Here is a 72,089-nt window from a genome sequence, read left to right as displayed (position 1 = left end):
AGAAAGTATATAGAAGAGATTAAGGAATTGAAGCAATCAATTAGGGAACTTAAAGATGCAGTAGAAAGTATCAATAATAGATTGGACCATGCAGAAGAAAGAATCTTAGAGGTAGAGGACAAAGCTCTTGAGCTAATTCAGGCAGTTAAAGAGTCAGAAAAGAAAGAGACAGAAAGCAGAATGTTCACTAACTGAATTATGGGACTTCAAGAGGCATTCAAACAAAGGAGTTTATAGGTATCCCAGAAGGGAAAGAAAAACACCCTCGTGGAATGGAAGCCATACTAGAGGATGTCATAAATGAAAATTTCCCAAATATCACCAGATTCTGACACACTCCTTTCAGATGATCCCAGGTCATATCAACTCAAATAGAGTTTCTCTAAGTAAGACAAGTCATGAATCTGTCCAAAGTCAAGACAAGAGAAAAGATTCTCCAAGCCACAAGGAATAAGCATCAATTAGAGGGGCAAATCCATCAGGGTTACTACAGACTTCTCAAATGAAACTTTTCCAGCTGGAAGACAATGATAATCTACCTTTAATGTACTTCAACAGAACAATTTCAAGCCCAGAATTTTATATCCTGCTAAGCTAAGCTTTAAAACTGATGGAGAAATCAAATCTTTTAATGATATGCAACATTGATGAAATTTACCACAACAAGACCAGCCAGACAGGAAATACTTAAACCTGTTCTACACTGACCATCATAACAGACCACCCAGAAACTAAACAACAAAACCTAGCTTCCACAATGATGCAAAAGATAAACCTAAGCAATAGACTTTCACAAAATAAGATGAATAGAAAGCCACCACACTTATCAATTATTTCAATAAATGTTAATGGCCTGAATTCCCCACTGAAGAGGCATAGATTGGCTAATTGGATTTAAAAACACAAGTTATCCATTTAATGTTTGCAGGAAACACCCTGAGCCTCAAAGTCCAAATTAAAATTCAGGGTTAAGGGATGGAAGGTAATTTTTCAGGCAAACAGAATTCAGAAGAGGGACTACAATCTTCTTTTCAGATATAAGTAGACTGAAAGCAACTAAAGTCAAAAAAGTCAAAGATGAACACTTCATAGTGGTCAAGGAAAAAAATACAAAAAGATAGTTCCATTCTAAATATTTATGCACCCAATTTAAATGCTCCCTGATTCTTGAAGCAGACCTTACTTAGCAATATGATATCCCATAATACCATAATAGCAGGGGACTTTAACACTCCTCTAACATAGCTAGACATATCCTCTAAACAGAAACTAAACAAAGATACAAGGTACTTAAATGTCACCCTAGAACAACTCTGCTTGATAAAAATATATAGAACACTCCGTCCTAAAGCTAAAGAATATACGTTCTTCTCATGAGCCCATGGAATATTCTCGACAATTGATCATCCCCTTGGACACAGAACAAAACTCAACAGAATCAAAGAATTGAAATTTACCTTGTATTTTCTCAGCCCATAAGGCATTAAAGGTGGAACTCAAATCCAACAAAAGTGGTCAACTCCACACAAAGGCATGGAAATTAAACAACCTTATGCTGAATGACAGTTGGGTGCAGAAAGAGATAAAAGAGAAAATCATTAACTTCCTTGAGCATAATAACAATGAAGACTCAAGCTACCAAATCCTGTGGAATACAGCAAAAGCAGTCCTGAGAGAAAAATGTACCTCTTTAGAAGCCTACATCTGAAAAACAGAAAGAGAGCACATCAACAAACTTACTAACCATCTTATGGAATTGGAAAAAGAAGAAGAATCTAATCCTAAACCTAGAAGAAGAAAAGAAATAGCCAAAATTAAACCAGAAATTAATGAAATTGAAAACAAAAGAATCATTCAGAAAATAAACAAAACAAAAAGCTGGGTTTTTTTGAAAAAATAAATAAAATAGATAAACCTTTGGCCAGATTAACTAGACACAGAAAAGTAAAATCCTGATACCTCAATTAGAACTAATAAAGGAGAAAAACAGATGGCACAGAGATAGAAGAGATTATCTCTAAACACCACAAGAAACCCTATGCCAAGAAATTTGACAATGTGAAAGAAATGGATCAATATTTGGAATCGCAACCTTTCACTACACTTAACCAAGAAAAAAAAAGATCTCCTAAATAGACCTATTTCAAGCACTGAGAACAAAGAAAAAATTAAAAATCTCCCAACAAAAAAATGCCCTTGTCCAGATGGCTTCACACCAGAATTCTATCGAATCTTCAAAGAAGAGCTTATACCTATACTGCAGGAATTATTGCAAAGAATTGAGGATGAGGGAATCTTCCCCACACATTTTACAAAGCAAACATCACCCTGATACCAAAACCAGTAAGAGACCCAACTAAAAAGGAGAACTTTGGACTTATTTCACTAATGAATATAGATGCAAAAATTCTCAGTAAAATTCTAGCCAATAGACTATAGCTTCTCATTTAAAAAGTCACAAATCATGATCAAGTAGGTTTCATTCCAGGAATTCAAGGCTGGTTTAACATACACAAATCCATAAACATAATTCACTATATCAATAGAAGCAAAAACAAAGACCATATGATCCCCTCAATCAATACAGAAAAAGCATTTGATAAAATTCAACATCCTTTTTTAATTAAAACCCTGAAGAATATAGACATGGGTGGCACATTTCTTAAGCTGATTGAAGGCATCTATGACAAACCCACAGCTAATGTTCTACTGAATTGAGTAAAACTGAAAGATTTTTCACTTAGAACTAGAACCAGAACAATGTTGTCCTCTATCACCACGACTATTCCACACAGTGCTGGAAGTTCTATCCAATACAATCAGGCAAGAGAAGGAAATAAAGAGCATCCAAATGGGGGCAGAGGAGGTCAAACGCTCCCTCTTTGCTGACAATATGATCTTATTCTTAAAGAACCCCAAAGACTCAACCACAAGATTCCTGGAAATGATATATATATATATATATATACAGTAATGTCTCAGGATTTAAAATCAATTTCCACAAATCGGTAGCCTTTTTATATGCCAATAACAACCAGGATGAGAAGCTATTTAAGGACACAATCCCCTTCACAGCAGCTTCAAAGAAAATGAAATACCTAGGAATATACCTAACAAAAGACATAAACTACCTCTATAAAGAAAATTACAAAACTGTAAGAAAAAAATTAGCAGAAGATATTAACAAATGGAAGAACATACTATTCTCATGGGTGGTTAGAATCAACGTTGTTAAAATGTCACATTCCTGTGCTCAGCACATGTAGCACAGTGGTTACAGCACCAGCCACATACACCAAGGGTGGCAGGTTTGAACCCAGCCCCAGACAGCTAAACAACAATGACAACTGCAAAAAAAAAAAAAAAAAACAATAGCCAGGTGTTGTGGTGGGCGCCTGTAGTCTCAACTACTTGGGAGGCTGAAGCAAGAGAATCACTTATGCCCAAGAGTTTGAGGTTGCTGTGAGCCATGACACCATGGCAGTCTACCCAGGGCAACATAGTGCAACTGTCTCAAAAAAAAAATCCATATTTCCCAAAGCAATCTACAGATTCAATGCCATCCCCCATTAAAATACCAACATCATACTGTCAAGACTTGCAAAAAATAATTCTTAATTTTGTGTAGAACCAGGAAAAAACCTGCATAGCTAAGTCAATTATTAGTAATAAAAACAAAGCCAGGGGCATAACTCTACCAGACTTTAGGCCATAGTGCTCAAAACAGCATGGTACTGGCACAAGACATCTGGAACCTAATAGAAAACCATAAAATGAAACTAACATCTTATAGCCACCTAATCTTTGATAAACCAAACAAGAACATACCCTTGGGGAAAGGATCCCTATTCAATAAATGGTGCTGGCAGAACTGGATAACCACACATAAAAGACTGAAAGTGGATCTGCACCTTTCTCCACTCACAAGTATTGATGCAAGATGGATAAAATATAGAAATCTAAGGCATGAAGCAATAAAAATCCTCGAAGAAAGTGAGGGGAAAACACTTCAGAATATTGGCCTGGGGAAAGACTTTACAAAGAAGAATTTTGTGGCAATTGCAACAACAACAAAAATTAACAAATGGGACTTAATTTGACTGAATAGCTTCTGTACAGCTAAGGAGACATCAACCAAAGCAAATAGACAACCTACACAATGGGAAAGGATATTTGCATTTTATGAATCAGACAAAAGCTTGATAACTAGGATCTACAGAGAACTCATATTAATCGCCATTAAAAGAGCCAACAATCCCTTATATCACTGGGCAAGAGAAATGAATAGAACCTTCTCTAAAGAAAATAGATGAATGACTAACAGGCATATGAAAAATGCTCATTATCTCTAATTATCAGAGAAATTCAAATCAAAACCATTTGGGATATCACCTAACCCCAGTGACAATGTCCCACATCACAAAATCTCAAAACTGAAGATGCTGGTGTGGATGTGGAAAGAAGGGAACACCTTTACATTGCTGGTGGGACTGAAAACTAATATAACCTATTTGGAATGAAGTATGGAGACCCCTCATAGAACTCAAACTAGACTTTCCATTTTATCCTGCGATCCCATTACTGGGCATCTCCCAGAAGAAAATAATCCTTTTATCATAAGGACATTTGTACTAGATTGTTTATTGCAGCCCAACTTACAATCAAAAAAATGTAGAAACTGACTATGCCCACCAGCCCAGGAATGGATTAACAAGCTGTGGTATATGTATACCATGGAATACTATTCAGCCATTAAAAGAGATGGAGACTTTACATCTTTTGTATTAAACTAGATGGAAGTGGAACACATGACTCTTAGTATCACAAGAATGGAGAAGCAAGAATCCTATGTACTTAATTCGGACATGAGAACAATTGATGACCTAGTATACAGTGGGGTGTGGGAGAAGTGCAGGGAGAGGGAAGAAGGAAGGTAGGTGGGGGGTCATGTGGTGTGACACACCTCTTGGGGATGGAACACAATTATAAGAGGGACTTTACCTAACAAATGCAATCAGTGTAACTTGGTTCTTTGTACCCTCAATGAATCCCCAACTATAAAAAAAAAAAAAGAGACTGGGGGTGGTGGCTCACACCAGTAATCCTAACACTTGGGAGGCCAAGGTGGATGGATAACTTGAGCTCAAGGGTTTGAGACCAGCCTGAGCAAAAAGAAAAATCTCATCTCTACTAAAAATAGAAAAACTGAGGCAAGAGGATCACTTGAGCCCAAGAGTTGGAGGTTGCTGTGAACTATGACACCACAACAGTCTACCCAGGGTGATAGCTTGAGACTCTGTCTCAAATTAAAAAAATAAAAAATAAAAGAATAGAGAACCTAGAGATGAACCCTGCCACATATTATCATCTTTGATAAGCCTGATAAAAACGTGCACTGAGGAAAAGAATCCCTATTTAATAAATGATGCTGGGAGAACCGGCTAGCCACATGTAGAAGATTGAAACTGAATCCACATCTCTCACCACTGACAAAAATTGATTCTTGACAGATAAAAGATTTAAATTTAAGGCTCAGCACCCATAGCTCAGTGGTTAGTATGCCGGCTACATACACCAATGCTGGTGGGTTCAAACCCAGCCCGGACCAACTAAACAACAATGACAACTACAACAAAAACATAGCTGGGCGTCATGGCAGGTGCCAGTAGTCCCAGCTACTTGGGAGGCTGAGGAAAGACAATTGCTTAAGCCCAAGAGTTTGACGTTGCTGTGAGCTATGACGCCACAGCACTCTACCAAGGTCAACACAGTGAGACTCTGACTCAACAACAACAAGAACAAAAAAGATTTAAATTTAAGACATAAAACAAAAAATTCTAGAAGAGAGTGTGAGTAAAACACTTGAAAATATTGGCCTGAGAAAAGACTTTATGAAGAAGGTCCTCTGGCAACTGCAGCAACACCAAAAACAAACAACTGGAATTTTATCAAACTAAAAAACTTCTGCATTGCTAAGGGCATCACGACCAAAGCAAACAGATAATCTTAATAATGGGAGAAGATTTTTGCTTGTTATGAGTCTTTGTCAGGTCTGATAATTATGATCTATGGAGAACTCAAATTAAACAACAAGAAAAAAGAAAAGGGTGGCGCCTGTGGCTCAGTGGGTAGTGCGCCAGCCTCATATATGGAGGGTGGCGGGTTTGAGCCCAGCCCCGGTCAAACCACAACAAAAAAATAGCTGGGCATTGTGGCAGGCGCCTGTAGTCCCAGCTACTGGAGAGGCTGAGGCAAGAGAATCACCTAAGCTCAGGAGTTGGAGGTTGCTGTGAGCTGTGTGATGCCACGGCACTCTACCGAGGGTGATTGACTGAGACTCTGTCTCTACAAAAAAAAAGAAAAAAAAAAGAAAGAAAGAAAGAAAACTCACTCCTATGTGGTCAATAGGCTTGAACAAAACTTCTCAGAAGATGACACATGAATGACTTACATACAAATGAGAAAATGTTCATCATCATTAATCATCAGAGAAATGCAAATCAAAACCATTCTGGGATATAATCTAACCCAGGTGAGGATAGCCCACATCACAAAATCCCAAAACTGCAGATGCTGGCATGGAGAGAAGGGAACCCTTCAACACTGCTGGTGGGATTGCAAACCAATACAACCCTTATGGAAAGAAATATGGAGAATTTTCTAAGAACCAAATGTTGACAGGTTGCACCTGTGGCTCAGTGAGTAGGGTGCCAGCCCCATATACTGACAGTGGCAGGTTCAAACCTGGCCCTGGCCAAACTGCAACAAAAAATCACCAGGCATTGTGGCGAGCACCTGTAGTCCCAGATACTCAGGAGACTGAGGCAAGAGAATCGCCTAAACCCAAGAGGTGGAGGTTGCTGTGAGCTGTGATGCCATAGCACTCTACAGAGGGTGATAAAGTAGACTCTGTCTCTATAAATAATAATAATAAAAATAATAAAAATAAATAAAAGTTGACCTTCCATTTGATCCCACAATCCCATTACTAGGTATCTACCCAGAAGAACAAAAATAATTTTACCACAAAGACATTTGTACCAGAATTTATTGCAACTCAATTCATAATTTTGCCAAGTCCTGGAAGCAACCCAAATGCTCATCAACCCATGTATGGATTAACAAATTGTGGTATATGTATACCATGGAGTACTACTCAACCATAAGAAATGATGGAGACTTTACATCTTTTATGTTTACCTGGATGGAGTTGAAACACATTATTCTTAGTAAAGTATCATAAGAATGGGATAAAAACTATCCAATGTACTCAATACTGATATAAAACAACTCTGTAAACAATTACATGCTCATAGGAATGATAAAACACAAAAATAGTCAAGCAAGAGAGGAAGGCTGAGAGGGAGAGGGAAAGGGAGAGGGAAGACAATTGGAAGGAGGAGAGAGGACATCTGGCTGGATCTCACCTAATGTGCAGAATGGGAGGGTATTCAGCACACCCCTTGGGGGAAGGGCTTTTCAACAACTTGAACTTTACTTGGAAGTGAAAACATTGTAACCTAAAAATTTATACCCCCAGGTAATTAGAAATAAAAAAATTATTTATTAAACAAAAGGAGACCAAAAATGGAAGTACAGTTTTTAACAAGTTAATTTGTTCTTAAACACACAAATACTAAAATAAAAATGACAATTTACATTTTAAAAGACCCAAAATTTGCTTCTGGAACTGTATGCCCTTGCTTCTACTAGCCTGCCCAGTTCACATGCTTACTACCCTCCCTGCATGAGGAATACAACACAAGAGAGATTGAAAAAGGTAAAAGATGTAATCCTAGCACTTTGGGAAGCTGAGACAGGAAGATCACTTAAGGTCAGGAGTTTGAGGGCAGCCTGAGCAAGAGTGAGACCCCCTCTGTATTAAAAATAGAAAACATTAGCCTGGTGTGGTGTCATGCGCCTGTAGTTCCAGCTACTTAGAAGGATCGCTTCTAAAATTCAATCCCCAAATTCCCCAGGAATTTGAGGTTGCAGTGAGCTATGATGATGCCACTGCACTCAAGTAGGGGTGACAGAACAAGGCTCTGTCTTAAAAAAAAGAAAAAGGTGATATAAATGGGAGATAAAGAAAAAAACAGAGAATATTCAGAAAAACTACAAATAAACTCAGAGAACATAGGAGAAATTATAGGGAGGAAATGCAGAAAGCTGAGTAGCTAAGGTGGCAATTTGAAGGGCTGCATCTTGAGTTATTGTTAAGTGGAAGAAAAAGGATTATCTGAAATAAAATTGAAAGGCCTGATGTGGATGAGTGCAGCTCATTGTCCTTTTGCGATGTGAAGGTGTGTATATTTTATGTTCTATACTGCTCAGTTTACCTGGGTACAGTCTTTGACGTCCATTTATTGTTTCTCAGGTATAAAATTGTGTTAAGAAAATGCAGAATTTAGGGATTAATGATGGTGGCCGAGTAACAGCTTCCCTGCAACTGGGAACAGCGAGTCTGGGGAGACAAGTCTCCAGGCATCTCTGGCCGGTGGGATCTGCCTATAATCATCTCTTTGAGGATATAGGGAGCCAGCAAGGGACTTCTGGACCCCAAGAGGAGGACAAAAACAGTGGAAAACTGGCAAGTGGTTGCATGGTTCAATCGACCTAATCACGCTGGCAACCGTAAGTACAAGCAGCAGTGAGACTGTAAACCGGAAAAGCCTTACCTGTGAACTGGTTTGGTGTTCTTGGACTTGGCACTCAGTTGAACTGCCTTGGGGAGAGCTTGAGCAGGAGTGTGGAGAACTTTGGGCATTGTCTGGGGCCCAAGACTGACCCACTGAGCTGGGCACAGGAAGCCATTGTGAAAGAACTGCCCCGGCAAGCTCTGCCCTCAGGGTCTCAGAGCAAGGATTGGGCGGGTCAAAGTAACCTACTGACTGAGCAGCCTAAAGGCGGGGAATGAGCTGCCTTACAGCCTTAATCCTTAGGGGCAGAGTGAGACGGTTTTGGCTCACTAGAGCCTTGGGCTGTTGCCCTGGGTGGAGTACCGTGACGTCACAGCTTATAGCAACCTCAAACTCCTGGGCTTAGCACCACCCAGACCTCCATAAGAGCTGTGCAGTGACCCCCGACCGGTGACCCGCACCCATCGGGCCTCCACATTCCCTGACAAGGAACTGCGGGAGCCACGCAACCCTGCGTCTTCCCTCCTGTGTCCTTCCAGCTTCCACACTAACCCATTCATCTGGACAGGGACTCTGGTAGCTGCGTGACCTTTGAAGCCATCCCTGCCTCTGCGCAGAGCTCTTCTCCTAGCCAGAGACTGCTGGAGCCTTGTGCTCTCTGTGCCAAAGTCACTGGGCGCCTGGTACTCCCAGAACCATGTGCACCACCCCCAGCCCTGTTGCTGGATCTTGGTGTGTCAAAAACTGGAGCTGCTTCCACATCCAGAACTTCCTAGCTAGAGCATCCCCAGAGGAACTACACAGGGTCACTCCCTACAAAGATCCAGCAACAATAGAGTGATCCCGCTGGGGTCTAATCTTGGAGAGACACCTCCCCAACTCTGAGGACGGCCAGAGGCAATGGTGAAAAACAATCATAAGGTGAAATCAACAGAAAAATTCTGGCAATATCAATAATCAGAGTAGATCAACTCCCCCAAGTAGATCAATGGGGCAGAAACAGCACAAGATGCCATGCACAAACAAATAGCTGAGATGTCAGAAATTGAATTCAGGATGTGTATAGCAAATAAGATCGAATTAGAATTCCAAAAGTTATCTTAAGAATTCAACGGATTCAAAGACCAAATGACCAAAGATTTCGACACATTGAGACAAGAAGTTCCATCCCTCAAAGATCTGAGAAACACAATAGAATCCCTCAGTAACAGAATGGAGCAAGCAGAAGAAAGGATTTCTGACATTGAAGACAAAGTTTCGAACGCTCCCAAATCCTCAAAGGAGAAGAGAAATGGAAAGCAAAAACAGACAATTCTCTCAGAGAGCTCTCAGATAATTTGAAGAAAACCAATATTCGTCTTATAGGGATCACCAAAAGTGATGAAGTGGCTTCACAAGGCACAGAGTCTCTTCTCCATGAGATTATGAAGGAGAACTTTCCAGACATGCCAAGAGATTCCAAAATTCAGATAGCAGACAGTCTCAGAACTCCAGCACGACTCAACCCAATTAAGACATACCCCAGACACATCATAATCAATTTCACTAAAGTTAATATGAAGGAGAAAATTCTGAAAGCTGCCAGACGAAATAAAACCATTACCTACAAGGGGAAGAATATCAGAATAACTGCAGATCTCTCTGCTGAAACCTTTCAAGCTAGAAGAGGATGGTCATCAACTTTTAATCTCCTAAAACAAAATTCAAGCCAGGATCCTGTACCCAGCTAAACTGAGCTTCATTTATGATGGAGAAATTAAATACTTCAACGACATTCACATGTTGAAGAAATTTGCCACAACTAAACCAGGTCTCCAGGACATTCTTAGACCTATCCTCCATGAAGACCAGTGTAATTCTCCACCACAAAAGTAAACCCACCCAAAAAAATTTTGATCGAATTCCAAATTCCACAGTCGCAAAAGGATTAAAAATGTCCACCAGTCACTCCAAAGGCTTATCAATGCTCTCAATTCATGTGAATGGTTTAAATTGTCCTCTTAAGAGGCACAGGTTGGCAGACTGGATACAAAAACTCAAGCCAGATATCTGCTGCATCCCAGAAGTGCATCTTACATTAAAAGACAGATATAGACTCAAGGTGAAGGGATGGTCATCTATATTCCAGGGAAATGGAAAGCAGAAAAAAGCAAGCATTGCAATCCAGTTTGCAGACGCAATAGGCTTTAAACCAACCAAAATAATTAAGGATAAGGATGGACACTTCATATTTGTTAAAGGTAATACTCAATATGATGAGATCTCTATTATTAATATTTATGCACCCAACCACAATGCACCTCAATTTATAAGAGAAACTCTAACAGACATGAGCAACTCAATTTCCTCCACTTCCATAGTAGTTGGAGATTTTAACACCCCTTTAGCAGTCCTGGATAGATCCTCCAAAAAGAAGCTAGGCAGAGACATTTTAGATTTAAACTCAACCATTCAACATCTGGACTTAACAGACATCTACAGAACATTTCGTCCCCAAAAAACTGAATACACATTCTTCATATCAGCCCATGGAACATACTCCAAAATCAACCACATCCTAGGCCACAAATCTAACCTCAGCAAATATAAAAAAATAGAAATTATTCCTTGCATCTTCTCAGACCATCATGGAATAAAAGTTGAACGAAATAACAACAGGAACCTGCATACCCATACAAAAACATGGAAGCTAAACAAACTTATGCTGAAGGATACATGGGTTATAGACGAGATTAAGAATGAAATCACCATATTTTTGGAACAAAAGAAGAATCAAGACACGAATTACCAGAACCTCTGGGATACTGCAAAGGCAGTCCTAAGAGGGAAATTTATAGCAATGCAAGCCTTCCTCAAGAAAACGGAAATTGGAAAGATTTTCCAATAACTTAATGGAAAATCTCAAGCAACTGGAGAAAGAAGAAGACTACAACCCCAAACGCAGCAGAAGAAAAGAAATAACCAAAATCACACCAGAATTAAATGAAATTGAAAACAAAAGAACTATACAACAGATCAATAAATCCAAAAGCTGGTTTTTTGAAAAGATCAATAAAATAGATAAACCTTTGGCCAACCTAACCAGGAAAAAAAGAGTAAAATCTCTAATTTCATCAAACAGAAATGGTAATGATGAAATAACAACAGACCCCTCAGAAATTCAAAAAATACTTAACGAATACTACAAGAAACTCTACTCTCACAAATACGAAAATCTGAAAGAAATCGACCAATACATGGAAGCACACCACCTACCAAGACTTAGCCAGAACAAAGTGGAAATGTTGAACAGGCCTATATCAAGTTCTGAAATAGCATCAACTATACAAAATCTCCCTAAAAAGAAAAGCCCAGGACCAGATGGCTTTACATCAGAATTCTACCAAACATTTAAAGAAGAACTAGTACCTCTAGAAACTAAAAAAAAAAAAAAAAAAAAAGAAGAAGAACTAGTACCTATACTATTAAACCTCTTCCAAAATATAGAAAAAGAAGGAATATTACCCAGCACATTCTATGAAGCAAACATCACCTTGATCCCCAAACCAGGGAAAGACCCAACAAGAAAAGAAAATTATAGACCAATATCACTAATGAATATAGATGCTAAAATACTCAATAAGATCCTAACAAACAGAATCCAACAACACATCAAAAAAATTATACACCATGACCAAGTCGGATTTATCCCAGGGTCTCAAGGCTGGTTCAATATACGTAAATCTATAAGTGTAATTCAACACATAAACAAACTTAAAAATAAAGACCAAATGATTCTTTCAATTGATGCAGAAAAAGCTTTTGATAATATCCAGCATCCCTTCATGATCAGAGCACTTAAGAAAATTGGTATAGAAGGGACATTTCTTAAACTAATAGAGGCCATCTACAGCAAACACATAGCCAATATCGTATTGAATAGAGTTAAACTGAAATCATTTCCACTTAGATCAGGAACCAGGCAAGGTTGCCCATTGTCTCCATTGCTCTTTAACATTGTAATGGAAGTTTTAGCCATTGCTATTAGGGAAGAAAAGGCGATCAAGGGTATCCACATAGGGTCAGAAGAGATCAAACTTTCTCTCTTCGCAGATGATATGATCGTATATCTGGACAACACTAGAGATTCTACTACAAAACGTTTAGAAGTGATCAAGGAATATAGCAATGTCTCAGGCTACAAAATCAACACCAATAAATCTGTAGCCTTTATATATACCAACAATAACCAAGCCGAACAAACAGTCAAGGACTCTATTCCTTTCACAGTAGTGCCAAAGAAGATGAAATATTTGGGAGTATACCTAACAAAGGACGTGAAAGATCTCTACAAAGGGAACTATGAAACTCTAAGAAAAGAAATAGCCGAAGATGTTAACAGATGGAAAAACATACCATGCTCATGGCTGGGAAGAATCAACATTGTTAAAATGTCCACACTGCCCAAAGCAATATATAATTTTAATGCAATTCCTATTAAAGCTCCATTGTCATACTTTAAAGATCTTGAAAAAATAATACTTCGTTTTATATGGAATCAGAAAAAACCTCGAATAGCCAAAACATTACTGAGCAATAAAAACAAAGCAGGAGGAATCACGCTACCAGACCTGAGACTGTACTATAAATCCATAGTGATCAAAACAGCATGGTACTGGCACAAAACCAAGAGAAGTAGATGTCTGGAACAGAATAGAGAACCAAGAGATGGATCCAGCTACTTACCGTTATTTGATCTTTGACAAGCCAATTAAAAACATTCAGTGGGGAAAAGATTCCCTATTTAACAAATGGTGCTGGGTAAACTGGCTGGCAACCTGTAGAAGATTGAAACTGGACACACACCTTTCACCATTAACTAAGATAGACTCTCACTGGATAAAAGATTTAAACTTAAGACATGAAACTATAAAAATACTTGAAGAAAGTGCAGGGAAAACTCTTGAAGGAATCGGCCTGGGTGAATATTTTATGAGGAGGACTCCCCAGGCAATAGAAGCAGTATCAAAAATACACTACTGGGACCTGATCAAACTAAAAAGCTTCTGCACAGCCAAGAACATAGTGAGTAAAGCAAGCAGACAGCCCTCAGAATGGGAGAAAATATTTGCAGGTTATACCTCCAATAAAGGTCTAATAACCAGAATCCACAGAGAACTCAAACATATTAACAAGAAAAGAACACGTGACCCCATCTCAGGGTGGGCTAGGGATTTAAAGCGAAACTTCTCTAAAGAAGACCGATGCAAGATCTACAAACACATGAAAAAAAGCTCATCATCCTTAATCATCAGAGAAATGCAAATCAAAACTACTCTGAGATATCACCTAACCCCAGTAAGAGTAGCCCACATAACAAAATCCCAAAACCAGAAATGTTGGTGTGGATGTGGAGGAAAGGGCACACTTCTACACTGCTGGTGGGAATGCCCACTAATACATTCCTTCTGGAAGGACATTTGGAGAATACTTAGAGACCTAAAAATAGACCTGCCATTCGATCCTATAATTCCTTTACTAGGTTTATACCCAGAAGACCAAAAGTCACAATATAACAAAGACATCTGTACCAGAAGGTTTATTGCAGCCCAATTCATAATTGCTAAGTCATGGAAAAAGCCCAAGTGCCCATCGACCCACGAATGGACTAGCAAATTGTGGTACATGTATACCATGGAATATTATGCAGTCTTAAAGAAAGATGGAGACTTTACCTCTTTCATGTTTACATGGATGGAGCTGGAACATATTCTTCTTAGCAAAGTATCTCAGGAATGGAAGAAAAAGTATCCGATGTACTCAGCCCTACTATGAAGCTAAATTATAGCTTTCACATGAAGACTATAACCCAACTATAGCACAAGACTATGGGGAAAGGGCCAAGGAAGGGGAAGGGAGGGGGGAGGTTTTGGTGGAGGGAGGGTAATGGGTGGGGCCACATCTATGGTGCATCTTAGAATGGGTACAGGCGATTGCACTAATGTACCCAGCTACGATTTAACAATAAAAAAAGGAGAAAAAATTGTTCAACGTAAAAAAAATAAAGAATTTAGGAGATTGCGCAACAACGTGAAATTACTCAACACTATAGAATGTATCCTTAGAAATGATAAGCTTTTTTGTGTGTATTTTAGCACAGTTAAACTTTTTTTGTTGAATCATAGCTGTGTACATTAATGCAATTATGGGTACAATGTGCTGGTTTTATACACAATTCGAAATACTCTCATCAAACTGGTTAACACAGCCTTCACCTCATTATCTTAGTTATCGTGTAAAGACATTTATATTCTACACCTACCAGATTTAACATGTACCCTTATAAAATGCATCATGAGTGTCCCACCAGTTACCCTCCCTCCACTGCTCTTTCCCCCCCACTTCTTTTTCCCCTTCACCTTGGGCTGTAGTTGGGTTATAGCCTTCATATGGAAGTGTTTAAACATGTTTTTTAATTTGTTTTTTTAAAGTACAATAAACCCTCAAAAGGATACAGAGGGAAAAAAACTTAATGACAGTTACTATGACTTTTGTACCGAAAGAAAGAAGAGAGTTCTTCCAGCCAAAATTCTCATCCTTTTTCTTTAGCCACAAGAGAAATGCTGTGCATCAACATGCTTATCAGGTGACCTCTCTAGGCAACAATATCAAAAACCAGGAGAATCCTTCCTTCTTTCCTTACGTAAGTTTTAAGTGGTAAGATTGTGACTTCACCTTCTCATGTTGTGTCTTTCAGTCTTTTTAGAATTGAAAAGTAAAACAGAAAAGTGTTTGAAAATGATAAATACATAAAGTGGCACCATTTGTAAAAAAAGAAAATGCAAAATTCACATACCCTTAAGTTCTTGCATAAAAGTATTTTTCAACATTTTTTTTAATCTCACAGCACACTTGAACCTATAGTTAAATTTCTGCTGCACACTTACTACATTGATCAAGGGTGGCGCTTGTTGCTCAGTGAGTAGGGCGCTAACCTCATATACTGAGAGTGGCAGGTTCGAACCCAGCCCCGGCCAAACTGCAACTAAAAATAAAATAGCCGGGCATTGTGGCAGGTGCATGTAGTCCCAGTTACTTGGGAGGCTGAGACAAGAGAATTGCCTAAGCCCAAGAGCCAGAGGTTGCTGTGAGCTGTGATGCCATGGCACTCTACCCAGGGTGACAAAGTGAGAAAAATTTCATTGTAATTTGTTAATTACAATATAGTTGTAATTAAAAACAGAGTAAATAAAAGAATGTGCTTTGAACTTCTTTCAAAAATAATTTAATTTGTTATCTTTAAATTTTTTTTTTTAGATTTTTAAATCTTAAAAAAAAAAGATCTTTAAAATTTTTTAAGGCACATCTAAGATCTTCTTGTGGCACATCAGAGTGCCAGAGCATGCCAGTTGAAAATCACCATTTTTTTCCTCACATATTTATTAAATGGCAAAATAATTAAAAGAGTGAAGGTTGGGTGCCTATACACTTGTTTCTCCCATCCACAGCTCACAGGCAGGGGGGGCACATGGCATGGGAGGCTCCCCCGACCCCCACATACAGAAATGCATATGCCCTAGGCAGGGCCTCTCTGTTAAAATCCATTTCAAATTTCCATCTTGTTGTGAATAAAGGAACAGCGGGATGTACCAGGCTGAACTGAGAAGGAAGCAGAGGATGCAGAGAGCTGAGAAATTCCCATTAGTTGTCAGCACAGGGAGTACCATGGTCAGGCAGGTCAACAAGGAAAGGACATCTGTTGTGGCCTATGAAAGATGCTGCTAGAATCTATGGCTTTGCTTATTCTGAGCCTAAGACTTCATTGGAACACTGCCCTCACCAGGTGGCTTATACATGTTCATTGATCGCAAAGAGTCTCTCCTGTGGTATTCATGGTGTATGTTGGGGCTGTGGTTGTTGGAATGGTGGTTGATGGGTCTGTTGTTGTTGGGGAGGTGGTTGTTGGGGCCATGGTGCTTTGTGGCAATTCTGACAAAGACAACAGTCAGCAGGAAGACACAAACATCCACTCCTGGGAGCAGAGACATCTTCACTCTTGGTGTGGGGGTCTATGTCTGCTGCTCCAGGAGCAAGCATTTTTTTATGAAATAACTGTTCTATAACATCCCAATTTCATGGGAACAAAATGTTTTCAAAACAAGCAGTCTAGAAAAACTAGTTTCACTTTTCTTACTCTTTTTTAATGTATCCTGGAATTGCTTTTCTTATGACATTAGTATTGAATAGAAATATGTCTTAGAAATAAAAAAAAAAAAAAGAAATATGTCTTAGAGTAAAACCCATATGAAGTTTTGTATGTCACATTAACTGACAATTTTCTTGTAAATAAATTATTTGGTTCTTGTGGAAAATTTTGAAAGCCAGGCAAAGAGGTTCATGCCTGTAATCCTAGCACTCTGGGAGGCTTAGGTGGGTGGATTGCTTCAGGACAGGAGTTTGAGACCAGCAAGAGCAAGAGCAAGACTCTACTAAAAATAGAAAAACCTAGACAGGGGTTCGGCACAGTGGTTACGGTGCCAGCCACATACACCGAGGATGGCAGGTTCAAACCTGCCCTGGGCCAACTAAACAACTGCAACAAAAAACTAGCTGGGTGTTGTGGCAGGTGCCTGCAGTCCCAGCTATCTGGGAGGCTGAGGGAAGAGAATTGCTTAAGCCCAAGAATTGGAGGTTGCTGTGAGCTGTGATGCCTTGGCACTCTACCCAGGGCAACATAGTGAAACTCTGTCTCAAAAAAGAAAGAAAGGAAGTAAGGAAAGAAAGGAAAGGAAAGGAAAGGAAGGGAAGGAAGGGAAGAAAGAAAGGGAAAACCTACACAGGTACAGTGGCCAGGACCTGTAGTCCCAGCTATGCTGAAGGCTGAGGCAAGAGGATTGCTTGAGCCCAAGAGTCTGGGGTTGCTATAAGCTATGATGCCATGGTGCTCTTCCCAAGGCACAGAGTGAAACTCTGTCTCAAAAAATGAAAAAAATAGGACTAATATTCTTTCAATGGAATCTTGTATATTATCTAGAAGACTGTGTTTATCAGATTCAATAGGGTTCTCCACTTTTCATTATCATTGATGAATTTTTCAACACTTTAGTGCTAGAAATTAACTTGTGGGCCAGTTCCTGTGGCTCACAGGAGTAGAGTGCCAGCCCCATATACCAAAGGTGGTGGGTTCAAACCAGGCTCTGGCAACAAACTACAATAAATAAATAAATAAATAAATAATAAAAGAAAGAAAAGAAAAGAAATTAACTTGTGGGTTCGGTGCCTGTAGCTCAACCAGCTAAGGTGCCAGCCACATACACCAAAGCTGGCAGGTTCGAATCCAGCCCAGGCCTGCCAAACAATGAAAACTACAACCAAAAAATAGCCTGGCGTTGTGGCGGGTGCCTGTAGTCCCAGCTACTTGGGAGGCTGAAGCAAGAGAATTGCTTAAGCCCAGGAGTTGGAGGTTGCTGTGAGCTGTGTTGCCACAGCACTCTATCCAAAGCAATAGCTTGAGGCTCTGTCTTAAAAAAAAAAAAAAGAATGAAAGAAAAGAAATCAACTTGTGGAGGGTTGATGATGCAAACAATTCCTATTTATAGAGATAGAGATGAATTTGCATGGTTGAGATGCAAGTGATTCCACACCCCTCTCTAGTGGTCTGTGGAAGATTGCAAATATTACATTTTGTTTTATTGCCCTCTAGATACTGTCCAATTTAACATCTATTAAATCCACTCCAGTATTTCTCATTGCCTAAATAGAGTGTGTTCTTGGGATTCTCTTTTGCCTATTTTAATTTCTTAATCATTCCATCATTAATGAGTTAACATTTTCTTTAACTTTGCATGAGTCAGTTGGGCAAGGGGGCTCATGTCTGTAATCCTACCACTCTGGGACACCCAGGCAGGTGGATTGCCTGAGGTCAGGAGTTTGAGACCAGCCTGAGTCAGAAAGACACTCTCTCTGAAAATAGCTGGCATTGTGATGGGCATATGTAGTTGCAACTACTTGAGAGGATGAGACAAGAGTATCACTTAAGCCCAAGAGTTTGAGGTTGCTGTGAGCTGTGATGCCATAGCACTCTACGGGAGTGGGGGTGGGGGTGCAAAGTGAGACTCTGTCTCAAAATAATAATAATAATAATTTTGTATAATTCATAATTTTACCTCTTAATTATCTCTTAACATCTCAAAATTCCATTGTATTTTGCATCAAATGTTCTGTTAACATGTCTGATGCCAATCTGATTTTACTTTTTTTAATTTCAAAGGATTATAAAAGTGCAAATATTATTGGTTAAATAAATCTCTTTAATAATGCTAATAACCCATAGCTCAGTGAGTAGAGCGCTGGCCACACGCACTGAGGCTGGCAGGTTCAAAACCAGCCTGGGCCAGCTAAACAACAATGACAACCAGAACAACAACAACAACAAAAATAGCCAGGCATTGGGGCAGGCACCTGGAGTCCCAGCTACTTGGGAGGCTGAGGCAAGAGAATAGCTTAAGCCCAAGAGTTTGAGGTTGCTGTGAGCTGTGACGCTACGGCACTCTACCAAGGACAGCATAGTGAGACTGCCTCCAAAATAATAATAATAATTAATAATAATGCTAGAGTCATGGTTAACTGTGCATATCACTCAGTGTTTATTGTATCCATCCTTTCCTTTCCCTCCCCCACTCCTCTTGATTTCAGATGAGTTTACTTCCCTCAGTTCTGCTAACTCCAGATAAAACTGGACCTCCCAAACCACTCCTTCCACACTCTCCTAGCTGCAGCTGAACTAGAGTTTATATCATGTAACCAGAGACTGAACCCTTTGCTCAGATACTGTCTTAACTGCAGGAATCAAGAGACTTTTCAAAAGATTTTCTCTGGGGATCCAAATAAAGATAACTTATAAAATAAGTTTATACAGGAGACAAAATTTTTGAAGAATAAACTAATTAACTATATGAAAATAAGTGACATTTTTGAATGAGGCATGGAAATGAGATGGAAGTAAGGGATAAGTAATTGTGGAAGCTAAGGCTTCAGAAAAGAGGGGAAAAACGAGAAACCTTAAGAATAGTGGTAACAATGTATCGCTGTCCACAGGCTGGCTTCTAAAATTTCTTCAGGTAACGAGGTATGACAACTCCAAAAAAGCTGATGTCTTTTAAAGCGCTAGTAGAGAGGAACACTTACACTACCAAGGAGTACAAAGACAGAACATTTATGATTGACCCCGGAAACATTTTATTTTGTGTAGGTGTTCGGAGATTTTTCTTTTGCTATTTGTTCCTTGATCCGGAAGAAAAGATAGCAAACGTCGCTTGCAATTGGATTGTTTCATAAGGGCGGGGCGGTAGTGAGCCATTCAGCTTAGCAACCGGACATTACGACCAAGGAAGCAGCAGCCAAGCTACGCTTGGTTTAGTGGCTTTGGTGGGCGGAGTCAGCAGAGCCAGGCTGGCGCCGTCTTCGTCGCTGACCTAACCCTGCTCCAGGCGGCACCATCAATGCCACGCCCCCCGTGCTGCTCTGGAGCTATGTCGTAGCTACAGGGGGCGGAGACTTGGGCCGAGTCTCTCGGAGCCTAAAGGGAGGAGGAGCTGCCGTCAGAAGCCCGAGTCTTCCGGTTTTTCTGCGGCCGCGCCACCTCCCTCCGAAGCTTGGGATACGCCCTCGCGAGAGCCGCCGTCGCCCTGATTTAAGCATCGAACCTCTTAGAGTTGCTGCGCAGCAACTCCAGCCCGACGTTCTCTCTCTCTGGTTCTCGCCCTTTAGAGAACCTCGGCCCCACACTGCCCACTTTCCTGGATGAGCTGTCCCCTCTCACCCCTCTAAAATGTCCAATAACCTACAGAGAGTCTTCCTGAAACCCGCAGAGGAAAATTCAGGCAACGCCTCGCCTTGGTAAGTACCAGTTTCAAATACTCCCCATACCCGCCCGCCGCTCGGCCGGTCACTTAACAGCTGGTCGAATCGGCCTTCGTTTCTGGACGCTCTGAGTTTGAGAGGAGTTGGATCAGCAGGGCGCGCCACTCCTGAGGGACGCGCGGGGCACTTCAGCACTTAGAGCTTTTAGAGCACGTTCTTCTTGGAAACCTAAAAGCTTTTTAGAGGCTGAGGCAGTCAGCCCCTCCCCTGGCTCCGCGGGACTCCAGTTTCTCAACTTTCATAGGCGGATGGAGTAGATCTCCACAGGAGAGGAATATCAACATGGCTGACAGTCCTGTGTGTCAAAAACCTTCTGGAAGATTCTGACGCACACGCAGAAAAACACGCAGGAATCAGCACGGATTAGCAAGTCCAGCCTTGGTGACACTGGACCCTCAGAGAAAATAGTCACGTTTTAATAGAGCTAGTAAGAAAGTGAAGGTATGTAATTGAAGAAAAGTGGTTCTAAAAGGAGGGAAGTTAATATTTGAAATTTCAAACAATAGCTTTGTGTGAAGAAAGAGAAGAGTAAGAGAAGTTCTCTGTGTGAAATGAATTCTGTTGAACAACGTTTTGAAGCAGGTGTAATGAAGTGCCACCCCAATGCTGGTGTAAAGGAACTGTGTTTGACCTGGGGAGATTTTAGGTTTTATTTTAGAAGGACATTCTTGTAAATTTAGAGAATAAATGATAATTAGAAAGCTTTTTAAAATCAAGATGAGATGAAACAGGAACGTGGTAGCTGAGGCAGAATGTTTTAACTTGTACTCTCCGATTAGTGGATGTATTATAAGTGGTGAGAAAAAAATAAGTCTGCAGAAGGAAAATGAAGAGCTAAGATGAAAAACTCATGGAAGAGGATGCTCATTTGAAGAAAACCTGGCTATCTGGGATTAATCCTAGCTTTGCCAGTTAATATTTGTGAGACCATGTGCCTCAGTTTACAGTATGTGAATAATAGTACCTAGATATATTTAAGGATTAAAAGAATGAATGTATGTAAAATATTTAGTGCAGAAAAAGTAAAGCATTAAGTGTTAGCTATTACTACAAGACTACAACTTTAATTGTATACAACTTTTAGACCAGGAAATACAAGTTAAAAAATATGATAGTAATAAAAACGTAAGCAATTGTGATTCTTTAAAAGCATGCACATTACAAAAGGAAATGGTCCGTGATAGCAGTGTGCTAAAACAGTATTGAAGAACTGCCAAAAAGGAACTATTGGATTTCAAATCATAAAAAGTCACGTTTTTTCTATGTATGATTTTTTTTATTAATTTGTGGTGAAAGTTTGGGGAAAGAGGCAGCGATACCACCCTGTACATGTGCAAAAGTAGAATTTTTGATGATTGCTTGATTTCTGGTACCTTGTTTTAGTACTTAGATATTTGATGACATCCAACAGTGTAATTTTATAGGCAATTTGTTTTAGAATTGCCTTCTTTTTAATATCAAAAATACGATATACTATCTTGATTACATGGTTTCTTTTGTACGGGTCAGGTCAAAGTTAAAAGTGTGCATTGTACAATTTCGATGTGAATTAATCCAACCTCCCCACACTCACCTAATATGTGTGTTGTACAATTTAAGTGTGAATTAACCCAACCTCCTTCCCTCCCCTCCCACCTGCTTGATTCCTGTTGAATTTTACTTCACTTCCCTTTATGCACCTATGTGTTGATGGACTGGTTCCACCTTAGTATTGAGTACATGTAGTATTTGTTTTCCCATCCTTGAGATACTTAAGAATAATAATCTCCAGGCTCATCCAGGTTCTTACAAAAAAATACTAGATCACAACTTTTTTATAGCTCAGTAGTACTCCATGGTATACAAACACCACATCTACTCATGTATTGATAGGCATTTGGGTTGCTTCCACATCATTGCAATTGTGAATTGTGCTGCGGTAAACAAAAATTTTACATTTTCAATTGTTATTTAATTCTTTTATCCAGACTCTAATCCTTTTGGACATAGGGGATATTTTTAAAGATTATGTTTTAGTTATATTTCTATATCTCTTGCAGTTCATTAACTTACTGGTTTTCGTTATCTTTGCATTTATTTCTATAGTCACTGATGTTCTATATCACATTATTTGGGATATTTACTAAATATCTTCCTGAAGGTGATTAACACTTATTTTGCTTAATGGTTGTATATTTGATTTTATTCTGTTTTATAAGTAACAATCTGTATGACATCTAAATATAATTTTGTAAGTAATATTTTTAACATCAGCTGTTTTAGTTTATTGGAAGGTTAGTTTTCTTATTTTTCATTTTTTCTTTCTTTTCTTCTCTCTCTCTTTTTTTTTTTTTTTTTTTGATACAGTCTCACTCTGTTGCCCAGGCTAGTGTGTCATGGCATCAGCCTATTTCACAGCAACCTCAAACTCCTGGGTTCAAGTGTTCCTCCTGCCTTAACCTCCCAACTAGCTGAGACTATAGGCACCTGCCACCACACCCAACAAATTTTTCTCTTTTTAATAGAGACAAGGTCTCACTCTTACTCAGGCTGGTCTCAAACTTCTGAACTCAAGTGATCCTCCAGCCTTGGCCTACAAGAGTGCTAGGATTACAGGCATTAGTCACCATGTCAAGCCTATAGTTTTCTTATTTTTCTGATAATACTTTGGATGGTACTAAATCATTTCTTTTCTCCATAATTTAATTAACTATATGATTTTCTTATTTTCTGTAGACATTTGAAGTTTTTGTGAGTTAATTGCTTTTCTAAAATTATTCAGTGATGTAATACAGAATATATATTGTTTGAAGAATCTCTAATTCACAGAGCATAAGATGTAAAACCAGCTTAATTTTACAGTACAAAGGCAAAATCTTGAAGTTATTTTTCTTTTTCTTTCCTTTTTTTTTTTTTTTTTTTTTGTAGAGACAGAGTCTCACTTTATTGCCCTCAGTAGAGTGCCATAGCATCACACAGCTCACAGCAACCTCCAACTCCTGGGCTTAGGCAATTCTCTGGCCTCAGCCTCCCAAGTAGCTGGGATTACAGGTGCCCACCACAATGCCTGGCTATTTTTTTATGGCAGTTTGGCCAGGGCTGGGTTTGAACCCACCACCCTCGCCCTACCCACTAAGCCACAGGTGCTGCCCGAAGATATTTTTCATAGTACATATTTAGTTTGTTTCAACTTGGGTTTTATTAGCAAAGAGCAAAAAGCAGGAGTCAGAATGGTATAGTGGAGAGAAGGTATGCTTTAGAGTTAAATTTGTATCCTAATTCACCACTTACTGTCAGTGCAGTTTAAACATTTGTTAAAGAAAACTCATTGAGTGTGGCGCCTGTGACTCAGTGTGTGGAGCGCCGGCCCCATGTACCGAGGGTGGTGGGTTCAAGCCCGTCCCTCACCAAACTGCAACAAAAAAAATAGCTGGGCGTTGTGGTGGGTGCCTGTAGTCCTAGCCACTCGGGAGGCTGAGACAAGAGAATCGCCTCAGCCCAGGAGTTGGAGGTTGTTGTGAGCTGTGTGACGCCAGGGCACTCTACCGAGGGTGATAAAGTGAGACTCTATCTCTACAAAAAAAAGAAAGAAAAGGGGCGGTGCCTGTGGCTCAGAGGAGTAGGGCATTGGCCCCATATACCGGAGGTGGCGGGTTCAAACCCAGCCCCAGCCAAAAACTGCAAAAAAAAAAAAAAAAACCTTATTGAGTGCCTAGCATGTATGTACTAGACTGTTAAATGGAAAGACTGACTAAAAACACACATGGCCCTTTGCTATGAAAAACTTTGTTGCCTTGATTGGGGGTATGGGAAGGTAGAGATAATGTGATAAATTTTCTGATAGCATTGTGCACAAGATGCTATGAGGGCATAGAAAAGTGGAGTTGTGGAAAAGGTCTCAAGAACAGCTGAGCTGGGAAACGTTAAGTATTAGCTATCTAGTTAAAAGTGAATGCAGGATATGGTTAGGCAGAGGGAATTGGTAAATAAAGTACCAGTGTGGTTTATTTCTAACAACTGATATTTGTTTCATTCTGTGCTACAAGTATAATAAATAGATGGCTTTTAACGGTTTGGCTTGTCCTAGTAAAAAGGTTAGACTTTGTCTATTGGAGATTGTTCGGAGGATTTTACAGAAAAGATGAACACAGGTATGCATTTTGGCAGTGCAGATTTGAGGGTGAGGGATGCATATGTAAGGATTCCATTTCAGTTGTCTTTTCAGAGATTTTTCAGGGCCAAACTAGCTGATGTACACTAGGGGTTGGATTCAAAGAAATACAGAAGGGAAAATGGACAGACCTCATTAGTGAATTGTCGAGAAGAAAGGGGCCACGATTATAATGCCAGTTTTCTAGATGAATATTGGTAAATTATCTAAGGTGAGGAACACAGTCAGAAAGCAATCAGAGATATTTCATGTGAAACTAAGGCTGAGTCAGAGCTGAAAATAAAGACTTGGGAGGCATCAGTTTAGAGGTATTATAATAAACGCCTGTGATTATACATCCTGTAATAATAATAATTAAGATGTCATGTGATTGGCAGTTGGCTTCTATCTTCCTTTGACCCTTTCTTTTCAAATGGGGAGCTAAAATTAGTGTCTTCAGCAAAGGGCTTGGGCTTGATTAGACTGGTAATGATTCCTGTTACTTCAGTGTGCATTTAAATGTATACTGTGTAAGTTTTATCTTTTGTGGTTTATATGTGTATGTGTTTTAAGAGATAAACACAGATATATACACAGGCTAAGTGAAATCTAGTACTCTTTCCATTTGTGTATTTGAATTTTTTGGACTCTGTAATACAAAAAAATTGGGTAAGATTGCCCAAGGAGAGCATATAATCCAAATGTTATTAAATTTTTCTGAACCTCCATTTTCTCACCTATAAAATGGGAATGGTAATACTGCCCATGCTGGGCTGCTTATTAGGATTAGAGTTAATTACAACTATTATAATATATCTGTTGTGTACCTAATATTATATGGTATATATTCTGCTATATACTTTTATGTATATTATGTTAAGTATGTACTTAATGTTATATTATCATAAATAGTAAGATGGAAAAGTCTTCTAATGGTTGAAAAAATATATTTTGCAAACATAGCTACAAAATATTCATTAGTCTCCAACATTTTTATCATCTCATTTCTAATATGTGAATGCTTGTTAATGTTAGAATAATAAAAATGTCTGAAGTTATGTAACATTTTTGGTATGTTTAATATACCTTTTTAATTAAAATTCTCAAAGATACTATCTGATTCATTTCTTATTCTTGGGGGCAATTGTACATTTTAATGGAAGATGATAACTAACAGGCAGTTATTTCATTTATTTCCAATAGCAAGGCTTATTTTCCCCATTTAGCAAATGGAGAAACATATTCAGAGGTGAAGTAGGTTTTTTAGTCAGTCAACTAGTGATTATAAAAGCCAAGATTAGAAGCCCATAATCTTTTCTCTTTTAAAGTCTTAAAAGAAAATTTTTGTAATTCATTGTAATTTCTCATTTTAAATACTAGTTTGTTTTAAAAGTAATTAGCATGTTGATGATTATTTTTAGGTGACCAAACCAGAGCATGGAGTGCAGAATCTGGTTCTAGTTTTAGTTCTGACATTAATGAGCAGATTGGGATCTTTGTAGGGTTTTGGTTAATCTCTTCAATAGAAAATTCTTTTTAGATCAAAAAAAAAAAATGTATATTGATTAAAGAAGTATGAATTTCACCCTGATTTATTAATTCTCTCCTTAGCATTTTGTATTTCGGTTAATTTTAGTTTATAGAACTCATTCTATTTTATTGCCAAATCATGGATTTTTTTTATTATAGCTTGTAGGATTTAGTTCAGCTAACACTATTGTCTGCAATGTCCAGTTGCTCAAAAGGCTGTAGATAAGAATTAGACACCAACCCCCCCCCCTTTTTTTTTTTTGAGACAGAGTCTCAAGCTGTAGCCCTGGGTAGAGTACCATGACATCGTAGCTCACAGAAACCTCCAGCTCAGTCTCAAGTGATCCTCTTGCCTCAGTTTTTCTATTTTTAGTAGAAACAGGGTCTTGCTTTTGCTCAGGCTGTTCTTGAACTCATGAACTCAAGCAATCCATCTGCCTCAGCCTCCTAGAGTGCTAGGATTACAGGCACTAGCCACCATGCCTGGCCAAAGATATGTTTTGTTTTGTTTTGAGGCAGAGTCTCACTTTGTCACCAGTAGAGTGGTCTGGTGTCATAGCTCACAGCAATTTCTAACTCTTAGGACTCAAGTGATTCTCTTGCCTCACCCTCCTGCCACAACACCCAGCTATTTTTAGAGATGGGGACTCACTCTAGCTCAGGCTGGTCTTGAACTCGTGAGCTCAGGTGGTCCACCCACCTAGCCTCCCAAAGTGCTGGAATTACAGGCATGAGCAACAATGCTCGGCCTTAAACAACATACCCTTAAGGAATTTACGGTCTGTGGGTAGATTATGCGACTTTCTACTGATATATTGACAGGGAAGAGCTGCATTTTTCCCCTTTTGAGAGAGAAAGTAGAGGAAAAGAGAGGGGAAAAGTCCAATGATCAGACTTGAAAAAGTTTATGCAATATTTATATATATTTTTTGTAAAGCCGAAATAGGCCATATAATGCAGTGTGTGAAATACTAGAAGCCTATGTAATTTGTTTAAATGCAATGTCAGTTAAAATATGTTTGTTCCTACATAAATTATAGAGGCATGGGTTCCACTCTGTTGAAGCTTATAATTTGTTAGATAAATGTTACTGATAAATATATTACAAAAGTAAGCCAAAGGAGAGTAGTAGACAATAAAAGGCATTCAGATAGTTCACTTGAAATGGTGATTGGAAACAACTACATCATTTTCAATGTAATGTGTATATATATATATATAGTTTGTGTTTTTTTTTTTGAGACAGAATCTCAGTGTGTCACCCTTGGTAAAGTGCTATGGTGTCACCGCTCACAGCAACCTCCAACTCTTGGCCTTATGTGATTCTCTTGCCTCAGCCTCCCAAGTATCTGGGACTACAGGCACCTACCACAACGCCCGGGTACTTCAATGTAATAATTTTTGAGGGTATATTATGCTTGGTATTAGAAAGACATTGCAAAATAAATCACACAGTGGTCTCTTTTTTAAGGAATTTCAGTCTTATCGAGGAAAAACTCATTTTTTAAAATAAGCCAATAGATAAACGGCAATGGAGAAGACATTATATAATTCCCAGCATAGTGGCGCCAATGGGAGTGTTTTCAGGATTCCAAGTTGGAAGAAAATGAAAGCTTGAGTGACTGGTAGATATTTCATGGAGAAGATGGAATCTGAACCTCATTTTATTTTGTTAGAGAAGGAAAAAATATAATACCTTGAGTAAATAATATATAAGTGGCATTTCATAATAGCAAAGAGATCTCTCTGGTAAGAATAGAGGTTCCATGTACACAAATTGTAAGTAATGCTATTTATAGGAGTATTTTTCAACCTTTTTCATCTCATGGCACATTTGAACTTACAGTTAAACTTCCATGGCACACTTAAATTATGTTGATTATGTTGATCAAAATAAAGTACTTTGAACTTTTTTTTGAAAATAATGAATGAGCTCAGCTCCAGTAGCTCAAACAGGTAGGGCACCAGCCACATACACTGGAGATGGTGGGTTCGAGCCCAGCCTGGGCCTACCAAACAGCAGTGACAACTACAGCCAACAACAACAACAAAAAAAATAGCTGGGTGTTGTGGTGAGCGGCTGTAGTCCCAGCTACTTGGGGGGCTGAGGCAGAAGAATCGCTTAAGCCCAAAAGAGTTTGAGGTTGCTGTGAGCTGTGATGCCATAGCACTCTACGGAGGGTGACATAGTGAGACTCTGTCTCAAAAATAAAAAATTCTTACATGGGCATCAGTTGTGGCTCAGTGGGTAGGACACTGGCCCATATACCATACTGAGGGTGGCATATTGGAACTCAGCCCCAGCCAAACTGCAACAACAACAACAACAAAAAAAAAAAAATAGCCGGGCGTTGTGGCAGGCACCTGTAGTCCCAGCTACTTGGGAGGCGGAGGCAAGAGAATCGCCTAAGCCCAGGAGTTGGAAGTTGCTGTGAGCTGTGTGACACCACGGCACTCTACCAAGGGCTCTAAAGTGAGACTGTGTCTCTACAAAAAAAAAAAAAAGAAAGAAAAAAGAAATTGATGGGACTAAATTGTAGATGGCTTTCATGTCAGCCTGAATTGGCAATGATTAACATAGAAATTTTGAACAGGAGGTAACAGAATGAAAGCAATAATTTCAATCTGTTAGAGATACCTAACTAACTGGATGTAGTCAGAAAAACTAGTTTAAACATCAGAGCAAAATGATGTAGACATGAGATGATGAGTGCTAGTCACGGATGATGAGGCTCTGATCTGGATAGTGTAAGTTGGATTGGTGAAGAAATAGAAAATGGGTAAAATCTGTTAAAAGGAAAATTATGGACTTGGTGTCTCAGTAGTTGTGTATTGACTGCTTTTTGTAAGCATGTATGTAAGGTGCTGTGAATGAACAGAATGTAAATAAGAATGGTAAGGATAAATCACAGATGACTAGGTGATTTAAAGTCTGTATGATCTAGAAAATAGTGGTGCTGCTACATGATTGGATGGTAGGATAGAGTTCTAGTTCTCAATAAAGAGTAATTTTAGGGCGGCGCTTGTGGCTCAAGGAGTAGGGCACCGGCCCCATATGCTGCAGGTGGTGGGTTCAAACCCAGCCCTGGCCAAAAAAAAAAAAGAGTAATTTTAACTTGTTAAATTTAAAGTGATGGTATTAAAAATAAATGGTAAGTATTGTCACAAATATGGAACTAAGGTCAATATTAGGAGATAGGAATAAAAGAATATAACTATGGGAGTCAAACAAAGGAGATAGTTGAAGGAAATAGTTGAAACGATGAAAATTCGTGTAGTCTTTAAGGAAGAATCTCTTAAAGGCGAAAAACAGACTCAAGAATTGTACTTTGTGGGCCATGCATAACTGACAATGGAGAAAGTGGATAAAAAGAACATTAAGAAAGTCAACAGAAAGAAACAGAAATTGGGCAGCACCTGTGGCTCAGTGGGTAGGGCGCCAGCCCCATATACCAAGGGTGGCGGGTTTGAACCTCCCCTGGCCTATCTGCTACAAATAAATAAATAACTACAACAAAAAGAAACAGAAATTTTACACAATGGAACCCATGAAAAGGTTTAAGGGCGGCGCCTGTGGCTCAGTGAGTAGGGCACCAGCCCCATATACCAAGGGTGGTGGTTTCAAACCCAGCCCCAGCCAAACTACAACAACAACAAAAAAATAGCCGGGCGTTGTGGCGGGTACCTGTAGTCCCAGCTACTTGGAGGGAGACTGACACAAGAGAATCACCTAGCCCAAGAGGTTGCACTGAGCTGTGACTCCATGGTACTCTACCAAGGGCCACAAAATAAGACTCTGTCTCTAAAAAAAAAGAAAAGAAAAGAAAAAGGTTTAAGATGGAGGAATAATCAACTACCACCATCAATTGCTTCAACAGAAAACACCTAGAGAATGAGGATAGAGTAAAAACATTAAATGTGAGAACATATTTGGTAATCTTTGAGAGTGAAGTTTTGGTTAGTAATAGGAAAGAAAATTGGCTGCCTAAGAGAGCAGGGCTTCAAGATAACTTCGTGGCTTATCACTCTTTAATTGTGGCTCATTAATACCATACACTAGCTTCCCTCTAATCCTATGTGATTTCATCATCTATGTGGATAATCTTTTTGTCACCTGGTCTTAGAGTGCAAAGATCTTCTTTTCCAGTGATCTTACTCTCTATTCTTTTACATCTATCTACTTCTGTAGTCCTTATTACTAGATGAAATTGTGCATCTACAAAATTGATTCAGTCATCCTTTCTAAATGCCAACGTGTATATTTCTAGCTTCCTTGTTTAAGTGCTCCCACTGTGACTGTTCTTTAACTTTATTTAACCTTCTAGTCCAATAATCCCTTTATTTTATCCTTATACTTTAGCTTTTTATTCTCTCATTTCCTTCCTAACCAAGGTAGATTCTATATTTCATTTTAATAACTCTTATTAATACTTCAAATTCGTTTCCTATTTGATTTTTGTTGCTACTTTATGAAACAACCACAATCCTGAATAACTCAGCAATATGCTTTCTCTTGGCCTGTGCCTGATATGACAAGGAAAATCTCACAAGTGTATAGATAGATACCAATATAAATTCATAATCACTGTGCATCTCTCTAGGCCATCAACCCCTACCTGGCAGCTCTAATATTTTCTGTGGTCAGCTTATTCTTTCACAAGGACTATTTCAAGTCTTTGATTCTCCTCAAATCTCTATCTTTGCCCTTATTTTTAACAGAAGTTATCTTCCTTTTCATAAAGAAAACAAAACTATTAGATTAGAATTATTTCAACCTTCCATCTAATTCCAAAGGAAGATGTTTCTGTAGCTAGTAGCTTTTTGTTTAATGAGTTGTTGAATAAGTGCTTATCTAGTTCATATTTGCTTCGGGAGGATGGGTGTGCAGGGAGGTCATGAAGGTGAGTTTTTCTCTTCAAGCTCTAAAAGCAAGAATTCATACTTTCTTTAGGGTCATTCTTCTTTCTCAGAGGTGAATTTTTATTAAAAGGCAGGGTAACATTCTGGGATACCTACCAAGTGTCCAGAAGACTGTTTTAACTTTTTGTAAATGTATAATGATGTTACTTAAACTGTTGAAAAGTAAAACTGAGTTCCAGCACTTCTAGGATGTATAGAATTTTTGGCTTTTAAATTAATACTTGAGTGTTTTAAAAGCACATCTGTAGATAGGAAAACACACCTTTATACTTTTCAGAATCCTAATTATTATTTTTTTGTCCTCGAATGGTTTTCTTCATTTGATGTAAGTTGTCTAAGACCATACTGTAGGACATGGACTCTGCACTCATGTTGCTACATAAGAGACAGTAGACAAACATACTAATATATGATGATGCAACCTGTCAAGTGTACCATGATGGAATTTAACAGATGTGATGTTATAGATTAATTATGACGGAAGGACAAGGATAATTTAAGGTGGTCAGAAAATGTATCTCTTGGAACGTACCATATATGCTATGATGAGTTAGATGGGGCATGAGTACTTAGGTAGAATGATAATATGTGTGATAACACTGTCCCATGAGAGCTCAGTTGTAGATGTAAATAAGGTGTCTACATTCAAATAATCCCCGAATAATTGATTATACATATAGAGATTAGTATATATTGGCTTTTCTTAAAATCAGCTATTTTGAACTAAGAAATCACTTAAGCTTGGGGATCAAAATTGGTTAGTTAAAAAAAAAAAAATACTGATTGCCAGTCTGTCCTGCATTCATTGAAAACTATTCAGCTGAAATTATGCTTCTATTATATGCAAGACTTGATAGGCAACCGATAATAAAATGATGGGGGATGGGCGCAGTGGCTCACACCTGTAATCCTAGCACTTTGGGAGGCCCAAGTGGGTGGATTCCTTGAGCTCACAGGTTCAAGACCAGCCTGAGCCAGAGCGAGACCCCATCTGTAAAAATAGCCAGGCATTATGGCAGGTGCCTGTAGTCTCAGCTACTCAGGAGGCTGAAGCAAGAGAATCGCTTGTGCCCAAGAGTTTGAGGTTGCTGTGAGCTATGAAACTATGGCACTCTACCGAGGGTGACAAAGTGAGACTCTGTCTCAAAAAAAAAAGATAATAAAATGATGAAAATAGTTACTGTAAAAGGACTTTGTAGCACCAAACCTCAAATGTACCACATCAGTATTGCAAAAGAAAATGATTCTGCCACAAAAATGTGACAAAAGGTATCATCATAACAGATGCCTTAAGCAAAAGTGTGGCCAATGGTAGAACTTGTGAATCGTTAGTAGGAAGAAGACAACAGATCAAGGAGAGAAAAAAGTGAGGCAAGTAGAATAAGAGTAAGTGGAAGGGTAGTGAGAATCCTGCTTGGGAAAAGGAAAGGAGGAGGACAAGAGTAAATAATACAAAGAAAAAGAGAAGGAAGGATGTAAATATTTTAATAGAAGCCTCCTCTAGAAGCATAGTTTTATACAGGGTAAAACTGTAGAAAAGTCTTAAAGTTTTAGGAATAAATGTGAGTATCTCATACCTGTTGCCTGATCAGGTGAGAAGATCTATTTTTTTTTTTTTTTGAGACAGAGTTTCACTTTGTCGCCCTCGATAGAGTGCTGTGGTGTCACCGCTCATATCAACCACAAACTCCTGGGCTTAAGCGATTCTCTTGCCTCAGCCTCCCAAGTAGGGACTATAGGCGCCCACCACAACGCCCGGCTATTTTTGTTGTTGTTGCAGTTGTCATTATTGTTTAGCTGGCCCCGGGCTGGGTTCAAACCCGCCAGTGTGGGTGTATGTGACTAGCACCCTAACCACTGAGCCATGGGCATTGCCAGATGAGAAGATCTAAATGAAAGCTATGTCTTCATTTAGTAGTCTTCTACTTCAGATCTTTAATTTTGCAATATTTCACTTTGAAAATTCAATATGAAAAATTACACATTTTTATTGCATTTTAATATTTTAAAATATTTGTTTTTAAATAAAATGTATATACCATGTAGTATGTTGTATTTATTTACTCATAATGTTCTTTTAAGTGTTTCAGGCTGCATGTACCAAGTAGTGCAGACGATTGGCTTGGATGGAAAAAATCTTCTGCAGTTACTTCCAATTCCTAATTCTTCTGGAAATCTTACACCGCTAGTTCAATCTCCAGTCATGTCTGATGCTTTAAAGGGGAATACAGGAAAACCAGTTCAAGTTACCTTTCAGACTCAGATTTCCAGCCCTTCCACAAGTGCATCAGTTCAATTGCCCATTTTTCAGCCAGCCAGTTCTTCAAACTATTTTCTTACAAGAACAGTAGATACAGCAGAAAAAGGTAGAGCTACTTCTCTGGGCACTGAAAACTTTACTTCATCAGTTTCTAAAGTTCAAAGTCATGGTGTGAAAATTGATGGACTCACCATGCAAACATTTGCTGTTCCTCCCTCCTCAACACAAAATGATTCATCTTATATTGTAATTAATACCCAGAGTCTTCCGATGACTGTGAAGTCTCCTGTTTTGCCTTCTGGGCATCATATACAGATTCCAGCCCATGCTGAAGTGAAATCTTTACCAGCATCATCATTGCCTCCTTCAGTTCAGCAAAAGATATTGGCAGCTGCAACCACAAGTACCTCAGGAACAGTTGAGGCATCCCAAATGCCAACCGTTATTTATGTATCTCCTGTAAAAACAGTGAAAAATGTAGTAACCAAGAACTTTCAAAACATTTATCCAAAACCTGTTACAGAAATAGCAAAGCCGATGATACTAAATACCACACAAATTCCAATGAATGTTGCTACAGAGACACAATTGAAAGGTGGTCAGCATTCTCAAGCTGCTCCAGTGAAATGGATTTTTCAAGAAAATCTACAGCCTTATACTCCATCTCTTGTTCCTATTAAGTCTTCAAATAATGTGGCTTCAAGGATTTTAAAAACTTTCGTAGATAGGAAGAGGTTGGGAGATAATACCATAAGTATGCCACCATTGAGTACCATCGGTCCTAGTGCAACACAATCCAAAAGTATGTCAATTAAAGATAATGCTTTGGTTATGTTTAATGGGAAAGTCTATCTATTGGCTAAAAAGGAGACAGATGTTCTGCCATCACAAATTGACCAACAGAATTCTGTTTCTCCTGATCCTCCACTAAGAAAAGATACTTTACAGATAGTGAGTCCAAGTCCAGTCACAGAAATATCCAAAGAGGTTGTAAATATTGTTTTGGCTAAAAGTAAATCTTCCCAGATGGAGACAAAATCATTGTCCAGTACCCAGCTTGCTTTCATGGCCAATCAAAGGGCAGAGAAGAATAAAAACATTGAGAAATTATCTCCTCCCACAAATCCACATAATATGAATCGATCCAATAACTGCTTAAAACAGAGTAAGACTTTATTCACAAATCCACTCTTTCCAGATGGATTTAGTACAGGACAAAATGCCCCCAGAAAAGGAAATATCATCCAGAGCATAGAGAAAATAAGTTCCTCTGTTGATGCAACAACTATTACTTCACAACAGTGTGTTTTCAGAGACCAAGAACCAAAGGTAATTTTTCCATGTCAGGATGTTCTTTTTTATATATTTATATAGATACTTTTTCTTTCTTAATTCTCAAAGTTATCTATGATACCTCTTCTCCCACCCACCCTACTACACACATACTATACATACATGAATGCTTAAGTCAAAGCTTTCACCTGAGTAAATATCTGAAGAGGAGTACAGTTGGGATTGTCCAAGCAGTATCTTTTTCTTTAATTACTTGGCATGCCAAATCTTTAAAACAAAAACATCAGAGAGCAATAAGATTTAGAAGAGATGGAGAAGAATAATGTGAATTCAAAGTTTAATAAAATTGTGTGAGTATATATATATATGTGTGTGTATATATATACATACAGATGTGTACATATAGTATATGTACATGTATACTTAATAGCCTACTTTTTAGTATATGAAGAGATCAGTACTATGCATATAGGAGAGTAGGGTTTTAGCATTTTTTAGATTTTGTGTATGTGTGTGCATATGTGTGTGTGATGGTGAAATACTCTGCAGTTTTTTTAAGTAGCCCATGGAAGAGGTAAGACAGGACTAGTTAGTATGTTTTAGTAGTTTGTAGAAATTAGGATTTTATCAACATCTTTGAATGGTGGAATATATTTGGTACACAAGTTTCCTTTTTTTAGCTCTTCTTTCTGGCTTATCCAATCACGCAACATACAGTTACCCAGTTACCTTTCTGTTCTACTTAAAGTATATGTCTGTGTGCTTACCAAATATTTGTACCTACCTTCTCCTTACTTACTTTAGAGGTCTAAGAATGTAAGTATTTCTTCCCTCCAATACAGAATTCATTGAACTATAGAGATGTAAAGATGTGAGTTCTGATTATTAAATTCAAGATTTATTAAAGGCAGAAGACTTGTCCAGAAAACTACAATTTCTAAATAATGTGATATTGATTTTTTTTAAGTTGTCATTAGTTTGTGTTCTCATTTCAGTTGACTGAGAATTAAGCACTTTTTACCTATCTAGGGCAACAAATTAAGTAAAAAGTCATAGGGAAATATTTTAAGTTTGTACTTAGTTAAATTGAGTTGTTCGAGTGTGGGTGGCAAGGCAAGGGAAATGCAAACCAACCACTTAGGATTTTAAAGCTTCATATGTTCTTTTGTATAAGATAAGATAATCACTTAGTTGCTAATTTTTTGAGATAACTTAAGTAATTACCAATATTTTTTTTTTCCTAATTCCAGATCCAGAATGAAATGGCATCAACATTAGAAAAAGGTACTAAAGAAAAAAACAAGAAAATTTTGCAAGGAAGAAATAATAAGATATTGTCTCTGAAGAGTGATGCTGAATTTAAAAAGATATTTGGTCTCACTAAAGATTTGAGAGTGCGCCTTACTCGAATTCCTGACCATTTAGGCTCTGGAGAAGGTTTTCATGCCTTTAGCAGTTTGGTGAAGAGTGGTGCTTACAAAGATACAGAGTTTATGGTGAAGACCGAAGAAAGAAAACAGGTAATAGATTTGAAAGCATTCTTTGTAGATATTACAAAAATATATAGATATATGAATTTTTTTAATTTTGTGTTTATCCTTGTACATTAGTATGAATGGCAATTGTTGCCAGATTTAATATATACCAAAACAATGATAAAAAAAACCATATATACACAGGTAAAAGTGCATCCCAAGTTAATTAAAGATGTTAAATATTTTTGTTTAGTTACTATTTATTTTCCATTATAAGAAAATAGCTGTATCTTTTTAACTAGTTATCCTACTGTGAAGACACTATCTAAAGGAAATAATCCAAGTATAGTGGAAAATATAAACATGCAGATGTTCATTGCAGTAATATTCTTATTCCAAACATTTTAAGCAAGCTATATGGTTAATAATGATGAAAAGAAATGTCCCTATAACTTTGCCTACTGTATTGTTTAGTCATATATCATCACTTAATAATTCTGAACTTTAGATCTGAGACCAGTCAAGCATTCTCAAATATTCCACATGTGCCTACTATTCAATGGAAAAGAAAAAAATTATATCAATTGTATTTTTCAGGCACTCCACAAGTGCCATTATATTTTGGTAGTAGGTCAATGTGTCTTCTCATATTTCAGCAAGAAAATGTGAATTAGGTAATTTATCCTTGATATAATTAGGACATTGTTACTGATTTTGGTACTGTACAGTGGGTAACATTTCTTACTGTAGTAGTCCCATAAATCTTGTTGAATTACTTATAAATTAATTGGCTAAATATTTGAATTAATTATAATTAATTCGCTTAATATTTGTTTCTGCACACTTTGTTAAATTTGACAGCACTACATACATATAATATATATGGGAATAACATCCTGTTTTTCTTTTGGAATCTTATTTGATATTGCAACAGAGTTTTGATAAGAAAAGAAAAGCAAAATCCATGAAGAAGATGGATCACACAAAGAAGAGAAAAACAGAGGGTGCTCATGACACAGTCATAAATGGGGAAACTAATGTCACTAGTTACCAGCTCCATAGTAGTATTTTACCACCTTCAGATGTATCACAACATATTCTTCACACAAGCTGTAGCAAAAGCAAGGAAGAAAAGAAAACTGGGATAGAACACCATATCCATGAAAAGCAGGAGAAAGGCACATTGAATTCAAATGCAGCTTATGAACAAAGCCATTCCTTTAATAAAAATTATACTGAAGATATTTTTCCTACAACACCACCAGAGTTAGAGGAAACCATTCGAGATGAAAAAATAAGAAGACTTAAGCAGGTGCTGAAAGAAAAAGAAGCAGCTCTTGAAGAAATGCGTAAGAAGATGCACCAAAAATAATAAAATCTTGTATATGTAAAGATTTCAATGAAATGCCGTTGTTGTTTTTTTTAATTTCAGAATATTACTGGGTACACATGTTTTGGTTACATAATTTACTTTTGTGTATTTTAAGTCAACATTGTAAGTGTACCCTTCACCCAGAATGTGTGCATTGTTCATTTGGGTATGAATTAACCCAACCCCTCTTCCCCCCACACCTACTTGGTTACTGTTGAGTATTACTTTTTAAATATACTTTCGTATTAATAAGTTAATTATAAATGTATTCTGAAAGTGTATTTCGATATGAAACTTGCTTTTTTTGTCAGTTGATTATACGATTTTATTTAAGGAATACAGAAAAAAGTTGATTCACATAAGGCTTGTGAGTTATCTGTGTAAGGGTATCAAAACCTTTGTCTTTGATACCTTTTTTTGGAAGGAAAAATTTTCTGTTTTTCTATTATTTTAATTTGGGTTCTATAAGTTTGAATATTATTTTTGCAGGATTTTTATTATTATTTATATCTTTAGCTAAATTGCTCAGGTATTACTGTAATAGATAATTATTGTAAACTATTGAAATTCTACAATCCAAGAGAAATATCAGCTCTAAACTTAGCTTTACCACTAGATTTGTATATATACTTGTTTGGTCTTTTTACCCATAAAGTCATGATATACTCTACTTACCATTTTGTTATTTTTTGTTTCATCAAAGAAAATGTATTATGGTAGCATTATTTAAATATTCAAACATTTCTAAAGAGTGAGGGATACTTGTTTTGTAACTTTACAGAGTGATTTTATACAATCCAAAATTTGCTTTGAATTCAGGCTATTTGGTATAATGTTTGCTTGAGGTGATGTTTATTCTTACGCAAACGTTGCTTTTTCTATAGTGGGGAGGGGGAGAAATATGCACATATATTAGATTGTGTGAAAGATCTGAACGGTAGTCTCATGTAATACTTTTAAGATCATCAAGTATTTTTTTTATCTGGTTAATCTTTGATTTGGGAAAGTTTGGGAGTGGTATGGAGATAGAAATTAAGAGAGGGGAGATAAGGTTTTGAAAAATGATTAACAGATCCCTGGAAGTAAGAGAAGTTAAAAAAAAAAAAAAAAACCTGTACAATAGCAAAAAAAAAAATAGTAAATCAGAAAAGTACTAAAAGGAAATGAAACAAATACAAATGTCAAGTAGATTCTGTTAATGTTTTTTCTTTTTAGTAACAGTTTTACTAAAATATAATTCATTGTCATTGTGCAGTGGCTCATGTCGATATTCTTAGCACTTTGGGAAGCCAATGAGGGAGGATCCCTTGAGCTCAAAAGTTCCAGACTAGCCTAAACGAGACCCCGTTTCTACTAAAAATAGAAAAAATTAGCCGTGCATTGTAGCAGGTGCCTCTAGTTCCGGCTACTTGGGGGTCTGAGACAGCAGGATTGTTTGAACCCAGGAGTTTCAGGGTGCTGTAAGTAAGGCTAATGCCACAGCACTCTAGTCTAGGACCATGGAGTGAGACTCTTATCTCAGAGAAAAAAATATCCATATACCATAAAATTTAACCTTATAAAGTGTACAATTCACCGTTTTTTATTATATTCACAGAGTTGTACAAACATCACTTTAAAGGACATTTTCAACACTCCCAAAATAAACCTGATACCCATTAGAAGTCACTCCCCATCTTCTCTTTTTCCTCTTAAGGCAACCACTTAATACACTTTCTATGGAATAACCTATTCTGAAAATTTCATGTACTGGAATCACACAATTATTATTTTCTTTTGTGATTGGTTCTTTCACTGAAACCTGATACTTTCAATGTTTGTGTAGCATATATCAATACTTTATTTCTTAATAATATTCCATGATATGGATATACTACCATTTGTTTATTCATCTAGTTATGGACATTTGGGTTTTCACTTTGAGCTACAAGTTTTTATGTGGATATGTGTGTTTAATTCTCTTGGGAATACACCTAGAAGTGTAATTGCTGGGTCATATGATAACTCAGTGTTTGACATAAGATCAACCAACAAACTTTTATGCTTTGCTTCCCCTATTCCACTGAAAGATCTTGTCAAGGTCCCAGTAACTTTCATGTTGCTAGATACCAAAATGTGATTTCATGCATTACTTTCTTTGAAAAAGTGTTTAAAACATTTCATTAATGAAGCAGTGCATATGTATTGTAGAATTTTATAAAATAAAATAAGCTAAAATACTAAAAATTAACACTCCATGGTGGTGCCGGTAGCTCAGTGGGTAGGGCACCAGCCACATACACTCAGGCTGGCGGGTTCAAGCCCAGCCAGGCCCGCTAAAACAACAATGACGACTGCAACAAGAAAATAGCTAGGTGGTATGGCAGGCACCTGTAGTCCCAGCTACTTGGGAGGCTGAGGAAAGAGAATCGCTTAAGCCCATGAGTTTGAGGTTGTGGTGAGCAGTGTCACCGAGGGCAACAAAGTGAGACTTTGGTCTCAAAAAAATAAATAAATAAAATAATAAAAATTAACACTTCACACTCCTGTCATCTAGAATTTACTACTGTTAACATCTTAGTATATATCTTTCTGGATCTTCTCTGTGCCCCATATATACCCATAAATTTTTACCAAAATAAGGTCCTTATTTATATGGTTCTGATCCCTACTTTTGAATTCAACAATGTTCAGCTTTTCCTCTCAATAACTTTTCTTCATCTCTTCTAATACCCTAGCCAAATTTACCAGTTTCACTCCTGAATGTCATTTACCACTGGCTTTTCCAAAGCCATATTAACTTTTCAGATTATGCATTTTATCTAGCTGTTATGCCATGTAAACTACTTTAAATTTGTACCGTTTTAAAAATGGGCATTGATTTATTTGAAAGACCAATTTTCCTGACTCATTTCTCCTTGATGTACTTTCATTTCTAGAAGACCACAAACATTTCTACGTCATAGATTGCTCATTCTGTCTCCTTGCTCATTACTTCTCTCAATCTCTTCACATCTAAGTACCCTAGGTCTTAGTCCTCGGTTTGCTTTTCGCTTATACTCACACTCCTGTTGATCTCATTAAGTTTGCTGTGGCCTTAAATACTATTTTGGGTGCTGACAACTGACATACCTTTCTCTTTATTACCAGACATCTGTCTTGAATTTCAAACTTGAATAGCCAACAGCCTATTTAATAATTATATGACTAAACACCAAACTTTTGTCCAAAACTGAAATCCTGCTCTTAATCTCCACAATAGGTTGTTATACCCCCATATACCACTATTTTTGCAAGAGGTAAGGCTGAAATATGTTCTTCAAAAATGATGGCTGAGCTGGGCGCGGTGGCTCATGCCTGTGATCCCAGCACTGCGGGAGGCTGAGGCGGGAGAATTGCTTGAGCTCAGGCGTTCCAGACTTGTCTGAATGAGAGTGAGACCCCCCCGACCCATTAAAAAAATGAAAAACCCATACAGGCGCTACTGCGAGTGCCTATAATCCCTGCCAGCTTGAGGAGGCTGACTCAGCAGGATGCCCACAGCCCGAGTCTGAGGTTGCAGTGAGCTATGACGCCCCTACACTCTGCTCAGGGTATAGGGTGGGACTCCTGTCTCAACAATAACAAACAAAGGGAGGCTCAGGCAGGTGGATTGCCTGAGCCCACAGGTTTGAGACCAGCCTGAGTAAGTGCGAGACCCTGCCTCTAAAATAGCCAGAGTTGTGGCGGGCGCCTGTAGTCCCAGCTTCTCGGGAGGCTGAGGCAAGACAATTGCCTAAACTCAGGACTTGGATGTTGCTGTGAGCTGTGTAACAGCACAGCACTCTACTGAGGGTGAAAAAGTGAGACTCTGTCTCTACAAAAAAAAAAAAAAGAAGAAGAAGAAGAAAGAAAGAAAAGAAAAAAGGCTTGGCATCGGTAACAGTGGTTACCACGCCAGCCGCATGCACCGAGGGTGGCGGGTTCAAACCCAGACCAGGCCAGCTAAATAACAATGACAACTGCACCCTCCCCACCCCCATCCCCCAAAAAAGCTGGGCGTTGTGGTGGGCGCTTGTAGTCCTAGCTGCCTGAGAGGCTGAGGCAAAAGAATCGCTTGGGCCCAAGAGTTTGAGGTTGCTGTGAGCTGTGGTCACAGTACTCTACTCAAGGTGACTGCTTGAGACTCTGTCTAAAAAAAAAAAAAAAACAAAGAATGCCAGGTGTGATGGCTCACGCCTGTAATCCCAGCATTTGGGAAGCCGAGGTGGGTGGATTGCTTGAGCTCACAGGTTCAAGACCAGCCTGAGCCAGAGAGAGACCTCATCTCTAAAAATAGCCGGGGGTTGTGGAGGGCCCCTATAGTCCCAGCTACTCCGGAGGCTGAGGCAAGAGAATCACTTGAGCCCTGGAGTTTGAGGTTCCTGTGAGCACGACACCACGGCACTCTACCAAGGGTGACAAAGTGAGACTTTGTCTCAAAAAAAAGAAGGAAGAAAGAAAAAAAAAAAACCAACAAGGAAATAAAAAGAGAAAACAAACATAATGGCTGAGCTGAAATATGAAGGAAAAGCAGAAATTAAATAAGCAAAGGGATAAAAGATAGAGGTGCAAAAACTTTTTCCATCAGGGGAAACAATAAATTTAAAGGCAGAAGAAAGCATCCCAGACAGGAAGAACTAAAACAAGGCCCGAAAACATCAGACATCCAGAAGTTCTGGATAACCACTTAGGCAGAAAAGAAAGGAAAATGTAGAATTCTCTTGGAGTAACCTGATAAACTGGAAAAGGGGCCTGGCATGGGGGCTCAACCCTGTACTCCCAGCACTCTGAGAGGCTGAGGCGAGTGGATTACTTGAGTTCAGGAGTTCCAGAACAGCCTAAACAAAAGCAAAACTCCATCCCTACTGCTAAAAAAAATAGAAAAACTAGCCAGGCATTGTGGCAGGCACCTGTAGTCCCAGCTACTTGGGACAGTAAGGCAAGAGGACCACTGGAACCCAAGAGTTTCAGTTTGCTGTGAGCTATGATAACATCAGGTCATTCTACCCAGGGCTACAGAGTGAGACTCTGTCTCAAAAAAAAAAAAAAAAAAAAAAAAAAAATTGGAAAAGGGACAGTTTTAGTTGAGTTTTGAGGACCAGAAGAGAGGATTAAAAGAGCTGTGGTTATAGGCTCAGCACCTGTAGCTCAAGTGGCTAGGGTGCCAGCCACATACACCAGAGCTAGCGGGTTTGAATCCAGCCCGGGTCCACCAAACAACAATGACAACTACAAGCAAAAAATAGCTGAATGTTGTTGCGGGCATCTGTAGACCCAGTATCTTGGGACGCTGAGGCAAGAGAATCGCTTAAGCCCAAGAGTTTGAGGTTGCTGTGACCTGTGATACCATGGCACTCTACCCAGAGTGATAGCTTGAGACTGTCTCAAAAAGAAAAAAAGAAAAAGAAAAAAAGAGTTGTGGTTATAAATCTTTGGAATAGTGTCTAACAGTAAGCATTCTTTTTGTTTTTTTTCTTTTCTTTTTTTATTGTTAAATCATAGCTATGTACATTAGTGCAATCGCCTGTACCCATTCTAAGATGCACCATAGATGTGGCCCCACCCATTACCCTCCTTCCACTAAAACCTCCCCCTCCCTTCCCCCTCCTTGGCCCTTTCCCCATAGTCTTGTGCTATAGTTGGGTTATAGTCTTCATGTGAAAGCTATAATTTAGCTTCATAGTAGGGCTGAGTACATTGGATACTTTTTCTTCCATTCCTGAGATACTTTGCTAAGAAGAGTATGTTCCAGCTCCATTCATGTAAACATGAAAGAGGTAAAGTCTCCATCTTTCTTTAAGGCTGCATAATATTCCATGGTATACATGTACCACAATTTGCTAGTCCATTTGTGGGTCGATGGGCACTTGGGCTTCTTCCATGACTTAGCAATTATGAATTGGGCTGCAATAAACATTCTGGTACAGATGTCTTTATTGTATTGTGACTTTTGGTCTTCTGGGTATAAACCTAGTAAAGGAATTATAGGATCGAATGGCAGGTCTATTTTTAGGTCTCTAAGTGTTCTCCAAACATCCATCCAGAAGGAACGTATTAGTGGGCATTCCCACCAGCAGTGTAGAAGTGTGCCCTTTCCTCCACATCCACACCAACATTTCTGGTTTTGGGATTTTGTTATGTGAGCTACTCTTACTGGAGTCAGGTAATATCTCAGAGTACTTTTTGATTTGCATTTCTCTGATGATTAAGGATGATGAGCTTTTTTTCATGTGTTTGTAGATCTTGCATCGGTCTTCTTTAGAAAAGTTTCTCTTCAAGTCCCTTGCCCACCCTGAGATGGGGTCACGTGTTCTTTTCTTGTTAATACGTTTGAGTTCTCTGTGGATTCTGGTTATTAGACCTTTATCAGAGGTATAACCTGCAAATATTTTCTCCCATTCTGAGGGCTGTCTGCTTGCTTTACTTACTATGTTATTGGCTGTGCAGAAGCTTTTTAGTTTGATCAGGTCCCAGTAGTGTATTTTCGATACTGCTTCAATTGCCTGGGGAGTCCTCCTCATAAAATATTCACCCAGGCTGATTCCTTCAAGAGTTTTCCCTGCACTTTCTTCAAGTATTTTTATAGTTTCATGTCTTAAGTTTAAATCTTTTATCCAGTGAGAGTCTATCTTAGTTAATGGTGAAAGGTGTGGGTCCAGTTTCAATCTTCTACAGGTTGCCAGCCAGTTCACCCAGCACCATTTGTTAAATAGGGAATCTTTTCCCCACTGAATGTTTTTAATTGGCTTGTCAAAGATCAAATAATTGTAAGTGGCTGGATCCATCTCTTGGTTCTCTATTCTGTTCCAGACATCTACTTCTCTGTTTTTGTGCCAGTACCATGCTGTTTTGATCACTATGGATTTATAGTACAGTCTCAGGTCTGGTAGCGTGATTCCTCCTGCTTTGTTTTTATTGCTCAGTAATGTTTTGGCTATTTGAGGTTTTTTCTGATTCCATATAAAACGAAGTATTATTTTTTCAAGATCTTTAAAGTATGACAATGGAGCCTTAATAGGAATTGCATTAAAATTATATATTGGTTTGGGCAGTATGGACATTTTTTTTTTTTTTACATTCTTTTTTTTTTTATTGTTGTTGTTGTTTTTTCAGTTTTTGGCCGGGGCTGGGTTTGAACCCGTCACCTCCAGCATATAGGGCCGGCACCCTACCCTTTTGAGCCACAGGCACCGCCGGCAGTATGGACATTTTAACAATGTTGATTCTTCCCAACCATGAGCATGGTATGTTTTTCCATCTGTTAACATCTTCGGCTATTTCTTTTCTTAGAGTTTCATAGTTCTCTTTGTAGAGATCTTTCACGTCCTTTGTTAGGTATACTCCCAAATATTTCATCTTCTTTGGCACTACTGTGAAAGGAATAGAGTCCTTGACTGTTTGTTTGGCTTGGTTATTGTTGGTGTATATAAAGGCTACAGATTTATGGGTGTTGATTTTGTAGCCTGAGACATTGCTATATTCCTTGATCACTTCTAAAAGTTTTGTAGTAGAATCCCTAGTGTTTTCCAGGTATACGATCATATCATCTGTGAAGAGTGAAAGTTTGATCTCTTCTGACCCTATGTGGATACCCTTGATCGCCTTTTCTTCCCTAATAGCAATGGCTAAAACTTCCATTACAATGTTAAAGAGCAATGGAGACAATGGGCAACCTTGCCTGGTTCCTGATCTAAGTAGAAATGATTTCAGTTTAACTCCATTCAGTACGATATTGGCTGTGGGTTTGCTGTAGATGGCCTCTATTAGTTTAAGAAATGTCCCTTCTATACCAATTTTCTTAAGTGTTCTGATTATGAAAGAATGCTGGATATTATCAAAAGCTTTTTCTGCATCAATTGAAAGAATCATTTGGTCTTTATTTTTAAGTTTGTTTATGTGTTGAATTACATTTATAGATTTACGTATATTGAACCAGCCTTGAGACCCTGGGATAAATCCGACTTGGTCATGGTGTATAATTTTTTTGATGTGTTGTTGGATTCTGTTTGTTAGGATCTTATTGAGTATTTTAGCATCTATATTCATTAGTGATATTGGTCTATAATTTTCTTTTCTTGTTGGGTCTTTCCCTGGTTTGGGGATCAAGGTGATGTTTGCTTCATAGAATGTGCTGGGTAATATTCCTTCTTTTTCTATATTTTGGAAGAGGTTTAATAGTATAGGTACTAGTTCTTCTTTAAATGTTTGGTAGAATTCTGATGTAAAGCCATCTGGTCCTGGGCTTTTCTTTTTAGGGAGATTTTGTATAGTTGATGCTATTTCAGAACTTGATATAGGCCTGTTCGACATTTCCACTTCGTTCTGGCTAAGTCTTTGTAGGTGGTGTGCTTCCAGGTATTGGTCGATTTCTTTCAGATTTTCATATTTGTGAGAGTAGAGTTTCTTGTAGTATTCGTTAAGTATTTTTTGAATTTCTGAGGGGTCTGTTGTTATTTCATCATTACCATTTCTGTTTGATGAAATTAGAGATTTTACTCTTTTTTTCCTGGTTAGGTTGGCCAAAGGTTTATCTCTTTTATTGATCTTTTAAGAAACCAGCTTTTGGATTTATTGATCTTTTGTATAATTCTTTTGTTTTCAATTTCATTTAGCTCTGCTCTGATTTTGGTTATTTCTTTACTTCTGCTGGGTTTGGGGTTGGAGTGTTCTTCCTTCTCCAGTTGCTTGAGATGTCTCATTAAGTTATTAACTTCCTCTCTTTCCGTTTTCTTGAGGAAGGCTTGCATTGCTATAAATTTCCCTTTTAGGACTGCCTTTGCAGTATCCCAGAGGTTTTGGTAATTCATGTCTTGATTGTTGTTTATTTCCAAAAATTTGGTGATTTCCTTCTTAATCTCATCTATAACCCATCTATCCTTCAGCATAAGGTTGTTTAGCTTCCATGTTCTTGTATGGGTATGCAGGTTCCTGTTGTTATTGAGTTCATCTTTTATTCCATGATGGTCTGAGAAGATGCAAGGAATAATTTCTATTTTTTTAAATTTGCGGAGGTTAGATTTGTGGCCTAGGATGTGGTCGATTTTGGAGTATGTTCCATGGGCTGATGAGAAGAATGTGTATTCAGTTTTTTGGGGATGAAATGTTCTGTAAATGTCTGTTAAGTCCAGATGTTGAATGGTTGAGTTTAAATCTAAAATGTCTTTGCCTAGCTTCTTTATGGAGGATCTATCCAGGACTGCTAAAGGGGTGTTAAAATCTCCAACTACTATGGAAGTGGAGGAAATTGAGTTCCTCATGTCTGTTAGAGTTTCTCTTATAAATTAGGTGCGTTGTGGTTGGGTGCATAAATATTAATAATAGAGATCTCATCATATTGAGTATTACCTTTACCAAATATGAAGTGTCCATCCTTATCCTTAATTATTTTGGTTGGTTTAAAGCCTATTGCATCTGTGAACAGGATTGCAACACCTGCTTTTTTCTGCTTTCCATTTGCCTGGAATATAGATGACCATCCCTTCACCTTGAGTCTGTTTCTCTTTTAATGTAAGATGTGATTCTTGTAGGCAGCAGATATCTGGCTTGAGTTTTTGCATCCAGTAAGCCAACCTGTGCCTCTTCAGAGGACAGTTTAAACCGTTCACATTAATTGAGAGTATTGATAAGCCTTTGGAGAGCCCAGTGGACATTTTTAATCCTTTTGCAACTGTGGAAGTTGGAATTTGATCAAAATTTTCTGGGTGAGTTTATTTTTGTGGTGGAGGATTACACTGGTATTTATGGAGGATAGGTCTGAGAATATCCTGGAGAGCTGGTTTAGTTATCGCAGATTTCTTCAACATGTGAATGTCATTAAAGTATTTAATTTCTCCATCATAAATGAAGCTCAGTTTAGCTGGGTACAGGATTCTGGGTTGAAAGTTATTTTGTTTTAGGAGATTAAAAGTCGATGACCATCCTCTTCTAGCTTGAAAGGTTTCAGCAGAGAGATCTGCAGTTATTCTGATATTCTTCCCCTTGTAGGTAATAGTTTACTTTCGTCTGGTAGCTTTCAGAATTTTCTCCTTCACATTAACTTTAGTGCAATTGATTATGATGTGTCTGGGGGATGTCTTAATTGGGTTGAGTCGTGCTCTGAAACTGTCTGCTATCTGAATTTTGGAATCTCTTGGTATGTCTGGAAAGTTCTCCTTCATAATCTCATGGAGAAGAGACTCTGTGCCTTGTGAAGCCACTTCGTCTCTGTCGGGGATCCCTATAAGACGAATATTGGTTTTCTTCAAATTATCTGAGAGCTCTCTGAGAGAGTGGTCTGTTTTTGTTCTCCATTTCTCTTCTTAGAGGGTTTGGGAACGTTCGAAAGCTTTGTCTTCAATGTCAGAAATCCTTTCTTCTGCTTGCTCCATTCTGTTACTGAGGGATTCTACTGTGTTTCTCACATCTTTGAGGGATGCAGCTTCTTGTCTCAATATGTGGAAATCTTTGGTCATTTGGTTTTTGAATCTGTTGAATTCTTGAGATAACTTTTGGAATTCTAATTCGATCTTATTTGCTATCCACATCCTGAATTCAATTTCTGACATCTCAGCTATTTGTTTGTGCATGGGGTCTTGTGCTGCTTCTGCCCCATTGATCTACTTGGGGGAGTTGATCTACTCTGATTATTCATATTGCCAGAGTTTTTCTGTTGATTTCGCCTCATGATTGTTTTTCACCGTTGCCTCTGGCCGTCCTCAGAGTTGGGGAGGTGTCTCTCCAAGTTAGACCCCAGTAGGATCACTCTATTGTTGCTGGATCTTTGTAGGGAGTGACCCTGTGTAGTTCCTCTGGGGATGCTCTAGCTAGGGAGTTCTGGTTGTGGAAGCAGCTCTGGTTTTTGACACACCCAGATCCAGCAACAGGGCTGGGGGTGGTGCACACGGTTCTGGGAGTGCCAGGCGCCCAGTGACTTTAGTACAGAGAGCCCAAGGCTCCAGCAGTCTCTGGCCAGGAGAAGAGCTCTGCACAGAGGCAGGGTGGGCTCCAAAGGTCACGCAGCTACCAGAGTCCCTGTCCAGATGAACCGGCTAGTGTGGAAGCTGGGAGGACACAGGAGGCAGGACGCAGGGTTGGTCAGGGAATGTGGAGGCCTTGTGGTTGCGGGTCACTGGTCGGGGGTCGCTGCACAGCTCTTATGGAGGTCTGGGCAGTGCCAAGCCCAGGAGTTTGAGGTTGCTATGAGCTGTGACGTCACGGCACTCTACGCAGGACAACAGCCCAAGGCTCCAGTGTGCCAAAACTGTCTCACTCTGCCCCTAAGGATTAAGGCTTTAAGGCAGCTCAGTCCCCGCCTTTAGGCTGCTCAGTCAGTAGGTTACTTTGACCCGCCCAATCCTTGCTCTGAGACCCTGAGGGAGGAGCTTGCCGGGGCAGTTCTTTCACAATGGCTTCCTGCGCCCAGCTCAGTGGCTCAGTCTGGGGCCCCAGACAATGCCCAAAGTTTTCCACACTCCTACTCAAGCTCTCCCCAAGGCAGTTCAACTGAGTGCCAAGTCCAAGAACACCAAACCAGTTCACAGGTAAGGCTTTTCCGGTTTGCAGTCTCACTGCTGCTTGTACTTACGGTTGCCGGCGTGATTAGGTCGATCGAACCATGCAACCACTTGCCAGTTTTCCACTGTTTTTGTCCTTCTCTTGGGGTCCAGAAGTCCCTTGCTGGCTCCCTGTATCCTCAAAGGGATGATTATAGGCAGATCCCATCGGCCAGAGATGCCTGGAATCTTATCTCCCCAGACTCGCTGTTCCCAGTTGCAGGGAAGCTGTTACTTGGCCACTCTTTAATCTCTCTCTCCTCTTTTTGTTAACTACAATCATCTGATGGACATATTGCATCTATCTTCAATTCATTTAATTTTCTTCCTTATTTTGCCCTATTTTCTCCTTTTTCTCTTTTTGCTTCTTTATTTTTTATTTGTTTAATTTTTTTTTTTTTTGTCTTTTTGCTTCTTAGTAAGACTCCACTGATCATGAAAGTCATGAAACACATTACTTTGGCTACTATATTCCATGATGCTGAAATGTGGCTTAAATCTTTGGCAATAAAATTCTTTGTAATTTGTGCAATGCTGCTAGTTTCAAACTCCATCCTTCTCATTCTGAAATTCAGTCAAATTCGGGTTTTGTCTTTACCATAAGAGCACTCTACAGCTACTCTTGTCAAAGTCCCCAGTGATCATTATATTTGCTAAATGCAATGGTTAGTTCTTGGTCTTTTTCTTATTTGACCCGTCAGTAGCATATGATACTTTTGATCATTCTGTCTTCAATGAAATTTGTTCTTCACTGTGTTTCAAGGGCACAGTATTCTTTTTATTTTACTAATACCTTATTTACTGCTGCTTCTGTGTTTCTCACTAATCCCTTCTCCATAATCTCTTCATGTTGGAGTTACTTAGGGTTCATTCCATTTTTATCAATTTTACATTTACATTTCTGTGATCATCATATCTGTTTCTTACAGATCTATACCATCTATAGTTAGAAACTACCCCTCTAGACTCCCAAACTGTATATCTATCTAGTTGACTTCTTGACATTTCTTCTTGGAAGTACTGGGCATCTTAAAGTTAACACAGGCCAAATCATCTTCTGATCATAACCCACACCTAAAACTTGTCTCAACCAAGATCTTCTCTATCTTAGTTAATGACAAATTTGGGCTTCTACATGATCAGATGGAAATACCTGAAGTTTATCTTGATTTCTCTCTTTGTCTTATGCCCTACAAGTAGTCCATTAGGAAATTCTCTTGGTTTAAATTCAAATTATACCTGAAATCTGACCACAGCTCACCACTTCCACTGTGATTATCTTACCTTATTTCTCACCTGGATTATTGAAATAACCAAGTATCTTTTTCCCTGTTTCTACCAGTGTCCTCCTACCCTCCGTTAAAAGCTTTAACCACTAATACTATACTTCACTATTATCCTCCAAATCTCATGCAAATATGCCTCTTGTGACCAAATGTAACTGGAAAACATAGTTAAGTTTAGATAGGTTGAATAAAGCCACAAAAGGAGTATATAAATTTAAAATTTTATTTTTTCTTTATGAGTAGACACCTTATCATTATAAAGTTGAGTGGTTCTGGCATGGAAACAGAGTAAGAGTCCACTAGAAAGGAGAAGAGGCCAGTCCTGGGACAAAGAAAGATTTTAAGCGAGGGGACAAGGAGAATGAAGACTGACTAGGGGTCAGCTTTGCTCCCACCCTGTTGCAAAAGACTTTTATTAGCCTTATCAGTATAGATGATGGAGCTGGGAGTACTTACTGCCTGGGGCTCTTCTCTAGTGTGGGTCAGAATTATGCATGTCTCTTCAGGGTCAGGATTATGGGAATATCCCTAGGGTCAGAATAATATAGGGTATTTCCAGGAACTCAATCCTTGAGGAATCTGCAGAAGGGATTGCTGGTTTCTGACCTGATTTTCTGAAATGCTGCACCCCTGTCAGGGTTATGAGAATTCCTTTCCCACAGAAGTAACCCTCTTTATTTCTATAAATGCTATTTGCCTGTAATCCTAGCTACTTGGGAGGCTGAGGCAAGAGAATTGCTTGAGCCCAAGAGTTTGAGGTCGTTGTGAGTGTGACACCATGGCACTCTACCCAGGGCGACAGCTTGAGACTCTGTCTCAAAAAAAAAAAAAAATGCTATTTGCTTTCAGGTCATTCTAATATACTTCTTTTTTCTTTTTTTTTTTTTTTATTAAATCACAGCTCTGTACATTAATGCAATCATGGGGCACCATACACTTGTTTTATATACAATTTGAAATATTTTCATCAAACTGGTTAACATAGCCTTCCTGGCATTTTCTTAGTTATTGTGTTAAGTCATTTATATTCTACATTTAGTAAGTTTCACATGTACCCTTGTAAGATGCACCATAGGTGTGGTCCCGCCAATTACTATCCCTCCACCCATCCTCCTCCCCCACCCCTCCCTTTCCCCATATTCTTAGGTTACAATTGGGTTATAGCTTTCATATGAAAACTATAAATTAGTTTCATAGTAGGGCTAAGTACATTGGATACTTTTTTTTCCATTCTTGAGATACTTTGCTAAGAAGAATATGTCCCAGCTCCTTCCATGTAAACATGAAAGAGGTAAAGTCTCCACCTTTCTTTAAGGCTGCATAATATTCCATGGTGTACATATACCACAATTTATTAATCCATTCGTGGGTCGATGGGCACTTGGGCTTCTTCTTAGCAATTATGAATTGGGCTGCAATAAACATTCTAGTACAAATATCTTTGTTATAATGTGATTTTTGGTCTTCTGGATATCTAATATGCTTTCATTGGCTTTCACTTTGCTGCCTACAAGACATATTTTTCTATCCTTTCACTTTCAATTTCAGTATCTTTGTAATTTTGATCTATCTCTTATAGACAGCATGTAGTGGATTTATTTATTTATTTGTTTGAGACACTCCCACTATTTCACCCTCGGTAGAGTGCTATGATGTCACAGCTCACAGCAACCTCAAACTCTTGGGCTTAAGCAGTTCTCTTGCCTCAGCCTCCAAAGTAGCTGGGACTATAGGCGCCTGCCACAGTGCCTGGCTATTTTTTGTTGTTGTTGTTGGTTGTAGTTGTCATTGTTGTTTGGCAGGCCTGGGCTGGATTCGAACCCGCCAGCTCCAGTGTATGTGGCTGACACTCTAGCTGCTGACAAGTGCCACGCCTAAAAATCACTTCTTTTTTGTCTCTATTAATCTTGAATTATATATGGTGTTTCTCTGAGTTTAGTGATTACTCTATTTCATATAACATGTATATTTAATGTTAGTTAATATAAAATGTTTATTATACCCTACAAGTCTAAAATTAATAAATATCTTTACCTTCTTTCTAAACAATGAAATTATCTTTATGTACTTAAACTCCATTTACCACCTTTTCTATATCTAAGATACTTACAGGACATTATTTTTGTTTATAAAATTGAAATATATTTATTTTAAGCCACCTATTTTTCTGGGAAAATTATATTTAGATTATTTATATATTTATCATTTTACTGGTTCTTCATTTTTTCCTGGTTTTAGACTTTCTGTCTGGCATCACTTACTTTCTGCCTAAAGTACATATTTTAGAATTTTAGAATTTTCTTTAGTGAGTATTTGTTCTTGATAAACATATTAAGTTTTTGTTTTTCTAAGAAGGTCTTCATTTTACCTATATTCTTTTTTTTTTTTTTAGACAGAATCTCATTATGTCGCCCTTGGTAGAGTGCTGTCACATCACAGCTCACAGCAAACTCAAACTCTTGGGCTTAAATGATTCTCTTGCCTCAGCCTCCCAAGTAGCTGGGACTACAGGCACCTTCCACAATACCCAGCTATTTTTTTTTTTTTTTGGTTATTGTTATCATTGTTGTTTGGCAGGCCCGGGCTGAGTTCGAACCTACCAGCCTTGGTGTATGTGCCTGGCATCATAACCACTGTGCTACAGGCACCAAACCTATTCCTTTTTTTTCATTTCAGGTTAACTTGAGGGTACAAAGAATTAGGTTATAATGTTTGCATTTGTTAGATACTGTCCCTCTTGCAGCTGTGTCCTGCCCCAAGAGGTGTACCATACACCTTAGCATTGTGCCCATTAGGAGCACAGCAATTCCCCCTCTCTTTTCTCCTCTCCCCACTCCCTTGTTCCTCCACCCCCCCCCCCATCTTGAATTGATTTGAGTTTTTTCTTACTTGGGTGTCTATTAGATCATCTATTGGCTTCATATTAGAATTGACTACATTGGATTCATGCTTCTTCATTCTTATGATACTTTACTAAAAAGAATGTGTTTCAGCTCCATTCAAGTTAATACAAAAGTAATAAAGTCTCCATCTTTTTAAATGGCTGAATAGTAGTCCATGGTATACATGTACCATTTACCACAGCTTGTGAATCCATTCCTGGGTTGGTGGGCATTTAGGTTGTTTATTTTAGCAGTTCTCTCTCTTTAGATATACGTCTATATCTGCTGCAATAAACCATCTAGTGCAAATATCCTTATGATAAAATGATTTTTTTCTTCTGTGTAGATGCCTACTAGTGGGATTGTGTGACTAAATGAGAGATCTAATTTGAATTCTTTAAGTATTCTCCATACTTTCTTCCAAATAGGTTGTATTAGTTTGCAGTTCCACAACAGTGTAAAAGTGTTCCCTTCTCTCCATAGTGATGTGGGCTATTCTCACTGGGGTTCAGTGATATCTCAGGGTAGTTTTGATTTGCATTTTTCTGATGATCTGGGTGTGATCTGGGTGATGAGCATTTTTCAAATGTTTGCTAGTTATTTGTCTTTCTTCCTCAGAGAAGCTTCTGTTCATGTCTCTTGCCCAGTGGTAGATAGGATTGTTTGCTCTTTTTTTTTTCTTGATTAATTTGAGTTCTCTGTAGATTCTAGTTATCAACCCTTTGTCACATTCATAAAATGCAAATATCTTTTGCCTTTTGCTTTACTTGTTGTGTCTTTAGCTGGGCAGAAGCTTTTCACCTTAATTAAGTTCCATTTGTTTATTTTTGTTATTGTTGCAATTGCCACAGAAGTCTTCTTCATAAAATCTTTCCCCAGTCTGACATCAAGAATTTTTCCTAGCGTGGCACCTATAGCACAGTGGTTACAGTGCCAGCCACATACACCAAGGCTGGAGGGTTCAAACCTGGCCCAGACAAGCTAGACAACAATGACAACTTCAACAAAAAAATAGCTAGGCGTTGCGGCAGGTGCCTGTAGTCCCAGCTACTTGGGAGTCTGAAGCAAGAGAATTGATTCAGCCTAGGAGTTTGAGGCTGCTGTGAGCTGTGATGCCATAGCACTCTACTGAGGACAACATAATGAGACTTTGTCTAAAAAAAAAAAGTTTTTCCTGTGTTTTCTTCTACTATTTTTAATGTTTCATGTCTTAGATTTAAATCTTCTGTCCATTGTTAGTCAATTTCTATAAGTGGTGGAAGGTGTAGGTTCAGTTTCAGTTTTTGACATGTAGTTATCCAGTTCTCCTAGCATCATTTGTTGAATATGGATTCTTTTCCCCATTGTATACTTTTGTATACTTCAGTTTCTCAAAGATCAGATGGAAACTAGAGACTGGTTTCATCTCTTGGTTTTCTACTCTGTTCCATATGTCTATGTCTCTGTTTTTGTGCCAATAACATACTGTTTTTATCACTATGGACTTGTAACATAGCCTGAAGTCTGGTAGGGTGATGCCTCCAGCTTTGTCTTTTGGCTTTTCTTTTGTTTTTTGTTTGTTGTTGTTGTTGTTGGGTTGTCATTGTTGTTTAGCTGTCCCAGGCTGGGTTCGAAACAGCCAGCCTTGGTGCATGTGGCGGGTGCCGTAACCACTGTGTACAGGCACTGAGCCTCCAGCTTTGTTTTTATTACTAAGAATAGACTTGCCTATACAGGGTTTTTTTCTGGTTCTACACTAAATGTAGAATTATTTTTTCCTGTTCTTCAAAGTATGATGTTGCCATTTTAATGAGGATTGCACTGAATCTATAGATTACTTTGTGTAGAATAGATGTTTTAATAATGTTGATTCTTCCCAGCCAAGAGCATGGTGTGTTCTTCTAATAGTTAATATTTTCTGCTATTTCTTTACTTAAGGTTTTGTAATTCTTTTTGTAGAGGTCCGTATCTATTTTTAGGTATATTCCTAAGTATCTCACTTTCTTTGAAGCTACTATAAAGAGAACTGGGTCCTTGATTTGCCTCTCAACTTGGCTGTTATTGGTGTATGCAAAGGCTACTGATTTTTGGATATTGATTTTATACCTTGTGATGTTACTATATTTCTTGATTGCTTCCAGGAGTTTTGTGGAGTTTCTGGGGTTTTCTAAGTATAAGATCATATCATCAGCAAAGAGCAAGAGTTTGACCTCCAGGGCTGCACCTGTGGCTCAGTGAGTAGGGTGCCGGCCCCATATACTAAGGGTAGCAGGTTCAAACCCAGTCCTGGCCAAACTGTAACAAAAAGTAGCTGGGCGTTATGGTGGGCACCTGTAGTCCCAACTACTCGGGATCCTGAGGCAAGAGAATTGCCTAAGCTCAAAAGCTGGAGGTTGCTGTGAGCTGTGACGCCATATCACTCTACCAAGGATGACACTCTAAAAAAAAAAAAAAAAAGAGTTTGACCTCTTCTACCCACACTTGGATGCCTTTTATATCACTTTCTTGCCTGATTGCATTGGCCACAACTTTCAGAGCTATTTTTTTGTTTGTTTGTTTTTTGTTTGTTTTAGTGCTGTTGATATTTATTTTCACTTGCCTTCACAAGACAAGTGAAGACTTAAAGTTGCTAACAGGAACAGATTTTGGTGCACTTTCCTTACTGGAGAGGATACCCACTCAGATCATGAGACCTAAGATAAAACAGACTGGATTGTCAAGAACCAAACAAGGACTATATTTTACCTAATAGAAAAAATACTAAAGGCAAAATGAGATGTTTTTAAAATATTCCTTACACTAAGCTCATATAAGCAAACAGAAAACTAAAACTAATCCTAAAACTTTAGGACATTGGATATAGACGTAACATGACTATTTAAATTTCTGCATCAACAAAACCTGTTATATCCTTCACTGTTCTTGTACTACAATGACATGCTTGTTCCTTCTACACTACACAAAGTCAACAGTTAACAACCGACAGTGCAATATAACTAGATCTGAATAAGACTTCAAAGTGACTCTGTTCCACCCAAATTAAGAAAATTCAAGGTAGGATTAACAACATGTTTTGTTTTAGAACCAGTTCTTATTTTTTATCATGTCATATATATTCAAGTTCTCACTTGACATTTCCCTCCTGTAAGTTATAATGCATGTTTTTGCCATCATTTTCTTTTTTTTTTTTTAATTACAGTGACATAAACATTTAATCCCATCAGCCTAGGACAATATTTACAATATGCCATCATTTTCTAACATGTTAAAATTGATTTATAGAAGTTGCAAAAACAATAAAATTGTACTTCCATTTCTAAACCTACAAATCAGAATCCTGCTTTGATACAAAACATACTCCTCTGCAATGTACCCCACCAGCACAAAGACTCCCTTTCTTTCTGTCTATTCCTTTGCCCTGAAGGTACTTCTGGATTGCTTAACACTTGCTCTTTGACTGCCTAGACAGTCAGCACACCTTAGGCCATTCAGACTTATCACTCTTCTCCCCCTTCTTTTCTATGGCTAATACCACTTTCCTGATTCTTTTCTACTGCTGAATCTCCAGACTTGGTGCTGTCATCAAGGCCACAGAGTCGATTTTGGCTTCGAGTTCCTGGTTACTAAAGCTGCATTGGTGGGAAATCCTTGTTTCTTGTTTTTATTTATTTTTTATTATTTATTATTTTTGAGACAGAGTCTCACTTTGTCACTCTTGGTAGAGTGCCATAGAATCACAGCTCACAGCAACCTCAAACTCTTGGACTTAAAGCAATTCGTTGCCTCAGCCTCCCAAGTAGCTGGGACTGCAGGTGCCTGCCACAACCCCTGGCTATTTTTAGAGATGAGATCTCACTCTGGCTCAGGCTGGTCTCAAACTTGTGAGCTCAGGCAATCCACCCGTCTTGTCCTCCCAAAGTGCTGGGATTACAGGCGTGAGCCACCACACCCAGCCTATGATCCTTGTTTCTTGTGCAATCTTATTTTTTTTTTTTTTGAGACAGAGTCTCACTTTATCACCCTTGGTAGAGTGCCATGGCATCACAGCTCACAGCAACCTCAAACTCCTGGGCTTAGGTGATTCTCTTGCCTCAGCTTCCAAGTAGCTGGGACTACAGGCCCTCACCACAATATCCAGCTATTTTTTTGTTGCAGTTTGCCAGGGGCCAGGTTCAAACCTGCCACTCTCGGTATATGGGGCTGGCACCCTACACACTGAGCCACAGGTGCCTCCCCTTGTGCAATCTATTTTAACCACTTCTTTTTTTTTTTTTTTTTTTTGAGACAGAGCCTCAAGCTATCGCCCTGGGTAGAGTGCTGTGGCATCACAGCTCACAGCAACCTCCAACTCCTGGGCTAGGACTACAGGTGCCCATCACAATGCCTGGCTATTTTTTGGTTGTATTGTCATTGTTGTTTGGCAGGCCTGGGCTGGATTCAAACCTGCCAGCTCTGGTGTATGTGGCTGGTGCCGTAGCCGCTTGAGCTACAGGCACCGAGCCTCCTTTAACCACCTCTTCTTTCTTTTCCAAATTGTCCGACCTGACTATTGATTCTGTACTTTTGTTCTTCTTTCTTTTATCCCAAAGTGCTTCTTTCTTGGGCAGCGCCTGTGGCTCAACGAGTAGGGTGCTGGTCCCATATGCCAGAGGTGGCGGGTTCAAACCCAGCCCTGGCCAATAACCAAAAAAAAAAAAAAAAAAAAGATACCAAAGTGCTTCTTTCTCTTTTAAAATTTCTTCTTTGCTTTTAGAAATCTTCTCTTTCTCAAAATGCTCCTTCTGCCTATGATGCTCTTCTTCTTGCTGTTTCACTCTGTCTTTCTAGAAGTATGTACTCCTGATCTCTTTCATAATCTTGTTCCCTCTCCCGGTAGTCTCTACCACTCTCTGCAATTCTCTCTGGCTTTTCATCTTTAAGTTCACTATCAGATTGCTTGGGCAATGTACAACTTTGTCCACTGGCTCTTTCATCATTCAGATTCTCTTTGTCCAATTTATTTTTTTTTCTTTCTTTTATCCAACTCTTTTTTATCTCCTTGTTCTGGCTTCTTGAGCAGCTTAATCTTTGATTCATCCTTTATGTTTTCCCTTTATGGAACTCTGTCAATCTTCTTTAGCTTTTCTATATCTTTCCATTTTCATTTCTCTTCTTCTTACCATTTTATCCTTTCTTCTTTTCTTTGTCTTTTTCTTTCTATTTTGCACCTCCATTTTCTTCTCTTATTCTCTGCTTATTTTTCAGGAAGCTCAAAAGTGGGGTAGTCGAGTTGCCACTCGACCTGTCCACCTCTCTGCATTATGTCGGTGGCCTCCTGAAGGCACAGCGACTCCTACGTGGAGCTGAGCCAGTACCGGGACCAGCACTTCCAGGGTGACAATGAAGAACAAGAAAAATTACTGAAGAAAAGCTGTACGTTGTATGTTAGAAATTTTTCCTTTTACACAACTGAAGAACAAATCTATGAACTCTTCAGCAAAAGCGATGCCATAAAGAAAATCATCACGGGTCTGGATAAAATGAAAAAAACAGCATGTGGATTCTGTTTTGTGTAATACTATTCACGAACAGATGCAGAAAGTGCCATGAGGTACATAAATGGAACTCGTCTGGATGATCGGATCATTCGCACAGATTGGGATGCCAGCTTTAAGGAGGGCAGGCAGTATGGACGTGGGCCACCTGGGGGCCAGGTAGAGATGAGTATCTGCAAGACTATGATGTGGAAAAATGGCACAAAACCAGTGAGTGGCAAGAGCTCTGAAAAACTCCTTTGGTTTGTTGAATTTGTTGAAGAACATTACCCAGGGTCTTCAAACCAGCTTAGCTTTACCAAGCTTTGATCAGTATCTACTGAGCTGGAAGCAAGGACAGAATTCAAAAGAATGCCTTTAATTCTAGTATTAGAATCCTGACCATGTGTCAGGTTACCAGAATGATTTTCTGTGATCAGGTCAAAAACTGTGTTCCTTGGCAACAGATTTGGTCTATAATGTTGATTAAAACACTATACTTCTTTTAGGAAGACTGGAGAAATTTAGAAATTTGTTTTACCATGTTTGCATCTTAAATAGTTTCATGATCTATATTGGGGCCTGGAATTATTGGTTTAAGTTTGCATGAGATAAAGTTTAATAAATGGAATTTTGCTATGTTGTATACCTTTGCTCTAAATTAGGAATAGGTATTTCACACTGAATTGGTTTTCTATAAATTCTCATCTCTAAAGGAAAACTTAGTAGTCACAGAACCTTCCTAAACAGTTGGTGCAAAAGCCAGCCTTAGACAGTCCCAGAGACACCAAGCTTCTATGCTTTACGTATCAGGAAAGTAGATGCAGGGCTTGAAGAGTATTTACTAAATGCATTTTTTCAAAAAATGTAAATATTATGCCTAAAGCTAAAAATAAATAAGTTTGTAATGCGGAGAACCTCAAATATTCTTAAGGGGGGGGGGAGACATTATCAATAGGAAATGGGATGAAATACCAGAGACACAGATTACAACATTGCCTTGATGTGATCATGGTTGCTCTCAGAGCCACCTGATTTATTCTTTTCACTTTCAGTGATCTTGGGAATGGAGTGGGTTTTAAAAAAGAGCTTGAAGACTGAGAGAATACTTAACAAAACAATCAGAAGCTCCCTGCAGGAGATGTCTATTCTAGCCAATTCTCACAGGGAAGTCTGTTGTCTTTCCAAATTGTGCTTACTGAGGTTCAACCCTTGATAGTGAGCTGATAATCTCTATAGAGAGGATTTATTTTGCATTCATAAGGCAAGAGGTGATTTCTCTCTAATGTTGTGAGCTTATTGCTCATTTAAAAGTGTTAAGTCCAGTATAATTTTCCCTGATGTGGAAAAAAATTTGAGTTTCTTTTTTTTTTTTCATTTAGCAACAAAGTGTTTTTTTGTTTTTTTTTTTTTTTTTTGTAGAGACAGTCTCATTGTACCACCTCGGTAGAGTGCTGTAGCGTCACACAGCTCACAGCAACCTCCAGCTCTTGGGCTTACATGATTCTCTTGCCTCAGCCTCCCGAGCAGCTGGGACTACAGGTGCCCACCACAACGCCCGGCTATTTTTTTGTTGCAGTTTGGCCAGGGCTGGGTTATGAACCCGCCACCCTCGGTATATGGGGCCGGCGCCCTACTCACTGAGCCACAGGCGACGCCCGCAACAAAGTGTTTTCTAACTTCCAGTAGTTTGTGAAAGTTGGGGCTGAAGCACCTCAATGTGAACATGTTTTGTGTTTGTAGGTTTTCTCACTGAATTCAAACTGGTCATCTGAATTGTTTAAAGTGCTTAGAAAGAAATTATTCGTAAACATTTAATTTAATGACATATTGTTCATTTTTAAAACTTCTTTTTACACTGTAGTTTGAATGAATGTATTTTATATTCTTTTGTAGTAAATATAGCTCAGATTTCTACAGGCCTAAAAACCACAAACAATGATTCTTCTTTGAATTGTGTCTTCTGTAACAGGTTTTAATAAAGTTGGACCAACTTAAAAAAAAAAAAGTGGGGTACTCTTTTTAGCTATTAGTTCTCTATTTTTTGCTTCTATTTCCTCTAGCATCTCTGGAGTAGATGTCATCTTCTCATTATTTATGTATTGATTTATTGAGACAGAGTCTCACTATGTCACCCTCAGTAGAGTGCTATGGCATCACAGCTCACAGCAACCTCAAACTCTTGGGCTTAAGTGATTCTCTTGTCTCAGCCTCCTAAGTAGCTGGGACTACAGTTGCCTGCCACAATGCCCGGCTATTTTTTGTTGCAGTTTTCATTGTTGTTTAACAGGCCTAGGCCGAGTTTGAACCTGCCAGCCTCAGTGTATGTGGCCGACGCCATAACCACTGTGCTATGGGCGCCAAGCCATCCTTTCTGTTTTTAAAGTTGATTTATACTCTGGCATACATATGAGGATAGAGATTCGTATCATTAGGAAAAAAACTCAAAATAATCATGTCCAGGCATAGGTTGGAGATTTTCCTGAAGCTGCTACTTGGTCAAAGTGGGAGGTAATCTTCAAAATACCACCTTGCTCTGAGGTGGTATTTCTTTCTTCTCCTTGGTTCCATCCTGCTTATCTTCTCCTTTGGTGCAGTCCCACTGCCACTGCCTATGGTCCCCAGGGACATTATCAGGGTTACTCACTTCTCCTTAGACCTGTGCTCCTTCTCTTCCTTCATCCCCATGGCTCCTCACAGAGGTTGCTTGGACTCCCCAGGGCTATATTTAATAGCAGAGGTAATAGTATCTGTGTCTTGTTCCAGTTCTAAGAGGGAAAGCTTTCAGTTTCACTCCATTCAGTATATTAGTTGTGGGTTTCTCAGAGACAGCTTCAATCAGCTTAAGAAGTGTACCAGGCACACCTATTTTCTTAAGTGTTCTTATTAGAAAAGGATCCTGAATTTTCTCAATGTCAGGAACTCCTTACCATCCTGAGGAAAAAGACCCCATCTTCACCAAATAGAGAAGAAAAAAACAGCAATATATTGGGGTGAGGACCTACAAATAGTGTTTTCCTAGGTCAAAGTTAGAAGGATCCCTTAGACCAGGGCATCAAGGTGTCCTTAGCCAGGCCAATGCTGTGGCACTCCAGCCCAGGCTTCAGACTGAGTCTTTGTCTCATAAATGGAATATATATGGACCAAGAATGAAAACAGATCAGAAAAAAAGATAAAATGGGGCAGTGCTGTGGCTCAGTGAGTAGGGTGCCGGCTCCATATACCGAGGGTGGTGAGTTCAAACCCAGCCCCGGCCAAACTGCAACAAAAAATAGCCAGGCGTTGTGGTGGGCACCTGTAGTCCCAGCTACTTGGGAGCCTGAGGCAAGAGAATCTCCTAAGCCCAAGAGCTGGAGGTTGCTGTGAGCTGTGATGCCATGGCACTCTACCAAGGGCAACAAAGTGAGACTCTGTCTCTAAAAAAGAAAAAACATTTTTTAAAGATTGAATAATAATAAAAGAATATAAAGAAAATTGAAAATAAAATTCTATAAGATGTAGAAAATGGGAATAGATCTTAGTTGTTACTTGAGAAATTTTTGTGTGCAAGGTAAGAAAAGTAGGAAACGTTTTACAAAACAAGAGAGAAAAGGAATGAAATGGAAAGAAAAAAATAATAAATGGATAAAAAGAAGTAAGAAAGAAAAAAAAGAGAAACCATAGCAAAATCGAGCCTTTATTATTAAAGAAAGTAAAAATAGAAATATTAAAATACAACAAATCAAAACAAAAGATACAAACAAAAAACCTTAAGAAAAAAGGAGAAAAAAATAATAAAAGGAACAGACTGTAGCAAATGGGCCCCTTACTACTGACAAAAGAAAATGAAAAATTATAAATACAAAATAAAAGAAAAATCTAGAGGAAAAAATTGAAAAAAAAAGGAAAAAAATATATATTGCACATACTGCCTGGACAACAGGTGATGTTCTTGGCTATGAAATGCTAATCATGATGCTGATACAGCTATATAAGATGGGAGCTGGAAGCCACTATCTTGCTGAGGAGACCTGGTCCTGTCTTCCTGATTTCTTTGTCCTCAATCCCTATAGAGTTGAGCCTGAAGCTTTCATCAGCCTACTTAACAGACACACCTCAACCTTTCCAAACAGTGTCCGTTGGCCATACAATGGCTTTCTCAGGAAAGTGTGTTTCTCTCAAGTCCCCCCATGAGTGGCTGCTCAGTTCAGCCTGAATGCTAGAACTGGTCTTGCATTAGGATCCTGCATACTGTTCCTCCCAGGCAGCTCTCCCACAATGGCTACACCCAGACAACAGCCAAATGATGAGAGCTCTGCTCCACCTGGTGGCTCAGTCCTGGCCCCTGGGCACTGTTCAATCTTAACTTACTATGCAAACTCTCTTAAGGTAACTCCAGCAAGTGTGCCCAGGGTAAAAAAAAAAAAAAATGATGTGGCACCTGTGGCTCAGTGAGTAAGGCGATGTCCTCATATACTGAAGGTGGTGGGTTCGAACTCAGCCCGGGCCAAACTGTATCAAAAAATAGCTGGGCATTGTGGCGGGCGCCTGTAGTCTCAGCTACTTGGGAGGCTGAGGCAAGAGAATCGCCTAAGCCTAAAAGCTAGAGGTTGCTGTGAGCTGTGTGACATCACAGCACTCTATCATGGGTGATAAAGTAAGACTGTCTCAATTTAAAAAAAGCCTGCAGGGCAGACCTTATTTGTGAAAACTACCACTAACCTGGCACCTAGCCCTCACCTTTGCCAGATCTCCACTGCTCTCAACCTCTTTGTTGGCTCCTGGAGTGTCCTGCTGCCTCCCCGTGCCTCCCAAAGCAATGTTTCTTGGCAGGGTCCCCTAGCCAGAAGTGGCTGGAGACCTTTCTCCCTAGTCTCACCATGAATGGCTACAAAGGAGATGCTTCTAGTTCACCATCTTGCTCTGCTTTCCTACCTATATTCTTGAAAGACACTTTTCATTATGTATAAAATTATATATGTAATATATATATATATATATTTTTTTAAGAGACAGAATCTTACTTTATTACACTTGGTAGAGTGCCATGGCATCACAGCTCACAGCAACCTCCAACTCCTGGGCTTAGGTGATTCTCTTGCCTCAGCCTCCCAAGTAGCTGAGACTATAGGTGCCGGCCACAATGCCTGGCAATTTTTTTGTTGCAGTTTGGCTGGGGCTGGGTTTGAATCCACCTCCCTCAGCATATGGGGCTGGTGCCTTACCCACTGAGCAACAGGTGCCACCCAACATATTTTATTGATACTTACTTTTTCCTACTACATTAAATATATGCAACTGTCAGCAAAGATATGCTTCGAGTTGGCTGCTGTGAAGGCATTTTCATGCATTGGTTTTTTGAAGTTAATTTGTCTTATAATTCTTACTGCTTTTCAGCACATTTTAACTTTATAAAGCAGTGAGATGTAACATATAAAGAATACCACATATACATGCAATTTAACAAGAAACACTGGCCTTATGTACAAAACTCAGATCAAAAATGAAACATTGGCATCTCAAAGCCCCCCTGAAAATTCCTTCATAATCACAACCAGCTCCCTTCCCCCATATATAGCCACTGTTCAGACTTGACAACTATTGAAAAAATTACTATAATTTTCTTCCTTTTCTGTGTGCTTTTGCTACTGTTAAATGCATCCATAAATAATATAGTGAATTTTAGTGGGACATTTTGAACATAATAAAATATTGTTTTATGAACTTTTTATTACTTAATATTTTATCTTTAAAGAATCCATGTAGGTTGATGGAAATACCTATAGTTTATTTTTATTACTGCATTATATTTCTTTATGTGGCTATTCCACAATTAATTTCTCTATTTTATGGTTTGGCTCATGTAATTTGTTTCTAGTCTTGGGAAATTATAAACAGTTCTGTTATGAGATTTTTGTACTTTCTCTTGGTGCACACAAATGTGCATTTATATTGAGTGTATATTTGGAATATAATTGTTGAGTCTTATCTTCAATTCAACTACATAATAACACACTGTTATAAAAAGCTATTGGGTCATGAAGCATTTCCACCAACAATGGATCAAGCTTCCTGAGGTTCCATATCCTTGGTAAAATTTGTGTCATTCATCTTTTTATTATTTTCTAATTTGATGAGTATTAATGGTATGGTATCTTATTGTGAATGTTGTCTACATTTTCCTGGTGGCTAATAAGGTTAATCACTGTTTCATATATTTATTGGCTATTTGAATTTCCTCTTTTGTAGAGTAATTTCTCAAATCTGTGCCCCCTTTCCTTTTGAATTATCTGTCTTTTCTCATAAATTTGTAGAAGTTTTCTTTATGTAATGTGATTACTAGTCCTTTATGCCATAAGTGTTTAACATATATATATTTTTTTCATTCTAGAACCTTTCTTTCCATACTTTCTAAGGCATCTTTGGTAAACAAAATCTCTTAATATACTTTTTTGTTTTTGAGAAAGAGTCTCACTTTGTCACCCTCAGTAGAGTACCATGGCGTCATAGCTCACCACAACCTCAACCTCAAACTCTTGGGCTTAAGCAATTCTCTTGCCTCAGCCTCCCAAATAGCTGGGACTACAGACACCTGCCACAATGCCTAGCTATTTTTAGAGACCAGGTCTCGCCCTGGCTCAGGCTGGTCTCGAACATGTGGGCTCAGGCAATCCATCCGCCTCAGCCTCCTAAGTGCTGAGATTACAATTGTGAGCCACAGCACCCGGCCCTTAAAAATATATATTAATTTTTTAAGACAGAGTCTCATTTGTTGCCCCAGCTAAAGTGTAGTGCCATTATCAGGGCTGTCTTCAGCCCCAAACTCCTAGGCTCTAATGATCCTCTTGCCTCAGTCTGCTCAGTAGCTGCAACTATTTTCTGTTTTCACAATCATGACATTGGTCAATAATGAGAACCACCACCACATTGGCTCATTTTTCTATTTTTTGTAGATATCTTGCTATGGTGCTTAGGCATACCTCAAACTCATGTCATCAAGTGATCCTCGCACATTGACCTCCCTAAATGGTAAGGATTACAGGCATGAACCACTATGCTTGGCTGCTTAATTTTAATACATTATAATTTACTTTCTCAGACTTTTCCTGTTGGTTAGTGCTTTGGCTAACTTATCTAATAAATCTTTTCCTTACCTAACCTAAATACATGAATATATTCTGATCTATATTCTTTCCTAAATGCTTTCTAAGTTTGTCTTTCTCATCTAAATATTTAACCTACTTGGAATTGATTTGTGAATTGTTACGGTATGAGATAGGGACCAAAATTCATTCTTTTCCCAGCCATTTATTGTAAAGACCACTGTTTTATAATATCTCTGAAAGGTCACATCTGCTATATAACTCAGGTGTCCTATTGGCATTTTCAAAAATAAACAAAGTTGGACACAAGTTAAAGACAAAGTTTATTCAGTAATAACTATAGCCAATAGGGACAAGAACCCAATTGTTACTGGAGCTCAACTCTGTTGAAACAAAAAACAGGAGACTTCAACACCTAGAGTATCCTAAAGGAAAGGCACTGAAATGTGTTTAGGTAGATTGGTCCATGTGGATTTGCTAATTGGCACATAACTGGAGGAGAAACAAAGTTCTCAAATCTTTATGACAGGAGACAGTGGTACAAGTTGGAACAAGATGCCAACCGAAGTTAGGCCCTTATTCTTCCACAGGGACTGAGACCAAAAGTTATCTCCTTTAATGTTTGCAATTCAAAGCAACGACTCTCAAATCCTTGAAGAGACATTTACATCTTAAAGGGCAGAGGAAATTGTTACAATTACAAGCTTTCTAAAGTCAATGCTCTAAAAGGAAGTTCTCATTATTGACCAATGTCCTGATTGTGAAAATAGAAAATCTGAAAACAATGAAGGATAAACGATAAGAGAGTTGTTGGATACAAAATTAATATACTGAAATCAACTGTATTCCTATTTACCATGAAGAGAAAATAAAAGAGATACTACTTTTAATTGCATCAAAAATAAATAAAAAATAAATCATACATTTAAAAAAAAGTAAACCTGGCTTGGTGCCCATAGAACAGTGGTTATGGTGCCAGCCACATACACTGAGGGTGTCGGGTTCGAACTCTGCCCAGGCCAGCTAAACGATAACAACTGCCAACAAAAATAGCCGGGCATTGTGGTGGGAGCCTGTAGTCTCAGCTACTTGGGAGGCTGAAATAAATCAGCTCTGCAGTACATGCTCCAAGTCTGAGTATCTTTGAGCTGTAACACTTACTGTGGCCGCAGAGGCTACCTCCTTATTCTTGAGGTGGAAAGGCCAAAGAACCTGCCCGCAACTCCAACATCAGCAGATGTTGTAATAAGTCACTGAGTTATACTAAAGATTAATGTTATCTTAGCTTTGAACTATGCAAATTAAGAAAGAATGCCACATTGGAAAAAGGGTAGCTTTAGGTATATAAGAAGTAGAAATTTGAATAAAGATTGGTGAGCTGTTTCTACCACCCCTCTACTGTTAAACCTTGTCTTAACTTTTTAGAGTTTTATGTCTGTCAATAAACTCTGAATACTCTAATATGGCATGTACTCTTTATTTCATCCTGGTGTCCTGTCTGCTCAGAAAGGGTGTGTCAACTGAAAGCCTCTGGCCAGGGTACTCCCTGGTGTGGCTTGAAGTGCCTCCTTGGAAGGAATGTGGATGGACTGCCCATGAGAGTGGAAAACAGAGTTTCTTTCTTCTGCTCTCTTTTCACAAAGGACAGTCCACCTGTCCTAGTCTGTTTTTGTGTCTCTGTGTTCTTTGGTGGTGTGTCTTTCAATTCTTTGCCTGACCACCCAACAACCTGCTGTTTAAAGCTCCAACACACTTTCACCAGGTCTCCAGGCCAACCCCCATTTCTTTGCAAATTAGAGGCACTTTTTCTTTGTGGATACCCACAAAGGCAGAGGAGACTAGGAGGCAATCGAGACAAGAGTCAAGGAGGAGAGTCTACTACCCATGAAGTGGTCTGTAGGGAGTGAGAAAGAGAAAAAACAAGTCTGGTCCTAGGTGCAGTATCATAGGGTGCTGTCCCTGGTAGCCATTGCAAGGGAATGGCGTGGTGCCATGCAACATCCCTTGTGAAAAATTATTTTTGCATAATCTCCCCAAGAGCTCTGTGCATAGCCTTGGAGGGGGTGGTTGATTACCAGATAGGGATGCCTGTCTGGGGTTGTCAAGGCACTTTGCAACTGAGAAATGCCTGAGTGACAGAGTGTTCTGTTTTTTCTGTCCCATAGAGGACTATGGGACAAAGAGTTCTTGTTCCATTCTCACTCTGCCCTAGAAGCATCTAGTGGTTATCCGCACATGTGCAGAATTGTCCTGTTCCTGCCATCTCATTCCTTGCTAAGCCTTCTCTCAGAGGAATACGTGTTCTTTTAAAAATTTTTTTATTGGGCGGCGCCTGTGGCTCAACGGGTAGGGTGCCGGTCTCATATGCCGGAGGTGGTGGGTTCAAGCCCAGCCCCGGCCAAAAAAAAAAATTTTTTATTAAATCATAACTGTGTACATTAATGCATTTATGGGGTACAATGTGCTTATTTTATTATACAATTTGGAATGCTTACAACAAACTGGTTAACATAGCCTTCCTCCCAGTTACTTAATTGTTGTGTTAAGACCTTTACACTGGGGCGGCACCTGTGGCTCAGTCGGTAAGGCACCGGCCCCATATACCAAGGGTGGCAGGTTCAAACCCGGCCCCGGCTGAACTGCAACAAAAAAATAGCCGGGCGTTGTGGCGGGCACCTGTAGTCCCAGCTACTCTGGAGGCTGAGGCAAGAGAATCACTTAAGCCCAGGAGTTGGAGGTTGCTGTGAGCTGTGTGAGGCCACGGCACTCTACGGAAGGCCATAAAAAGTGAGACTCTGTCTCTACAAAAAAAAAAAAAAAGACCTTTACACTGTACTCTTAATAGATTTGACATGTACCCTTGCAATATGCACCATAGGTGAGGTTCCACCAATTATCCTCCCTCCACCTGGTCTCCCCCTCCCTTCACCTCACCCTCTTCTTCCCTCCTTCATTCTAGGCTATCATTATGTTTTATCATTCATATGAAAGTGTGGATGATTATATATTGGTTTCATAATAGTACTGAGTACATTGGATGCTTTTTCTTCCATTCTTTTTTTTTATTGTTAAATTATAGCTATGTACATTAGTGCAATCAAGAGGTACAATGTGCTGGTTTCATATACAATCTGAAATACTCTATCAAACTGTTCAACGTAACCTTCATGGCATTTTCTTAGTTATTGTATGTAAACATTTGTATTCTGCCTTTAGTAAGTTTCGCCTGTACCCATTCTAAAATGCACCGTAGTGTGGCCCCACCCATTACCCTCTCTCCACCCTAACCTCCCCCGTCCCTTCCCCTTCCTTAGCCCTTTCCTCATAGTCTTGTGCTATAGTTGGGTATAGCCTTCTTTTCCTTCCATTCTTGAGAACATTGGATACTTTTTTTTCCATTCTTTTTTTTTATTGTTAAATCATAGCTGTGTACATTTGTGCAATCAAGAGGTATAATGTGCTGGTTTCATATACAATCTGAAATATTCTCATCAAACTGTTCAACATAGCCTTCATGGCATTTTCTTACTTATTGTATGTAGACATTTGTATTCTGTATTTAGTAGGTTTCACCTGTACCCATTCTAAGATGCACTGTAGGTGTGGCCCCACCCATTACCCTTACTCCACCTTGACTTCCCCCCTCCTTTCCCCTCCTTTTGCCCTTTCCCCATAACTTTTTCTTCTATTCTTGAGATACTTTACTTAGAATATGTTCCAGTTCCATCCATGTAAACATAAAAGAGGCAAAGTCTCCATCTTTTTATGGCTACATAATATTCCATGGCATACATATACCACAATTTGTTAATCCATTCATGGGTCGATGGGCACTTGGGTTTTTCCATGACTTGGCAATTATGAATTGGGCTGAGATAAATATTCTAGTGCAAATATCTTTGTTGCAAAATGATTTTTGGTCATTGGGATATATACCTAGTATAGGAATTGCAGTATCGAATGGCAGGTCTACCTTTAGTTCCCTATGTGGTCTCCAAACTTCTTTCCAAAAAGAACGTATTAGCTTGCATTCCCACCAGCAGTGCGGAAGTGTTCCCTTCTCTCTACATCCATGCCAACATCTGTAATTTTGGGATTTTGTTATGTGGGTTAATCTTACTGGAGTTAGATGATATCTCAAAGTGGTTTTGATTTGCATTTCTCTGATGATTAACGATGATGAGCATTTTTTCATGTGTCTGTAGGCCATGTCCTGTCTTTTTCAGAGAAGCTTCTGTTCAAGGATCTTGCCTACAATGAAATGGGATCATTTGTTCTTATTAGTTTGAGTTCTCTATGGATTCAGTTATCAGACCTTTGTCAGAAACATAACCTGCAAATATCTTCTCCCATTATGAGGGCTGTACTTGCTTTACTTACTGTGTTCTTGGCTGCACAGAAGCAATTTAGTTTGATCAGATTCCAGTAGTATATTTTTGGTGTTGCTTCAATTGCCAGGGGGATCCTCCTCATAAAATAGTCTCCCAGGTCAATTTCTTGAAGTGTTTCCCCTACACTCTCTCCAAGTATCTTTATAGTTTCATGTCTTAAGTTTAAATCTTTTATCCAGTGAGAATCAATTTTTATTAAGAGCAAAAGGTGAGGGTCCAATTTCAGTCTTCTGCAAGTCGCCAGCCAGTTCACAGAGCACCATTTGTCAAATAGGGAATATTTCCTCCAATTTATGTTTTTTGATAGACTTATCAAAGATAAAATGATGGTAAGTGGCTGTGTTCCTCTCTTGGTTCTCTATTTTGATATATATATATTTGTGCCAGTACCATGCTGTTTTGATCACTATAGATTTATAGTATAGCCTGAAGTCTGGTATTGTGATTCCTCCTGATTATTTTTATTTCTGAGTAATATATTGGCTATTCAAGGTTTTTTCTGATTCCATATAAAATGAAGTTTTATATTTTTTCCAGATCTTTACAATATGACAGTGGTGCTTTAATAGGGATTGCATTAAATCTGTAGATTGCTTTGGGTAGTATGGACATTTTCACAATGTTGATTCTTCCCAGGCATGAGCATGGTATGTTTTTCCATTTGTTAACATCTTCAGCTATTTCTTTTCTCAGAGTTCATAGTTTTCTTTATGGAGATCTTTCACATCCTTTGTTAGGTAAATTCCCAAATATTTCATCTTCTTTGGCACAACTGCAAAGGGAATAGAGTCTTTGACTACTTTTTTCAGCTAAACTATTGTTGGTGTATATAAAGCTACTGATTTGTAAGTACTGATTTTGTATCCTGAAATGCTGCTGTATTTCTTGATCACTTCTAAGAGTTTTGTAGTTGAGTCCCTGGGGTTTTCCAGGTATAAAGTCATATCATCTGCAAAGAGTGAGAGTTTGATCTCCTCTGACCCCATTTGCATACCCTTGATTGCCTTCTCTTGCCTGATGTGATGGCTGACTTCCAATACTATGTTGAATAGCAGTGGAGACAATGGACATTTTTGTCTAGTTCCAGATCTGAGTGGAAATGTTTTCAATTTTATTTCATTCAATATAATATTGGCTGTGGGCTTGCTGTAGATGTCCTCTATCAATTTAAGAAATGACCTGTCTAAGCCTATTTTCTTAAGTGTTCTGATCATGAAAGGATGCTGGACATTATCAAAAACAAAGACCAAATGATTCTCTCAATTGATGCAGAATATGTGTTCTTTTTCTACAACTAGACTCTAGAGGGCAGATCAACTGTCTTCTAATTCTGCTCTCTCCTACCCATTGTGACTCTTAGAGTACCATGCACATAATACATGTACAACATTGTATGTTGAATAAATTAGGCAATTTGGGCATGGCCCTATTGAAATACTTGAGCAAAAGGCCAGTAAACTAAACCATGTATCTATAGATTTTGGAGCAAGGTCTTTTCTACAAGATCAGGGATATCTTGAGGTGGAGGATTGGTTTTAGTGAGGGTAGAGAGGAGTCCTATGTAGATGAGGGAAGAGGGGCTCTAATCATGGCTCAAACTTATATTTGTTTCCAAGTTGAGATACATAATCCCTTTATTCTAATTACACACAAAGGAAAACATGTTTTCACTTATTCTTTCTTTTTGACCTTTGTTTTTTTACCCCAACTCCAATGTTGCTTCACTGCTTAAAACATTCACTCCATGTCTGTTATCTCCCATCTTTTGCCGTTAGTCTGAGCACTGTCTGAGAACAGGAACTATTTTCTTCTTATTATTTCTCTTGGTTCCAGTTTAATAGTTGACCCATAGGGGAAAGACCATTAACCAAAAGACTTAAGAACAAAAGTGACTTGAAGTCCATGC

General features: G+C 38.7%; 1 protein-coding gene and 2 pseudogenes across 1 annotated transcript; 2 read left to right on the top strand and 1 right to left on the bottom strand.

The window, feature by feature from the left end:
- The first annotated feature begins 20,080 nt into the window (after positions 1-20,080).
- On the top strand, positions 20,081-39,669 carry LRIF1 (ligand dependent nuclear receptor interacting factor 1). Its single transcript, XM_053591339.1, has 4 exons — positions 20,081-20,516; positions 33,202-34,708; positions 35,923-36,192; positions 37,082-39,669. Exons 1-4 carry the CDS (start codon positions 20,449-20,451, stop codon positions 37,517-37,519), a joined length of 2,283 nt encoding a protein of 760 aa, XP_053447314.1. The 5' UTR covers positions 20,081-20,448; the 3' UTR covers positions 37,520-39,669.
- A 17,025-nt stretch (positions 39,670-56,694) lies between these two features.
- Positions 56,695-61,392, bottom strand: LOC128585924 (regulator of nonsense transcripts 3B-like; annotated as a pseudogene).
- On the top strand, positions 58,516-60,708 carry LOC128586423 (nuclear cap-binding protein subunit 2-like; annotated as a pseudogene).
- Positions 61,393-72,089: the final 10,697 nt, after the last annotated feature.

Source organism: Nycticebus coucang, chromosome 5, assembly GCF_027406575.1.
Source record: "Nycticebus coucang isolate mNycCou1 chromosome 5, mNycCou1.pri, whole genome shotgun sequence".
In the NCBI taxonomy this organism is placed as follows: domain Eukaryota; kingdom Metazoa; phylum Chordata; class Mammalia; order Primates; family Lorisidae; genus Nycticebus; species Nycticebus coucang.
Note: the sequence above shows the minus strand (reverse complement) of the source record. Positions and strands in the feature narration are given on the sequence as shown.

Excerpts from the sequence above, each read along its gene's own strand:
- LRIF1 (XM_053591339.1), top strand. The coding sequence starts at position 20,449 with ATGTCCAATAACCTACAGAGAGTCTTCCTGAAACCCGCAGAGGAAAAT. Across the intron at positions 20,517-33,201 it reads TCAGGCAACGCCTCGCCTTG|TGTTTCAGGCTGCATGTACC; the intron begins GTAAGTACCAGT and ends TGTTCTTTTAAG. Across the intron at positions 36,193-37,081 it reads AGACCGAAGAAAGAAAACAG|AGTTTTGATAAGAAAAGAAA; the intron begins GTAATAGATTTG and ends ATATTGCAACAG.